The following is a 72,089-nucleotide window of genomic DNA, read 5'->3' on the forward strand; positions in this document are numbered from 1 at the left end:
ATCCAACCCATACCGTGATTTCACGTCGTGCAATGGAGTTTCCAGGACAGTTCTAGGATTTTCGGTAGCCCAAATTCTGCAGTTGTGGACGTTGACAGACCTTCGGAGCGTGAAATGAGCTTCGTCGGTCCACAACATGTTACTCAACCAATCGTCATATTCCGCCATCTTTTGAAACGCCCACACTGCAAATGCCCTCCGCTTCACTAAATCGCCAGGTAACAGCTCATGATGCCGATGGATTTTGCACGGATAGCATCGAAGGGTACGCCTAAGTGCCAACCAAACAGTTGTGTTGGAATGCCGGTGCGACGTGCGACTGCACCAGTGCTGACTTCCCCATGCATAGACGAACCAGCTACAGTCTCTATTTCTTACTGAACTGTCTCAGCAGCATTACGCCTTGTGCTCGGTCGGCCACTACGGGGTCTATCGTCTAACAACCCGTGGCTTCGAACTTCGAAATCATTCTCGCCACAGCTGCATTTGTCAACGGACTTTTACCCGTTGGAATCCGCTTCCTATGGCGATAGGATAATAACGCTGAACTAGCACATTCCCCATTCTGATAATACAGCTTCACTAAAAGCGCCTTTTCAGGTAACGTCAACGTGCTGCGATTGCTGGCGCATCTAATTCTCTCTCTCATTACAGATCCTTTTATACACGATTATCATGCACAGTCACAGACGTTTTGCTGTCCAGCGCCAACTGTCAGACATTTAGTGAACTTTTTTTTGTTCTAATAAAACCCCATGTCATTCCAAGCATGTGTGTCAATTTTTACCTCTCTATCTACATTATTCAGTGGTTTATTAAGTTTTCAAATTTATACTGACTTCTTGATCACCCGGTAGTTCCGATCAGCCATTTCCTGGAGGAATCAATGTAGCCATAGTTATGACAGGAGGATTGTGGTTCTGTCAGGCCATAACGAACACCAGTTACAAGAAACCACAGAAACGAACATCTAAGATTCAAAGCACCTGAAGATATTAAATGTCATAGTTCACAATTAAATAAAGTTATTTTGTGACTGAAAGAAAGGTTTATGCGTACAACACTGGCCATCAAAGTTGCAACACCACGACAAATGCGTGGAATTATAGCCAAATTGGCACTACGTGAACTACACGCCTGGAAAAGCAAATGGTTAGCATTCCAGCACAACCACAGAAGGAAGATAGGAGTCAGAGGTTAGGCCATCTACACCCTGTATATAAGGAAGGATTACTACGGGTGAAGGTATTACAACTAATTCTCATATACTGACCAGCCTTTGTCCCTCTCTCCATCCGAAAAAGAAGATGGATATACAAATGAGGAAACACCATCTCTTCAGACGAGTCCCGGTTCTGCTTATAATATCACGTTCGACGTATGAGTGTGTGGTTGCTACAAGAAGAACAAATGTGGTCGTATTACGTTCACCATCACCAGGCAAAATGGTATAGGATGCCACGGCGTGCACAACACATTCATCCCTGCTTTGCGTAGCAGGCTTTAACATTTATGATGTGTTGACGCCGGTAGCTGTGACGTTATGTTTCAACGAGATAACGCAAGATCAATAAATCTTCTCAATGTACTCAGTCCTGTCTTGACCCACCTGGACACTGAGAGTACCATTTCTATTCGAAGATTACAAGTTGCGTACAAGATGACGGCTTCCAAAATCGCCGCCATGTATGTAACATAGCCTCATAGGCTTTTCTATCTTTCGCGTTTCTGAGTACCTGATCTTAAATTTCTGTTCAGCCATCTGCTTTCGTTTTAGAATGGCGTTTCCACACATATGAACCACTCTTTACAATACATATCGCACGAGGAGTTCTCGGACACACTGTAGAATTACACAAAAAATGGCTACGGTCGCAATGCCCGAGGCAGCAGTCGAACCTGTGACCGTAGCAGCAGCGCGGTTCCGGACTGAAACGCCTAGAACCGCTCGGTCACGGTGGCTGGTTCATCACTGATAAGTGGTTATTCCAACTCGACCTGTAATTCCCTACTTCTGAAGCTCACTTCTTGGTGTTTTCGTGTTGGGAGTTCGATCTTTAATTCTGCATTGACTTTTGCTGATGTCGTCCTCTTATTTCTTGTCACAATTCTCTGCCGTGATGGTCCGTCACGATCACTCAGTGCACATTTTTGAGCTTTCCCTGTATGTGGTACAAATCAGAATGTATGGTACCTCTTGAAACAACAAACACTTCGGTTACCTTGGCTACGGTAGCATGCACCATATGAGCTGCAAAATTTTTCCAACGTTGGAATGCACTGAGCTTCCACACAAGACAGTCAAAACTGCACAGAACACTGTTATGACTTGTTGTTGTTGTTGTCTTCAGTCCTGAGACTGGTTTGATGTAGCTCTCCATGCTACTCTATCCTGTGCAAGCTTCTTCATCTCCCAGTACTTACTACAACCTACATCCTTCTGAATCTGCTTAGTGTACTCATCTCTTGGTCTCCCTCTACGACTTTTACCCTCCACGCTGCCCTCCAATGCTAAATTTGTGATCCCCTCATGCCTCAGAACATGTCCTACCAACCGGTCCCTTCTTCTTGCCAAGTTGTGCCACAAACTCCTCTTCTCCCCAATTCTATTCAATACCTCCTCATTAGTTCTACCCATCTAATCTTCAGCATTCTTCTGTAGCACCACATTTCGAATGCTTCTATTCTCTTTTTCTCCAAACTATTTATCGTCCATGTTTCACTTCCATACATGGCTACACTCCACACAAATACTTTCAGAAACAACTTCCTTACACTTAAATCTATACTCGATGTTAACAAATTTCTCTTCTTCAGAAACAGTTTCCTTGCCATTGCCAGTCTACATTTTGTATCCTCTCTAGTTCGACCATTATCAGTTATTTTACTCCCCAAATAGCAAAACTCCTTTACTACTTTAAGCGTCTCATTTCCTAATCTAATTCCCTCATCATACCCGACTTAATTCGACTACATTCCATTATCCTCGATTTGCTTTTGTTGATGTTCATTTTATATCCTCTTTTAAAGACACTGTCCATTCCGTTCAACTGCTCTTCCAAGTCCTTTGCTGTCCCTGACAGAATTACAGTGTCATCGGCGAACCTCAAAGTTTTTATTTCTTCTCCATGGATTTTAATACTACTCCGAATTTTTCTTTTGTTTCCTTTACTGCTTGCTCAATACACAGATTCAGCAGCATCGGGGAGAGGCTACAACCCTGTCTCACTCCTTCCCAACCACTGCTTCCGTTTCATGTCCCTCGACTCTTATAACTGCCATCTGGTTGTAAATCTGGTTGTAAATAGACTTTCGCTCCCTGTATTTTACCCCTGCTATCTTTAGAATTTGAAAGAGAGTATTCCAGTCAACAATGTGGAAAGCTTTCTCTAATTCTACATATGCTACAAACGTAGGTTTGCCTTTCCTTAATCTATTTTCTAAGATAAGTCGTAGGGTCAGTATTGCCTCACGTGTTCCAGCATTTCTGCGGAATCCAAACTGATGTTCCCCCATCCGTTATGTTATGACTACGACGGAAATTTGCAGCGTATTGACGACATTGTACAGGTGCCGTTCGCGGTCAAACAGAGCAGGGCAACATCCGGACTTGACCAGCATCTGCATCTGTGTTCAAACATGCATTTCTTGCGCTGCTTGCATATTCTTCTCCATCGCCTGAATGTCGTGGCCCAGTAGCTGGGCGCGTACTCGCTTCGATATCGCCCTGTAAACACTTCGTGATCCTTACTTACAGCGAAACGTTGTTTCATCACTACACGCAAGAAAAATTAAATTCCCTTTAGCTTTTTATTGCCTAGGACTCCTACATAAACGGTGAAACGTGGGAGGAGATTCGGCAGTTACCGGCGGGTCCCGCACGTTGTAGAATATATATGGAGGTGACGCCGTAGCTCTGCCAGGTGACAGGCTGTTATATACGACGGGCGCCTAGTGCACCGCGGCCCCGGAGTCCTCGGCGACCTGCGAGGCGCTTCCAGACAACAGGATCACACACTGTGGACGCGATGCCAGGCGAGAAGGCGGCCACGGGCGTAGCGACGCAGTTCCTCGCTGCATTCGTGGGTAAGTCGACTCGCCGTGTCACAGGCGTTTTCGCCACTGGAATTTACAACTGTGTTCGTTACCCTTCTGTCTTCCCCGTGCAAGGCTATTGTCATAAACAGAAAATTTAGTGGTTCAAATGGCTCTGAGCACTATGGGACTTAACATCTGAGGTCATCAGTCCCCTAGAACTTAGAACCACTTAAACCTAACTAACCTAAGGACATCACACACATCCATGCCCGAGGTAGGATTCGAACCTGCGACCGTAGCAGTCGCGCGATTCCAAACTGAAACGCCTAGAACCGCTCGGCCACACTGGACGGCAAAATTTAGTGGTGCATAAAATGTTTTTATATTAACGTCTAGATCGCGACACTTTATAGAAGATGACAAGCATCAACTACACGTCGCGGTTCTCTTCAGGCCAGACAGGAATAATCAGAAAACGTCAGTGAGTTAAAATACTACAACGAAAAAATACATACATATAGTCGTTACTACAGTAACTTGTCAGTTCACTAAACCGCAAGTTGGCATACTGAATTCTGGAAGCAACTGAAGTTTTCGATACCGATTCGTCATCTCACAAACAAACTCTTACCTTTCTGCCTAACCTAGACCCTGTGCGACATTGCAGGTCGATATCTCACCACCAAGACTCCCATTTCACATTATTTACTTATTGCTTATTTAGCATAACCAGATTAGGGCCTTAAGGTTCTCTCTTACGTCTGACCAAGAATAACACGTGCAAAAAATATTAAATAATCACAGTAACAATAATTTGCATTAGTAATAAAAATAATAAGTGGCAATAATGATAACAATAGTAACACGGAGGAATTAAGAAAGATATTAGTTAGTTATTACATAGTAAACTCAATAATAATAATAATAATAATTTGTATTATTGAGAAAAGTAATAATTCGCAGTAATAATAATAATAATAATAATAACAATTGTAACAGTAATAATAATAATAATAATACTAAAACATTTAAGGCACTGAGAAAGGTATTGATTGGTTTAGCATTTTAGAAGCCTTCTTTGGTATTAGAAGTGGAATTGATAACAAAAACGAATAGTGCAAGAGGAAAGGATTGGAATGGAAGTGACTGTGGTTGCTAGGAAAGATGAGAATTACAGTAGACAACTCTGTAGACAAGGGGAGGGAAAAGTGTCGGGGGAGAGAGGGTTGACGAGAATGAGCTGCAAGAAGATATCGCTATTCTGATAGAAGATGGGCCATTAGCTACCTTTTGAAGTCTAAAAGGATTTTAATTTCTATAATACTCTGACGATGTGTTATGTAGTGGTAGAGAGAGGATTTTACTGTGTTGGGAACGAGCATTTCTGCCGTGCTGTTCAAATAGTAGATTAGGGTTGCAGCTAAATAGGAAGGAGAGCAATGATTGAGAAGACGACACAGCAAACACAGCATAATCTCTACGTTTATCGGCACGTAGCCGTAATAATTGTTCATAGGCATGAAAGATATGGTCGAAATAGTGCATATCACAAATGTATCGTTCACAAGCATTCATCACCAGTTTGTAATCTAACCCATTCTTCCTACTTCCATCTATAGTCCACCTTGCACAATGTCTTTTATGAACATTTGAGAGGTTTGAAGATTAGAATCAGCCTTCTAATTTACTTAGCTTGTCATGTTGAGTTGGCTCCAGTTCTTCTTGTCTAGGGATCTAATTCTTGAAGTTGAAATTCTCACATTTTAGGTCCTCATGGTTGGATTGAACTAAATAAATTTGAAGATTGTTGTTGAAGATGTACATATATTTTCTCGCATTTTAGTATATCATACAGTTTCTTGATTTTTCACATTAATTACATTGTTCGTACAAAAATACATCCGATCACATCAGAGGCTTACTTGCGACTCCCACACTCTGCGGAAATAACAATATTACAAAGCGTTTACAAATGAATTTCCACTAGTTTCTGTTACGTAATTAATTTCGATTATTATTTCATAAATGAATCCAGAAACAAACGTAGTAAACAGTAATTAATAATAGAAATTTTAAGTGTGCCAATAATTCGTAATTTCAAATGTTTCTAAAGAAACAATTTTAACTGTACATTCAGAACTAGTACTTATCGATTATAACATCTAAGCTAAAATATTTTATAAATTAATTGCTTTTCATAAATTTTAGCTTAAAATATAACATACTGTGTATAAAATTATATGAAAGTTTTCAGAAAAGCAACTGAGACGTTACTGACCTATCCAGAATTTGAAAAATAATACTGTTGAGGAACAGTAATGCTAGACGAGGATGTTCTGTTACAAGTTTCACCCGAATTGAACTCTCACACGGAAGTCCTTGGAGAATAGGATTACAATGATCATGGATGGGGAATATTAGTGACGTTACGAGATTCTTTTTAAGCTCGAGTTGAAATACTTTTTCATATTTCTGAAATGAATGACGTGATACTTACACCTCCTTACAGACCTTTGTTCCGTTCCCATATTCTTTACAGAAGAAGAAAAGGTGATTTCTGTGTTGCTTAAGATGAAGGACGGAAGGGATTATCTGAACTGAGGAGTAATAATCTTTTGTAAGCGACTAAGGCTGCTTGCGTTTTGATTGGTTAAGTTTCAAACCTATGTTCTCCGCCGTCTCTGACAAGTAAGTCAGCAATTACGACCTGGATTTGCTAGTTTCACCAAACCACAACCAAATACAGTCATTCAGTCTAATGCGGATCTCGGGCTGCAGTACAGATGTCTGTCACCAGAATCTACACTCCAAAAAATAATAGAGATGCAAAGTAAAAAATGATATTGTCAGCGTTCGCTTCTCTTTCCGTTTCCTACAACATCATTAGATGGACGGGACGGAGATGAAATTCGGTATCAGAAAGGTCACTTGACCCGAATTCCTTACAAACCTCGCACATTTAAGTAGAACGATACTTCCACCCGGTAGTGTTTATGGAAAAAGTTCAAGACAATTGTAAAATGCGTTTTAGACAGGTACGTGCCGAGTAAAACTGTGAGGGACGGGAAAAACCCAGCGTGGTTCAACAACAAAGTTAGGAAACTACTGCGAAAGCAAAGAGAGCTTCACTCCAAGTTTAAACGCAGCCAAAACCTCTCAGACAAACAGAAACTAAATGATGTCAAAGCTAGCGTAAGGAGGGCTATGCGTGAAGCGTTTAGTGAATTTGAAAGTAATATTGTATGTACCGACTTGACAGAAAATCCTAGGAAGTTCTGGTCTTACGTTAAATCAGTAAGTGGCTCGAAACAGCATATCCAGACACTCCGGGATGATGATGGCATTGAAACAGAGGATGACACGCGTAAAGCTGAAATACTAAACACCTTTTTCCACAGCTGTTTCACAGAGGAAGACCGCACTGCAGTTCCGTCTCTAAATCCTCGCACAAACGAAAAAATGGCCGACATCGAAATAAGTGTCCTAGGAATAGAAAAGCAACTGGAATCACTCAACACAGGAATGTCCACTGGACCTGACGGGATACCAATTCGATTCTACACAGAGTACGCGAAAGAACTTGCCCCCCTTCTAACAGCCGTGTACCGCAAGTCTCTAGAGGAACGGTAGGTTCCAAATGATTGGAAAAGAGCACAGGTAGTCCTAGTCTTCAAGAAGGGTCGTCGAGCAGATGCGCAAAACTATAGACCTGTATCTCTGACGTCGATCTGTTGTAGAATTTTAGAACATGTTTTTTGCTCGAGTATCATGTCGTTTTTGGAAACCCAGAATGTACTCTGTAGGAGTCAACATGGATTCCGGAAACAGCGATCGTGTGAGACCCAACTCGCTTTATTTGTTCATGAGACCCAGAAAATATTAGATACAGGCTCCCAGGTAGATGCTATTTTCCTTGACTTCCGGAAGGCGTTCGATACAGTTCCGCACTGTCGCCTGATAAACAAAGTAAGAGCCTACGGAATATCAGACCAGCTGTGTGGCTGGATTGAAGAGTTTTTAGCAAACAGAACGCAGCGTGTTGTTATCAATGGAGAGACGTCTACAGACGTTAAAGTAACCTCTGGCTTGCCACAAGGGAGTGTTATGGACCATAGCTTTTCACAATATATATAAATGACCTAGTAGATAGTGTCGGAAGTTCCATGCGGCTTTGCGTGGATGATGCTGTAGTATACAGAGAAGTTGCAGCATTAGAAAATTGTAGCGAAATGCAGGAATATCTGCAGCGGATAGGCAATTGGTGCAGGGAGTGGCAACTGACCCTTAACATAGACAAATGTAATGTATTGCGAATACGTAGAAAGAAGGATCCTTTATTGTATGATTATATAATAGCGGAACAAACACTGGTAGCAGTTACTTCCGTAATATATCTGGGAGTATGCGTGCGGAACGATTTGAAGTGGAATGATCATATGAAATTAATTGTTGGTAAGGCGGGTGCCAGGTTGAGATTCATTGGGAGAGTCCTTAGAAAATGTAGTCCATCAACAAAGGAGGTGGCTTACAAAACACTCGTTCGACCTATACTTGAGTATTGCTCATCAGTGTGGGATCCGTACCAGATCAGGTTGACGGAGGAGATAGAGAAGATCCAAAAAAGAGCGGCGCGTTTCATCACAGGGTTATTTGGTGAGCGTGATAGCGTTACGGAGATGTTTAGCAAACTCAAGTGGCAGACTCTGCAAGAGAGGCGCTCTGCATCGCGGTGTAGGTTGCTCGCCAGGTTTCGAGAGGGTGCGTTTCTGGATGAGGTATCGAACATATTGCTTCCCCCTACTTATACCTCCCGAGGAGATCACGAATGTAAAATTAGAGAGATTCGAGCGCGCACGGAGGCTTTCAGACAGTCGTTCTTCCCGCGAACCATACGCGACTGGAACAGAAAAGGGAGGTAATGACAGTGGCACGTTAAGTGCCCTCCGCCACACACCGTTGGGTGGCTTGCGGAGTATAAATGTAGATGTAGATGTAGTGCGCAAGTTTGGACAGCTTGGAAAAAGAATTACAGATATGTAATGACAAATTCCAGACGAGAAAAGCGGAAAAAGTAGTTAAAAAGCAAGTTAATTTTAAACGAATGGCACGTCATATTCAACGATAAAAGTATATAAACTGTTCCGTGAAATCAGCAGAAAGAGAGCGGGCCGTTCACTCTCTAACCTGGATTTGTATCTTGGTACAGCATGTCGCAAGCGGTCATGGGAAGTTAAGATGCCTGAACAGCTGATTTGTGTCGCAACTAATGTAACGGCCGGCCGTAGTGGCCGTGCGGTTCTGGGCGCTACAGTCTGGAGCCGCGTGACCGCTACGGTCGCAGGTTCGAATCCTGCTTCGGGCATGGATGTGTGTGATGTTCTTAGGTTAGTTAGGTTTAAGTAGTTCTAAGTTCTAGGCGACTTATGTCTTCAGAAGTGAAGTCGCATAGTGCTCAGAGCCATTTGAACCATTTTTGAACTAATGTAACGGTGTTTCCGTTCCGACTGCGCTAGAAATTGTGTATTTAATGTATCAACGACGTCAACGTACTAGGTCAAAGACTGCGATCATACTTTCGGAGAAAAACAGTTCAGTTACAGCGGTAAAAATGAGCAAACATGTAATGAATAATTTGATTCCATGATTTCATGTTCTACTTTTCATATCTTGTGGTTTCCGTTATTATAAACAACGTGTTACGACTGCGCTAGAAATTGTGTATTTAATGTATCAACGACGTCAACGTACTAGGTCAAAGACTGCGATCATACTTTCGGAGAAAAACAGTTCAGTTACAGCGGTAAAAATGAGCAAACATGTAATGAATAATTTGATACCATGATTTCATGTTCTACTTTTCATATCTTGTGGTTTCCGTTATTATAAACAACGTGTTACGAATTCTGTACATCAGACATCTATGGGCGATAAATCACGTCATGTAGCTTCCCGGAAAAGCTGGAAATAGTTTCGCATGGGTTATGCAGCTGTGAGGCAATAGCACGTACGCACTCTGCGTCTTGAATATGTCGTGCGGGTTGCCTACAATGCAGTCATCTGCTCTGCGTGAAAGGGATAAGTCCGTCAAAATTAAAGTACATGATCCGTTTCTAAAGTAACTTCCTCTGCTTAGATACCCTCAGTCCTAGGATTTTCTCGTTGAAAATCACTCTATCAATTTAGTAGGGTAGATAGTATGCATTGCAAATGGTTTGTAGACTCTACTCGTCATCCAAGGGCCAGCGAATATTAGCGTCGCCTGGAAGTGTCAAAGAGTACTGTAGGATTCTTGTCGCAAGTAAGCAGGTAATGATCTAGAATGTACTATTAGCTTACAAGCTAACGTTGACTTCGGGCTACACTATCGAGACGTGTTGCCAATATACACTCTAAGATATTAACATGGTTAGCGAGTGACGGCCGTTTGTAAAGTACAGCCAATTGCTGTCATTAAACGAACAGTAGGTCACACAAGCATAAAAGGTACTGTAACTAAAGAAGTAAGGATCGCGAAAAGATGCTGAAGACGAATAAAACCAGTGTCTCTCCGTTGCGAGGACACGATGTCTCGTTTCAGACCGCAGGACGGAAGAACATCCCTACCACCAATATACAGGCGCGAGCAGACGTCGAGGAAACAACAGAGTATTATGACGATGCGCTGCAAAATACAGGGTTGCTATGATTAAACTTTCACTACTGTGCCACCACGGAAAACATCGTAGTACAATGGAACTTTCTGGAAACGTTTTGAAGGACACGCGGAAGAGAAATAACGAATAAAACATTGAAAGAAACACATTTTGATTTCCACGTGAGGGGTAATGTTTGTTAATTGCATACCATGTTTACGTTCCAGGATACAAATGTTGCGGTCTAAGGCGCTGCAGTCATGGACTGCGCGGCTGGTCCCGGCGGAGGTTCGAGTCCTCACTCGGGCATGGGTGTGTGTGTTTATCCTTAGGATAATTTAGGTTAAGTAGTGTGTAAGCTTAGGGACTGAGGACCTTAGCATTAAGTCCCACAAGATTTCACACACATTTGAACATACAAATGTTGCCCGGTGTGATGACCATCATTATCCACGACAGCTTGAAAGTTTGTACGTAGACCATTCTACAACGGTGTGCAGCACTTTTCGAACGGTGGACCATGGAATATTCAGCTGTCGTGACACAGCTTGTTCACGGGTTGAAGATCGCATAGTGCGTCTAGCTTTCTCTTCCATAACAACAGTAACTTCTTCAACGATTAGTGGCGCAACTGGCCGTCGGTCACTCCCAAGAGCAGTTCTCAAATCGACAGATAATTCGAAGTTCCTAATTATACCCTTCAACCCCAGTGCGGAAAGAGGACTTCTCCGTAGCCCTTTAATGCATCGATACCCGTCAAGAGGAGAAGCATTATTGCTGTTTTATGTAAGCAGGCTTTCGTGGCCGTTATCACTGAAGTTAAAATCTTCTGGGTTATTAGGCCGCGTCATGTTTCTTCTAAAATGTTCTAGCAGTAGTGGGCTCCAAAAGATCCTGAGTAAGATCCCAGCAGAGGGGTCGAAACGTCGAACATTTTAGAAGAAACATGACGCGGCCTAATAACCCAGAGGATTTTAACTTCATTATTGCTATTGTTTCGATGAAACCGCGCTACGAGTAGAGCTATGCTCACCTTGTTCTGCCAGACCATGCTGACTATCTACGACTTTAATTCATATTGATGCTTGGGTTTCAACCCTTTATCACCGGACCAGTGCCGGCGCCTAACGGCAGGTGATGACACTAACAGTACCAACAACGCAAATCCTGCAGCGTACAGTCTGAACATCATTCCTGTAAATTTGGCTAACCATACGATAAATGGTTTTTCCCTCTACACTGGTTCACGCAGAGAAACTTTAATTATAACCGTCCAGTACTTAACCATCGCATAAATCTACGTAGTGCGGGTCACAGGTGTAGATGGCAGGAGGCAGCGATGGTTGGGCTATTGCGAAAGTAGTTGTACACTGTCGTCCTGTTAATGGGTATGTAGCAAGGTTACACGATCAGCTCACCAAAAACTTTAAAATAGGAATTAACTCAAAATTCAGATCCCTCATTTCAGATCTGCTGCAGAACTCTTCTTCTATTACTATATACACTATGTGGTCAAAAGTATTCGGGCACCTGGCTCAAAATGACTTACAAGTTCGTGGCCCTCTCCAGCGCTAATGCTGGATTTCAATATGGTGTTGGCCCACCCTTATCTTTGATGACAGCTTCCACTCTTGCAGGCATACGACCCATCAGGTGCTGGAAGGTTTCTTGGGGAATGGCAGCCCATTCTTCTAGGAGTGCTACGCTGAGGAAAGGTATCGATGTCGGTCGGTGACGCCTGGCTCGAAGTCGGCATTCCGAAACATCTCAAAGGTGTTCTGTAGGATTCAGGTGAGGACTGTGTACAGGCCAGTCCATTACAGGGATGTTATTGCCGTGTAACCATTCCGTCACAGGCCGTGCATTATGATGCTCGATCGTGTTGAAAGATGCAGTCGCCATCCCTGAGTTGCTCTTCAATAGTGGAAAGGGAGAAGGTGCTTAAAACATCAATGTAGACCTCTGCTGTGATAGTGCCATGCAAAACAACAAGGGGTGCAAGCCCCTCCGCGGAAACCACGACCACACTCTAACACCACCGCCTCCGAATTCTACTACCACCGCCTCCGAATTCTACTGTTGCTACCGTACTACACACGTTGCCAAACTGATGTTCACCGGGCATTCGCCATACTTACACCCTGCAATATTACCGCCACATTATGTACTATGATTCGTCACTCCACACAACGTTTTTCCCCTGTTCAATCGTCAAATGTTTACGCTCCTTACACCAAGTGAATCGTCGTTTGTCATTTACCGGCGTGATGTATGGCTTGTGAGCAGCCGCCCGACCGTGAAATTCATGCTTTAAATGTTGCCTTTCTATGTAAATATGTAATGTCTTTCATTACAGAACAATTCATCATAAAGGTAGCAAAACATTGTATCTCAAAAATATATATATTCTACAGGAACTAAAATAAAGGTTTCTAATACATACAGTTTTAACTGCTGCAACTTATGTTAATTTAGAGAGATACTGAGTCAAAAACTAAAGGAACAATATCTGCAGCACATATTATTTGGAAATTTTATGGCATCTATGACCGTATTTAGTAAACTATGAGGCTTTGCAACAAAACATTGTGAACACAACAAGTTAAAGAGTTTTTGAACTCAAACAATTTTATTAATGTTACCAACAGAACTGAGCATACAACCACACAAATCAAATTTAATTTGAAATAAAAGACTTTTCAGAGTAAAATAGTAGTTATAGAAATGTTCTTTTAACCTTCTCCTAATTTGCTTGACATTGTTTGTAATGTTTGTGTCTTAGCACCTCTCGCCTAACTCTCATAGTACTTGCAGTGGATCCTGATGCAGATTGGAATTCCTGTGTGATGATCTGGATAGATGTCTGCCTATTACACAATACGACGGTCTTCAACTGTCAGCGGTCTGTATCAGTCAACAGACGAGATCGGCCTTTTTGCGCGCAAGTGCTTCAATTTCCGTGCACAACTACCTGATCGATTAATGTCAACGCTAGTTAAATCAGAAACGGCGCAATGTATCGAATTTTTCTTAATTACTATTTCTCAGCGCAAACTATCCTCACAAGCTTTTCAGACTGTTTCTGACACCCTGTATAATAGAAATATACAAAGAAACAAACCATTATTAAAATGTCTTAAGTTAGTAGACAACACTCTGCATACAACGTCGTTACGATAGTAACTTGTCAATCATATTAATACTTTGTGTAAGTACACACCCAAGTCCATTATTAAATGTATCATTTAAAGTTGCAGGCAAACTGACAGCTGCGAGTGCTCGCGTAGGTCCACAAGGGAAGGTTTACAAGCCGTGAGAAAACACGTTTACAAGAATAGCACTGAGCAACAGAGAAGTATAAATCACGAAATATAAAATATAAAAAGAATTACAAAGAGATAAAATAATTAACATCTGACAACCAAATGTTAATAGTTGCACGGAAAAGAACATGCAATATATAATCGCATATAATAAGTGACATGTAGGTACTGGCAGATTGTAAGTAGGATAGAACACATTTACAGTCAAGTATAAAGAATAAATGTGTGAGCAATAAAATAGATAAAAAACAGAGAAATCGGCAAAATTGGTGAGACACCATCCCTCGACATGTAAGCACAATCAAGCACCTCGCTGCCCGACGTCTATGTGCATGAGGCAAAAATAACAGTGAACAACAAATTATAAATCAGGAACTATACACAAAAAAATCAAAAAGAGCCAAGAAGGTGTAATTAAAACCTAAAACCTAACAGTCTATTTCCTGGCCATTTCCATTTCATTTTCATTACCGTCGTCATTATAAATTGTATCCAGTTTCTTCAATGACCCATTTGTCTGTTTTCCTGCCTCATGAATCTTAATAAAGTGTGTGATTAGCACGGACAGGGCTATGCACGTTCTCCAATGTTCTCCCTTGGTAGCCACAAGGTTGGTAAGGAGTTCCTGTATTAGGGCATTTCATTCCTCCACCAGCAGGGTTTACAATTGACTGAAAAGACGTACATGTGGAGGCAGTACGATTTCACAGCGACGTTGATCGATAAGCGTACAATGTTGAAAGATTCGAATGTCAGTGTGCCCACGCAACATTATGTATCCCCACACCTTAACACCTGGAAGAACAAACCGACCACGTTACACGATGTTCCTGGGTTCATTACGTGCCCACACCTCTCGCCCAATGAGAGTATGTCCAGAATCACAACTCAGACTGAATGTGCTCTCTTCCGAGAAGAGCATACAAACCCACTCCTTGTTGGTCCAGTCTCTATGTTCTTGGGATGATCGAAAAATATGTCGCTAATGTGCGAGTATGTACGGAACACAACGTACTGGTCGTCACACAAAGAGACCACCCACATGCAGACGATGTGCCACTGTTGTTAATAAGGTTACGTAGCTTGCAGTACAGTTAAATGTGGTTACCAAAGCACCAGCTGTTGGACGTGGGTCCCTACTTGCCTGTTCCACATTCCATTCTTTTTATTCCATTTCATTTATTGCATATTTCAAAACCTGCAGCCTATTCGAAAAAGCAGGGCGCACATTTTACAATTCCACATGTTACAGTACATTGCTCATATTCCTAACAAAATCTGTTTTGAGAAATAATACAAGAGTAACAATAATGAGCTAATACTTGTGTAAGAGGACATAATTTGAGGAAAAGAAAACATAATATGTTTATTTAAGAAGAAGCGAATAGATGATAGGAGAGGTTTTTGATAGAAAATGGTGTCCCACAACCACGTTCTTCCAGGTGGAAGGGAATTGCAACAACTTCGAGCCAGTTCCAGATATAGCAGCAATTTAGTTAGATCTAAGTACAAATCGTACTGAATTATGTTATTTACAATTTTTCATTATGTACAAGGTGAGTCACTAACTGTTTCCACCTGAATAGCTCCGAAAGTATAATAGTAGCTGAAAAGTTTGTGGGACAAATGTTGCATAAGACAATGGGGGCCATAATATGACGGTGGTTTTTTGTTGCTAGGTGGGCTCGCTTCAGAGACATTAAGGTCAATCTGGGATGCTATAGTTTGGTACTTATTTTCGGATTGCGGCTATTGAGACGAATCCAATGATGTGTAATAGTAAGGTCTTTGAAGGTCAGCGAAGGTCATAAAGGTGGCATGAACGTCCATTTACAGAAGGCGTTCGAAGTGATGACCATTGGTATCAGTGCAGTTCTGCAATCTTCTTATCATGGATTTAGTGGTATCCTTATCACTTAATCATTTATCGAAGCACATGCTCTGGCAATTCTCCCTCGTATATCGTGCAAATAGTAGATATTCGCCGACTACGACGTATCCATCTAACGTGCCATTGATATGTAAACACCATTCGACAGATTCGGAATACAACACTAATAGGAGCGGTATGACTAGTATCATCGAATCAAGCAAATATGAATGATGTATTCCTTCGAAGAACAAGTCGATATACTTCTCATTCACGGAGAATGCCAACGAAATTGAGTGAGAGTTAGAGACTTACACACTGAAAGATATCCTCAACGTACTCACCCTACACTTCGTACATTTAAATATGTGTACGATACATTGAGAGCAACTGAATATTTAACGTATCGGAAACATATTCAGCAAAGGAGAGGTACTAACGAGGAAACGGAAATTGGTACTCTTGCCACTGTGGTTCGAGATCCTTGTGTTAAATATTTTCGTCATTTCGCGGCCTGTCAGCAACTGTATAAAAATTAATTTTAATTTTAATTTTAAAAACCAACAGCCTCAGTTCCAAAGAATACCTAGATTTACGTAGGTTTCAGTCGTTACTTTTATTCTGAAGAAGGTTGGGTTATCCCGACTGAAATCTAGGTAAATCTAGATAATCTTTGCAACTGAGGCTGTTGGATTTTAAAATTAAACTCCTTGTGCTAATTCGCGGTCAGATCGCAAGGGAATCTGGAATGACCCACAGTAATGTTGTTCGTGTTCTGCATCGCCATAAGTATCATCCTTACCATACCAGTCTCCACCAAGAATTAACTGGTACGGATTGTATGCGTCGCATTGAATTCTGCCGATGGGCTCAACTTCAGATTCAGAGAGATGACACATGTGTTAATTTGATTTTATTTACTGACGAGGCTTCATTCACGAACCATTGAAATTTTATTTGCATAACATGCATTATCGGGCAACTGAAAATCTGTGTTGGCTGTGGCAAATTGCACATCAGAACCCGTGGTCGGTGAATGTATGGTGTGGGATTCTGGAGGACAGAATTATAGGCCCTTATTTCATCTAATGAAATCTTAATGGCAGGAAGTACATCACATTCCTGCAAGAAATATTAGGTCTGTTATTGGAAGAAATACCGTTAGGAACAAGGAACAGAATGTGGTATCAACACGATGGGTGTCCGGCACATTTTTCGATGATGGCTAAAAATGAGTTGCAGAGACAATGCCAAAATCGTTGGATTGGACGTGGAGGAGCTGGGTCGTGACCGGCTCGTTCGCCAGATTAGACGCCTCTGGACTTTTTTCTTGTGGGGATTCGTAAGAGACATTGTTTATAAAGAGGTTCCAACTACACCCGAAGATATGCGAGAGAGCATGTGTTTCGATAAGTGCGGATGTCATAAGGAATACCACTCCATGATAAGAAGGTTGCAGCACTGCATTGATACCAATGGTCATCACTTCGAACACCTTTTATAAACGGACGTTCACGCCACCTTTGTGACCTTAGTTGACCTTCAAAGACCTTACTGTTACACATTCGTCTCGATAGCCGCTATCAGAAAATAAGTACCGAACTATAGCATCCCATTAAAGAAAAAAAAACAAAGTTGACATTCATATCTCTGAAGCGACCCCACCTAGCAGCTAAAAACAAACGTCATATTATGGCCCCCGTTTTCCCATGCGAATCTTGCCCCACAAACTTTTCAGCTCCTATCATACTTTCGGAGATATTCTTGGTGGCAATAGTTAGTGATTCACCCTGTGTAATAAATTAGTAGACATTCCTCATATTAATTTTGCTGTTATAGTGCAATTTCTAGTAGTACATTATGGAAAAAATCTATTATGGGAATTTACAGCTGAGTGGCATTTGACAGTAGTATGAGTTTCTTGAATAATTACTGGCAATGACGTGGCTTTTCCTATGGGAGGGTAGCCTCAGAAGTTCGTTGAGACTCGCCTACCCAGGATGATGTAGCTTACTGTATTTCTGTAATGAAATCAATTATGCAATTAAACTCAGCAATTATTTACGGCCTTGCGGAGTGACCGTGCGGTTTGAGGCGCCCTGTCACGGATTGCGCGGCCGCTCCCGCCGGAGGTTCAAGTCCTCCCTCGGGCATGTGTGTGTGTGTGTGTGTGTGTGTGTGTGTGTGTGTTGCTCTTAGCATAAGTTAGTTTAAGTAGTGTGTAAGTCTATGGACCGATGACCTCAGCAGTTTGTTCCCTTAGGAATTCACACACATATCAACATTTACAATTATTTACGTGTTACGTTATCTATAGTTATAATTCTCATACATTTTCTATCTGATACACAATGTGGTGGTGATCTGCTGCTGCATTTTACCGTGGGCGACCACCTTCTCTCTTTCGGGCAGCAGTGCCTATGGTTCAGAATGTTCACCATGCACGTGAAAAAATGCTGTGAGCAATAACAAACATTGGTGCCTCACTGGTAACAATTCGGTCTTTTTCCAGCTTCCCGATGATTCTTTCCCATATGAAGTCATCTATACGTTGTCTCTGGGCTACGTTGTAAGTAGAACATCACCAAGTGCCCCGTAACTGCTCGCATATTGAGACACACCGTCTTTTCCCGTTCCTCACTCTCTCTCTTTTTCCTGTCGCCCTTAGTCCCGTGTGACGCAGGGTCGGCAGTGTTAGTACTAATGTGGCAATATTAGTGGCATAGGATGGCCAGATGCCCTTCCTGCTGCTACTCCAAACCCCCTGGGATGGAGGAAGTGTACCCCAGTTGTCTGCGTCAAGTGTAAGTCATGAAATAGTGCGAACGTGTTCAAATGTCTGCGAGCCGTGTAACTGAGGCGGAACATGGGCACCAGCCCAGTATTCACCTAGTGGGATGTGGAAAACCGCCTAAAAACCATATCCAGGCTGGCTGGCAGACCGGCCCTCGTCGTTAAGCCCCTGGGCGGATTCGATCCGGGCCGGCGCGGCTACCAGAGTCCATTAGCACTCCTGGCTACCCTGCCGGGTCTGAGCCGTGTATAATCAATGGCACCAAAAATTATGGTTCATAATCCGTCAATAATTTTACATTTTTTGACGCCGTTGATTATATTTCGCCTTCTAAAGTATTGTTAATATTTTATGATACCTGAAGATACCAATTGTTGGCGGTGGATCATGATGTTTTCCACATATTTACGAGCTCTGTGAGGGACGACGTTCTTACAAGGTATATCCATCTCTTCATTTATCGATGAATAAGCTTCAGGTTTGCTATTTATTTTGCCAAAAGCGCTGCCAAGTCGAGTCAATGTCTTCAATTGCATCCATGACTTCATTCTTAATTTTTAGTAATTCCATTCGATATTTAATGGAAGACATTTCTTTATTCACCATCAGCTGCTCAACAAGCTCAGAATAAAGTTTATACACTAGCTACAAGTTTATACAAACATGTCTTTACTAAACATACGAATGCTGTGGAGTACGACCCTATAAAAATATTTCACCCGAAATGTCAGTCTTTTAGCGCTATTGCAACTAACTTTCCGACCTATTTGCTCTGTTAACTTTTTCTTTCGTTTTTGAGGCAAACAATAAATATCACAGAGAAGACGTGTGTGATGAGGGACGCTAAACTGAGATAGATGTACGGTTAGAGCCAAGAAGAGTACTTTCGCTGAACCTTATTCGTTTTCTATTTGTGACACTGTCAAATGTATTTTCTTGGCGAAAGAGTTGGAAGAATAGCACTAAGCCTCGTGACAGTAAGTGTCTAACTACTGAACGTGAAGCAGACGTTCCTCTAGTCTGAAGAAGCCGTCACTGACGATCGCACGAAGCGTGTGACGATCAGATGGTGTTCCATATTAATTCTGAATGACGTTTCCGAAGCAGACGATGAAGCGGTCGGGGGCTGAGGTTAGTTTAGAAGTTTTGGGCATCTGGCATTCGTGGATGCGCAGCGTCTGATCCGTTCACAGCCACCATCTACCGTCATGCCAAAACAGACCGAAACCGGTAACCTTATACATACATCGAAAAAAATTTTGTATCACCTCGGTACCGAGGGTTACGGAACCGTCCGCAGCTCGTGGACGTGCGGTAGCGTTCTCGCTTTCCGCGCCCGGGTTCCCGGGTTCGACTCCCGGCGGGGTCAGGGATTTTCTCTGCCTCGTGATGACTGGGTGTTGTGTGATGTCCTTAGTTTAGTTAGGTTTAAGTAGTTGTAAGTTCTAGGGGACTGATGACCACAGATGTTAAGTCCCATAGTGCTCAGAGCCATTTGAACCATTTTTAGTTACGGAACCTGTACAGAAAATTGGAACAGAGATCAACACAAGCATCATTTCGGCCCTTTTCGTTGGTCATGAAAACCACACATTGCATGTTGCACGACCATACAGCAAGACCTTCAGATATTGAGGTCCAGATTGCTGTACACACCAGTACCTCTAAAACCAGTAGCACGTCCTCTTGCATTGATATATGCCTGCATTCGTCGTGGCATACTATCCACAAGTTCATCAAGGCACTGTTAGTCCAGATTGTCCCACTCCTCAACTGCGATTCGGCGTAGATCCCTCAGAGTGGTTGGTGGGTTATGTCGTCGATAAACAGCCCTTTTCAGTCTGTGCTAGGCATGTTCGGGTAGGGTTCATGTCGGGAGAACATTCTGGCCACTCTAGTCGAGCAATGTCGTTATCGTGAAGAAAGTCATTCACAAGAAGTGCACGATGGGGACGCGAAGTGTCGGCCATGAAAACGAATGCCTCGCCAATATGCTCCCGATATGGTTGCACTATCGGTCGGAGGATGGCATCGCACAGCCGTTATGGCGCCTTCTATTACCACCAGCGGCGTACGTCGGCCCCACATAATGCCATCCCAAAACAGCAGGGAACCTCCACATTGCAGCACTCGCTGGACAGTGTGTCTAAGGAGTTCAGCCTGACCACGTTGCTCCAAACACGTGTCCGACGATTGTCTGGTTGAAGGCATAGGCGACATTCGTCGGTGAAGAGAACGTGATGCCAATCTTGAGCAGTCCATTCGGCATGTTGTTGGTCCCATCTGTTCCGCACTGCATTGTGTCGTTGTGAGTGTGGGGTTGATCTGAGATTCTGTTATTCTGCGCAACGGATTAATCTGAGACGTACCCTTTACCCTGTGGCTCCTGCAAGATGCAATTTCCACCCCCAGTCATACGCTCCTAACGTTCTAAAGAGAAATGCCTGAAAAACTTTCAGTAATAAATATCTTCTGGAGTCGTCCGCTGTAAGGAAATGACACAAAAATTCACAAAATTTCTTACGTAACTAGTGGGATACTTGGGTACTGGAGTAGTGCTAGTTAGTGTAAGAAAAACATGAAACTAACGAAAGTTATTATTCATTTTGCAAAAATTCTGAGAAATCACAATGGAACTTTTAGTTACGAATTGAACAAGTTTTATCCTGGTTCTTTTCGGAATGTGAAGTTACCTCTCAAGGATAGGATTCGCTAATGAAATTTCTATACAAAGTTTAAGATGGTTGTTGACTTGGCAGAATGGCTGAGAGGCACGCCTACTCAACTTGAATAATTATCCTTTAGAATTTTGCTAGGTATGGTCGACGCTGTCGCGTGTGAAATGCAGTGAAGTGTACTGTTGTGGAGGAAATACGGGGCTCGCAATAGCTGTAGCGCACAATACCGTAAGCTGCGATGACTGCTGTCTGCGCCGCTCGCTGCTGACAAATAAGATAACTCTCGTTCTATCTGGATTGACCTTCGCCAATCAAACTCTCCCTACGCCTTGATGAAGTCAAGGATTCCTATTCGCCCTAGTCCAACTATTGGCGTGGTACACCTGTCAGATAACCAGTCCACCGCGATGCCACTCAGAATTCACTCGCAGGCGTTTAACTATAATTCTGTCCGTTCACACTGCACAATAAGTGTGTCGGCCAACACATTGAACAACGCTTAATCGCAAGGACTCAATACAGAGTAGCACTTCGATTCGCTCTCGACAGAGGTGCTCTCACAGTGAAGTATTGAGGAGAGACTTGTTCCTCGCTCCAAGAGTGACAACGGAACGACGCCTCTCCACACCAGACGTGAAGGGGTATATCTTTCGGTCTCTTCTATTATTCCGTCAGCTCGAGGCATCAGAAATATCGTCTGCCAATCAGCATTGCTCTTCTAAAACAGGAGAATGACGTTTCGTTTAAGGCGACCAATCTGGAAATCTGTAGCATTGGCGTTTGGCGTTTGCTGTCTCCCTGTGAAAATCTCTGAAACTGCGTGCTATGTGTAAGGAATGCGTAGGCTGCCCGCTCCCACACAATGTAGCGGAATTTGCTTTTAAGCCGAACACGGGGTCGTTCCTCCTTTCCCTAGGCCACCGACCGACGTAGATGGGTTGGAACTGGCCTCCTGGCGTGCGGTTGCGTCTCTCGAACTAAAAGCTCCTGTGACCGTCGTGTCTGGAATATATGTGTGTACGCCAGCCTCGAGTATTTCAACCACGGTGCGCACTTACGATTTATTACTTATTTTCATATCGTTTACATGAATTCATACAACATTGACTTTATCTTATCGAGTTTGGGTTCGAATGAAGCGTCTTGATGTGCGGAATGTGATTGTGAGGGCGGAATATGAAAGCATTGAAGGTCAGGAGACCACGACGTCTTACATCGTGGTTGCAAAGATAGACTTCGCCATGGACGTCGGGAATGAAGTTGCACATCATGCAGCCTATTGCGCACAGTATGAGTCGTAAGACGACGTTCTGTGGCTGCACGAAGAGCATTTATTCAGCATGGTGGAGCTACTGTCAGGGTTCCTCCTGGTCAAAATCCGTAGGTAGCGGTCATCCACTGCAGTAGTAGCCCTTGGGCGGTCTGAATGAGGCATGTCATCGACAGTTCCTGTCTCTCTGTATCTCCTCCATTGCTTTGGTTCACTCCGAGACGCCTGGACACTTCCCTTGTTGAGAGCCCTTCCTGGAGCAAAGTAACAATGCTGACGCGATCGTACCGCGGTATTGACCGTCTGGGCATGGCTGAACTACAGACAATACGAGCCGTCTACCTCCTTCCTGGTGGAATGACTGGAACTGATCGGCTGTTGGACCCATCCGTCTAATAGGCTCTGCTCATGCATGGTTGTTTACATCTTTGGGCGGGTTTAGTAACATCTCTGAACAGTGAAAGGGACTGTGTCTGTGATTCCATATCCACAGTCAACGTCTGTCTTCTGAAGTTCTGGGAACCGGCATGATGCAAAGCTTTTTTTGATGTGTGTGTATGAAAAGATTATTGCAGTTGTGACTGTTCATATCCATTTTTAGTTTAGAAATGCTTCGGACACCTGTAATTAGTGGCTCATATTTGGCAGTTCGTTTACGCTCTAAAATAAATGACCAAGTTATTTTGGCTCAAAAACTTCCCGTTTTTCAATAAGCTGCCCCTGAAATTCATAACTCGCAATCAACTCAGAATTGGTAGATAGGTGACTGAAAATTGGGCAGTTTTCACATGCGTATATGAGGTGTGGAAAAGCTTATTTTCTTAGAAATCGAGGAAAGGAACTTTTTTGACTACTGCTTTTGTACGCGTAAGGCAAGTGCTGTTAAGCGAAAGCGCCACTGGCGTAGGAACGAAGGTATTTGGCTGCGGAACGGAGAACTTATGTTCGGTTTCCAGTTGCATTCTGCACGTTTCTATTTATTTATATTTCCTTCCGCTACTGGTACGCATAGGTAAGATAGGTAAAGCAATACGGAATAATAATATGGTAGGTAAATGAATTTCTCATACAGCATGATCAGTAAAGAATTAAAAATTTAAATCTGGGCGCTTTACAATGGCTCTTTAACTTATATAGTTTCATGCCCACAATTTCGTTCGCACAGCTAGATGGATGGTACATGCCATATAAACATTCGAAGCAAGTATATTCGCAGCACCAAGAACATCTAACGAATGCAGTCTTTGCGCAACTACATTGTCCCTTTCGAAGATTCGGAGGAAAACAAACTTGTCGTACATTTAAAAATATTTCTTTCTCGGAAATTAGTTTTAATCCATACCACGCATACGATAACGTTGTCTGAAAAATCGGTGCTGAAAGTTGATCATGAATTGCACTGTGATTTGTCACTGCATCCGCTCTGTTCTGGAACTCCGATGGGTTCCCGGTACCAGATTGCAGTTTTTAAACCTCGGAATGAAACATGGCGGCAAATCACGTGGCTAGCACACAGATATACGAAGTTTGGCGGTATTACTTCTACCGTGCAAGTCGGCTGACCGCAGTCATTTATAAACATGCTACCATACAGTACAGTGCTAGTTTACCTACCCCATAATGCAATATGAGACAAAAATTGTTATCAGCAACGTATGGTTTTAAAATTTTCTCAAGGTATGTTTTGTAAATTGAATCCTATTTTCCCTAACTTGGATCATGTGAAGTAAGCATTTTGTAACGAATCGCTTAAATGATTGACGTCTTCTATACCCCGATGACCAAATTAATCACTAGTTTCCTATGAGCGCGGGCAAAATTTAGGTAACAACATTCCAGAGGCTAGTGATGGAATATTTGCGCCTCTACGAATGCTTTAATTTAGGTATACTAAAGGCAGCGACACGGTTTACTTTTTCTCCCTTATGCGATAAGGTGCGCCGTTGTTCGTCTTCGCAGAAATTTTGCTCGAAATTGTTTCCTTACAACGATGCCTGAAATTTAATTTCATTACAAAACTCGTTTGAGAAATTTATTTGCCTACTTTGTTATTACATATTACTGGTATTTCAACCATAGAAATTTTACCCGGAATTGTTTTCGTACAACGAGGCCTAAAATTTAATTTCATTGCAAAAGTCGTTTGAGAAATTTATTTGTCTATTTCGCTATTATCTATAACTGATTTTTCAACCATATAAACCTTTCAATTACTACCACATTCAAAGCAAGAGCAAGATATACTGCATAACCAACTGCGAGTTCTCTGCTTCTGAGACAAATGTCTTGTTCGCTACTCCAGTGGCTCTTTCATTCCACAGCGCAAACGTTTTGGTAACATAAGCGGCCGTCGAAAAAAGTTTCTTTCCTCGGTTTGTAGGAATATATGCGTTTGTTGAAACCGTAGAGGTTCATGAAAAATGCTCTGTTTTCAATTATCTACCGATCCCGTCAATTCTCAGTAGGCTGCGCGTCATGAACTTTAGGGGCAGTTGTTGTTGTTGTTGTTGCTGGTGTGATGGAGCTCTCCATGCTACTCTATCCTGTGCAAGCTTCTTCATCTCCCAGTACCTACTGCAACCTACATCCTTCTGAATCTGCTTAGTATATTCATCTCTTGGTCTCCCTCTACGACTTTTTACCCTCCACGCTGCCCTCCAATACTAAATTCGTGATCCCTTGATGCCTCAGAATATGTCTTACCAACCGATCCCTTCTTCTAGTCAAGTTGTGCCACAAACTTCTCCCCAATCCTATTAAATACCTCCTCATTAGTTATGTGATCTACCCATCTAATCTTCAGCATTCTTCTGTAGCACCACATTTCAAAAGCTTCTATTCTCTTCTTGTCCAAACTATTTATCGTCCATGTTTCACTTCCATACATGGCTACATTCCATACAAATACTTTCAGAAACGACTTCCTGACACTCAAATCTATACTCAATGTTAACAAATTTCTCTTCAGAAACGCTTTCCTTGCCATTGACAGTCTGCCTTTTATTTCCTCTCTACTTCGACCATCATCAGTTATTTTGCTCCCCAAATAGCAAAACTCGTTTACTACTTTAAGTGTCTCATTTCCTAATCTAATTCCTTCAGCATCACCCGACTTAATTCGACTACATTCCATTATCTTCGTTTTGCTTTTGTTGATGTTCATCTTATATCCTCATTTCAAGACACTGTCCATTTCGTTCAACTGCTCTTCCAAGTCCTTTGCTGCCTCTGACAAAATTACAATGTCATCGGCGAACCTCGAAGTTTTTATGTCTTCTCCACGGATTTTAATTTCTACTCCGAATTTTTCTTTTGTTTCCTCCACTGCTTGCTCAATATACAGATTGAATAACCTCGGGGAGAGGCTACAACTCTGTCTCTTTCCCTTCTGAACCACTGCTCCCATTTCATGCCCCTCGACTCTTATAACTGCAGTCTTGTTTCTGTACAGATTGTAAATGGCCTTTCGCTCACTGTATTTTAACCCTGCCTCCTTCAGAATTTGAAAGAGAGTATTTCAGTCAACATTGTCAAAAGATTTATGTAAGTCTACAAATGCTAGAAACGTAGGTTTGCCTTTCCTTCATCTAGCTTCTAAGATAAGTCGTAGTTTCAGTTAAATTGGCCTGGTGCGAGGATGACGCGCACACTCAGGGTTCCGCACAAACTTCATTATGTATATAGACAGCTCATACTTTCCTGGAATCGAGAATCTCGATCATTTTTGCCTATTATCGACATTGATATTGGCAGATTATCAGTCCCAGTGATTCCAAACTTTCGAGAATGTTTTAATTTCAATAATATAGATGAGACATAAAGTCATAAAGGAGGCAGGTGACCATCATTGAAATAGTAAGTAGATCTTCATTCAGTTGACGGATCGCAATGGTAAAAGCCAAACATCAGGCAAGGAATGACTTTATTGACCATATGACGAGTTTAGTAATTTACCCATTGTCAGGTATCCAGAAACGATTAGGGCACGTGGGTATGGCTTTTCAAGTTGTTTGTGAAACGTAGTATCTATGTGCAGTAATTGCAGACTAGTCTTCGAATGTCTGTTTCAAATACAACTTGAAACGCCCTGTCTAGGTGCAGTAATCGCCACTCGATATCTAATGAAGGACTTTGAATTTTGACTTTATATGTGGCAAGGGCCTTATCGACCATACGCCTGCTCTACGAGCCTCTTCCACTTCTGCCTGTCCAATGCGCTGTTTGTCCAGTTGCTGTTGCTGTTCATCCTAGTTGTGTCCCCCCAGAATGTTATCCCGCCATCTGATTCTGGGTCTCCCTCTTCCTCTCGTTCCATCTGTAGTTCTGCTGAATGTCATTCTAGGTAGTATATTCTCTGTCATTCTTGCTATATGGCCTGCCCAATTCAACCTTCTCCTCTTGAAGACTTCGACGATAGTACGGTGTTTGTACAGCCCTCTTAAGTCTTCATTTCTTCTTATTCTCCATTCCATGTTATTTTCGTCGTATACAGGGCCAAAAATTTTCCTTGGTACTTTTCTTTCGAATATTAACAGTTTTTCTTCATCTTTCTTTCTATATATTAATGTTTCACATCCGTATAACATCAGAGGTATAATGGTCAATTGATATAAGCGAATTTTGAAGTTACTGCTAAGTGATCTTTTTCTTAGAATTTTGATGAAACTAAAAAGTGTCTTGTTTGCTGTTGATAAAGGGGGATCTATTTCTATATCTGTTCTGTTGATATTACTACAAAGACTTCCTAGGTACTCGAAGTGGTCAACAGTCTTGAAATTGAATCCATCTACAGTCAGAGGTGCATATTTTCTGGTTCTCTTACTTATGGGCAGGTATTCTGTCTTTTCTTCATTAACATGTAATCCTGTTTTCTCAGCAATTTTGTAGTAATTTTGCACCTTTCTGATTAATTCTCTTTTGGAACTACTTATTAGTGCTACATCATCTGCATAGGCAAGTCTTGTAATGTTCGCATCCTGTAGCTGGATCCCTTGTGGACTGGTTTTAGAAAATTCTCTATCGATCTTCTCTAGGACAAGGTGAAATAAAATAGGTGAAATGGCATCCCCTTGTCTCAGTCCAGTGTACACCTTAAGATCTTCAGTTTTTCCTACCGGTGTCTTTATGCGACATAAAGTTTCATCTATACACATTTTAACTAATCTGATTAATTTTGATGGTATTTTAAATTCCTTCATTATATTTGGGAATGTCTGTCGGTGTATGCTATCATAGGCCTTTTCAAAATCTACGAATAATATGTGGACATCTACACTCAATTCCCACGCCTTCTCAGTTACTTGTCTTAGGGTGAATAAGTGATCTAATGTAGATCTGTTTCCGCGGAAACCGCATCTAATGAAGGATAAGATCCGAAACGCGTCACGTGAGCAATAAAACCATTCCCTGCCTGTTGTTTGACTTTTACCATCCCGAACCTGTCAGCCTAAATGCTGAACTACTGATTGTTTTAATTTCAAGTTTGACGTCAGATAATTAATGAAAAAATAAATATTTTTTCGTGTGATATAATTACAAATTAACAATTTTCGGATTTTTTCCTTTACTTGTACTGTGAAATCTTGCTTGCTGCCAAATTTCATAATTCCAGGCAAACGAAAAGTATTCTATAGGTTTTAATAAGTGAGCTGCTAGTATTAAAATAAGTGACATACATGGCCGCATATTTTGACTGTATTGGCTTAGAAGCTTCAAAGTTTCACACCGTCAAGGAATGATAGACTTCACTATGTGGCATAAATTTCAGTTTGCTACGTCTACCCGTTCCTGAGAAAAAGGACTTTTAATAGTGGGACAGACAGGCAGACGGACAAAAAAGTGATCCTATAAAAAAAGATTCCGTTCGTACAGACTGAGGTATTGAACCCTGAAAACGGAAGGTTGTTGTGCCAAAATATCAGAGTATTTCGTGTTAGTCTGTACACAAGCTACCTTCCAAATACGAGCCGAATCGGTTGGCCATATCAGAGATCCTCTCCTTGTTAGAGATAAACGCACATAGTAAAAATGGATCAGGGAACTGCTACGATGTCTGAACAACAACAACAAGAGCACCGAGTCGAATACTTTCGCTGTATGGGGACTCTACGTTGTGCGTCTCGAACGAACATGAATCCATGACACACTTTTAAACTGACATGAAACCTGAATACAGTAATAATACGAGGGCTGTCCATAAAGTAAGTTCCGATTGATCGCGAAATGGAAACCACTGTGAAAATCAGAAATATTTTATCTGCAACAGTTAGCTACAGCTTCCAGCCATTGCTCTACACAGTCACCACTCCGACTTAGACATATGTCGTAGCGTTGTACCAACTTTACAATATCCTCGTCATAGAAGGCAGTCGCCTGTGCTTCCTGCCAAGTCTCTATGCTCATCTATAGCTCGCTGTCGTTGCGAAAATGTTGTCTTCATAGCCAGTAGTTAATATTAGCAGAGACGAAACACAGAGGGAGCCAATTACGGGCTGTAGTGCGTGTGATCAAACACTTTCCGTCGAAAACGCTACATTAGCATTATCATTGCCCCTGCAGATTGCGACCGAGAATTGTCACGAAGTAGGGGGTGTATGACAATTCTGTAATGTGGGCTGCATAACATCAGGCGAAATCTCTCATCAGGACCTCATATGTGGAGGGAGACACTATTTTCTACGCATCTTTATGCACTCACCATGCGCTCAGAACTGGAAAGAGCGAAGTGAAGCAACCGACAGGCATACTAGAGACACTGTCGAACACTTCTGTGCAAAGCTTCATCGGATTTTCATAGTCGTTACTGTTTCGCGACCGATCGGAACTTACTTTCTGGACACACCTCGTATTGTTCATTAGTAATATCTTTGAAGCTGTATTTGTTTGTTGCCTGCTTTGTTGCCGTTAATGGGAATCTAGGAGATAGAGATATGGCAAGTGCGTACGATGTGTCTGAGATCAAAGATGAAAACTCTTCAGATGGTTCCTAGGTCTCTAGAACACCCAACAGACAGTTCAGCGTTTAGTAACGGGGTCAAATGATGATGTACAAAAAATGGCTCCTTGCACATGCCAGATGGTAGGTTGTGAAGTGTAGATATAGCTATAGTAAACTGGTCGACACAAGTCGGGTAAGTAAAATACTGTTCGGTCGAAACAGCGATGTATTCACATCTGATAGCGAGTGCAATTTCAAATAACATACATCTACATGACATTCCGTTTCAACAGATCAAATCAGTACTTGACAGCGACCAGTTCGAAAAAACCACCATGATGTTTTGTGTTTGTAGGTCTTGTGAAGTCTACAACAATAGACTCGGTGTATCACGTGGTTTTTTATGGGTTAAAAAGAACGTTCTGAAAATAATAGGTCAGGAAGTATTTAACAAACAGGAGCAATAAATGTAATTTTATAGGAGAGCTCGCAGCTATAGATACTGTCACCACTCGACGGAGAACATCAGAGCTGGAAATAAATCTAAGACACTTCCATGAAACTAGGGATATAATTTGCTCCATATAATATATCATTTTGTTTCGAGCCACTTTTTCCGCGAGTTGCGAGTATGCCAACATCGATGTAGTCATTTTCGCTCTGCTCCGTATTAGAAAATTAGAAAATATAAAAGACACAACTGCTATGTTAAGACCGTCACTTCTGAGATTTTGATTAAGCGATACTTCGCCATTAGAGATTTTGAGTAGATTGGTTAAAATATGCCTTGAGAAACATTCCAAGCAGAAGTTTAATTGATCACTATAAATGTAGCTACACTGAATGCATGCTAAGGCAATGTGAGTTTCTAGTGAATGAAAGAAATAGATAGTGTGATATCAACTATACTTGTCAATCATTTACGTATCTTAATCACTGAATTATTTATGAAAATGATTATAATCTAAAACATGATTAAAATATAAAGATCAGGTTTTAGTAATCTTATCTGAGTGGCTAGACTTTCAGTGTGGACATTGAGACTATTTTATTTCGTTGTTCAATGAGCCTGCTACATGTGTAAACTTTAAAGATTCAGATTATCTAGTTGAAAGCTTAGAATAAATATAAACGTTTTGTATTGCCGACCGCCACCAGGTAAGGCTGGCGTTGTTATCGTACTGAACATTAGCACTCGAAACCGAAGTACAACTACCGCTGGTCTCGTACGAGTCGTATCTTTACAGAAGAGCCCAGTAAGTGCTGTTATAACATCACTGGTCACGGACGCTACTGACAAATTTCCTCATGACATAAATCTCCTCATGACGTACTGTTTGAGAGTCCGTTGTAAGCTGCCTCTGTGGAGAAACAATTGTAAAATAGCAAAGTAAAAGACTTGAAAAACAGGACTTTAATGAACTATACTGAAGGACTGTAGTTACTCGTTATCGAAAGAGGTAACCACTAATAAATCTAGTAATATTGTTAATCAGCTATAAAAAGTAGCCGGCCGGAGCGACCGAGCGGCTCTAGGCGCTACAGTCTGGAACCGCGCGACCGGTACGGTCGCAGATTCGAATCCTACCTCGGGCATGGATGTGTGTGATGTCCTTCGGTTAGTTACGTTTAAGTAGTTCTGAGTTCCAGGGGACTAATGACCTCAGACGTCAAGTCCCATAGTGCTCAGAGCCATTTGAACCATTTGATAAAAAGTATTTTCCAGGCGTAATTGTAATTACTGCACTAATGCAGTTCTGAAAGCGTGTTTCAGTTTGTTCGTTAGGGTCTCTTGCACTCTTTCTTTGATTATGTTTCAGGCGGGGAGCAAGTTCATTACTCGGTTGATGCGATGCCGGGATGGATAGGCTGTTGCAATAAGCTTACGCGCAATAACGGGATCCAAAACGAACTGTATTATAATTTTCAACACTTCCGTCAGCTGTAATTTCATTATCAATTTATTTGTAACGGATTTCGCGATACACTTCGTCATCACCAGGTCCTAAAAGTAATATAAGATCAACTACAGTATCAATAGCGTGACATCAAAAGCAAAACAGACATAGAATGACAATGTGTAATACATATTTATTCCGTTGTTTAAAAAGATCTGTACATTAGCTTAATAAGTGTATTGTAAGGTTGCCATTGAAATGGTAGCCGCGCGGGGTAGTCGCGCGGTCTAGGCGCGACTCTTCCTCACAGCTTCATTCTGCCAGTACGTCGTCTCCTACCTTCCAAACTTCACAGAAGCTCTTCTGCGAACCTTGCAGAACTAGCACTCCTGTAAGAAAGGATACTGCGGAGACATGGCTTAGCCACAGCCTGGGAGATTTTTCCAGACTGAAATTTTCACTCTGCAGCGCAGTTGGGCGCTGATATGAAACTTTCTGGCAGATTAAACTGTGTGCAAGGTTCGCAGAAGAGCTTCTGTGAAGTTTGGAAGGTAGGAGACGAGGTATTCGCAGAATTGACGCTGTTGGGACGGGTTGTGAGTGGTGCTTATATAGCTCAGATGGTAGAGCACGTGCCCGAGAAAGGCATAGGTCCCGAGTTCGAGTCTGGTCCAGCACACAGTTTTAATCTGCCAGGAAGTTTCATATCACGCCATACTCCGCTGCGGAGTGAAAATCTCATTCTGCATATGGACGTAATATCTGTCTCCTATCGATATATCGAACCTTGTTAAGTAGGATGAAAGGACCACAGCCGATAGGAATATTACAATTTTCAACACTACCTTCAGCGCTAATTTCGTTACCATTTTATTCGAAATAGGAAATTTGGGATAACTTTTTATGGGACCAAACTGCTTACACACTACTTAATGTGACTTAGACTAACTTACGCTAAGGACAACAGAAACGCCCACGCCCGAGGGAGGACTCGAACCTCCAACGGGGGGAGCCGCGCGGACCGTGATAAGACGCCTCAGATCGCGCGGCTGCTGTACCTGATATTAATATTTCATGCAGTAATCCCAGTATGTCAAGAGTTGCAGCTAGGGTTACGTAACAGTTAGTATATCCCTTAATCTTGTATTTATATTTCTCTTTTGTTGCAGTTTCTAGTTTCTGTTATATACGAAAGCTTTCTGCATGTAATGTTAATTTGTTTATGTATATCTAATGGAAGATTCATCAAGTCACATTTTTCGCTAGTGGTAAAGTAAAATCTTCCCATAGTGTGGACAATATTTATGATTTATTTATTGAAATATGCAGATTCAGATGGTGTATCATCCTCTTATTTCAGCAAATATTGTTTCGCTACACATCGGATTCACTGTGGGATGGACAGCAGTGGCCATACCTGTGCTAGAGAGCAACAGCACACTCGATGGCACGAATCCACTCGACAAGCCCCTGACGAAGTACGACGCTTCGTGGCTCGCGTCCCTGTCGATGGTGTTATCGATTTTCGGGCCAACGGCGTGCAGCCTGTCGATCCATCGTTGGGGCTTCAAACCGACCGGGTACATCGTGGGTATCTTCTCCGCCCTGTCGGGCGTTATCGTGCTGGTGGCGCGTTCTTTCGCCGTGCTGTTGGCAGGTCGCATCCTGATTGGTCTAGCCACCGGTGGTGGCGCCGTCGTCTCCACCAATTACGTGGCGGGGGCCGCGCAGGCGCACGTGCGCGGCGCGCTGGGCACCTTCTTCGCGCTCATGTTCAACGGCGGCATCCTGCTGGCGTACCTCGTCGGCGCCGCCTCTTCCTACTTCACAGTCTGCGTCGTCGGTGTTGCCGTCCCGACGGTGTACACCGTCTGCTTCTTCTTCCTTCCGGAGTCGCCACTGCACTTGCTGTCCAAGGGCAGGTTAGTCAGTTACTTTCATGTCGCGTTGATCATTTGAACGATACTGTAACTAACCTGTTTCAACGGGTTATTACGTTAAGATTAGGGTCGCCACCGACTCTAACCATACAACTAGTCAAAGGTTTGGCCGAGTCGGAAAATAAATTATATTGATCACAGACCAAAAACTCATAAAAATACGTTGTGATATCGCTCATAGGGGATGCGATGTAATTAATAGTATTGCCCGTGCACTGTTCACGAGAATCAAACATTTGAAATAAAATAGAAAATGCATGAACACTGCGCATAAGATCAGCTCCCAGCAACACACCTGAAAATAAGACTTAATCTAAAACATTTGTTTCAAAATAGAAGGGGAAACTAATCACTGGACCTATGCGTAAGGAAACGCGTGGGATGTGCTAACGGGAAAGCTACGAGGTGTGTTGCTTCGGTGCATAAACGTAACCTCGGAATACAAGAGAAAACTGTGGATAAAATCATTTCTTCCTAAGATATGGATGTAAAGCATGTACATAATTCCTGATAACATTAATTCCTAAAACATTAAAGAATAGCATCGATACATTCACCGTTATAATCTACACGTAAAATCATTGGTGTGAATCATTCATACAACTGCTGTTGCCTGATAGCTGATTGCAATAACTCGTGAAACGGTACACGTTTCGCAGTACACCCGCGTGCCCACGTGGTTTGTGGAGACGCAGTTTCTAGGTATCGTGGTCAAGTTGCAATAATATCACATCACACAATCATGAACAGTTGACATTCTTTAAAACAAACATGAGATGGGACAGTTAGTGATAACGGTAGCCGAACAAACTCTAATGTTCAACCACATGGTTGGCTCCCCACGGACGAAAGATACATAAAGCAAGGAAAATTTACGTGAAGGAAAAGCTATTAATATTTAGAAAAATGAAAGCTTATACAGGCACAGCTGAAGGCAAACAGACATTCATACAGAAGCGAGTGCTCACTTCTTATCGACACCTGTGTGTGGTGCTCTTCCGGCGGATCCAAGTCTGCTATAGAAATTTACTAAAAGAAAAATCTGCCAAAGTTTTGCATTCCTTGCTGCGACAAGGCAAAGAAATCTTTCAAAGTAGAAAAGCGAGGCCAAAAACTAACAGCTCTCCTCTCGCTAAGTAACAACGCGCCACGCGGTCAGTCTAACTCGCCCTTCTTCGACTGGAGCGCAGCTGTGGACGCTTCCCGTACCGGCGGCAGACTGCCTCCCTTTTTCTTCTCCAGCCTCTTCCACGCTCCGTGTTGCCCGAAAAACCCAAAGATGCTATTTCCGCCACCAACCTAACGCAGGTGTATTTCTCACAAGTAGCACAAACCTCTTTGCCTACTTGACCACTACGAGAGTTGGCTATTCTGTACAACTGCTGCTGAATCTGTATGACTATCGCAGACTTTCTGCACCAGACTACGCCACCGTCTAGCAACGCGACACACATCCACATTCATTCAATCACACCATATAAGAGTTATGAGAAAAGAAAAACAAGGAAAAGAAAGAGAAATGCTAGTGAAAATGGGCCACCGGACTAATGAAAGATGGCTACAGGACCCTTTCAATACTTTCGTCGAAATGGTGTGGAACAGGTAAGTTTACTGAATATGTTCGAGGGCCGTACCGAAAGTAAGCTTTGTCATTGTTTCTCACACGGAAACTTTATTGCGAAACCAAATACACCATGACATCACGAACTATATACCTTGCAGTATTTTCCACTATAGTTGTCACTGACACTAAGACATTTGTTGTAGAGTGCAAGCAGTTTGAAGCAACCACTCTGGTAAAGTCGGCACCGTGCAATGTAAGGAGTTGTCACACAGTCTGCTCCACCTCGTCATAGGTTTGGAAGTGGCGTCCCGAGAGTAGAAGGACGCACAGATTGACCTTCATCCTCCATACTCTGCCTTCCTTCCCTGAACATGCAACACCAGCGACCAACCGTTTGACGAGATATGACGTCGTCAACATACAGGTGTTCATGGATGACGGACACTCTAGTCTCACATCAGTTTGTCATCGTGACGTGTGCTCGAATAACCTCAGCCACATCGGTCTGCTGCTACTCTACCCTTCGGCGCTCTGCGCAGGCGTCATTCCTTCTTCACTGACGCCCCTTCCATCGTTGAACCAGCAGCGGGAGGGGCTTCGTATAGTTTTGGTTTTGTCACCTGGTGCACCATTTTCACTTTCAAAAACAGTGACGAAACATGCTTTCGGAAAGTCCCTCGCGAAAGTCATTACTGTTATAATTAATAAACGTATTATGCTTTAGTCCCACCCATGCAAAAATACTTAAAAACTAGGTCGTATTTTTTACAGGCTGCCAGTATTTGAATAAAAATTCGTCCATGGAACAAAGGAGTTGCCCAGGAGAAATCATTTTAGTTTCGATTCAAATTTTGTTTTGTCTGTCAGAAGTTTTGTGTTACTGGTCAAATGCTCAAAGACTTGTGTTGCCCCATATTGAACTTCGTTCTGAGCCACTGACACCTCCAGTACTGGGAAATAGAGGTCTTTTTCTCTTGTAGTGTTTCAGATATGGAGATCGCTTGTTCTTCTGAAATTCCGATCGATTATTAGCGACAAATTTCTTAAGTCAATATATGTACTGTGACGGTGCATCTGAAGTCCCTAACTAGTTGGAGAAGTACCTGCATGACGACTACGGGTGAACACCACGCATTATTCTTACTGCACGGTTTTGTGCGATCAGTACTGTCTTTTAAGCAATGAGTTACCCCAAACAGTCATTCCATAAGACATTACTGAGTGGAAATACGCAAAGTATGTCAGGAGACTAGTTCCTTTTTAAGACTTGTAATTCCACGAAGAGCAAAAGTAACTGAACTTAATAGTTTGTGGAGCTCCATAGTTTGCCGGCCGCTGGTGGCCGAGCGGTTCTGGCGCTACAGTCTGGAACCGCGCGACCGCTACGGTCGCAGGTTCGAATCCTGCCTCGGGCATGGATGTGTGTGTTGTACTTAGGTTAGTTAGGTTTAAGTAGTTCTAAGTTCTAGGGGATTTATGACCTCAGCAATTGAGTCCCATAGTGCTCAGAGCCATTTGAACCATTTTTTTTGAGCTCCATAGTTAGCTCCTTCCAGTTCAAGTTTTAGTCAGCATGTACACCCAAAAAGTTGGAGCATTCTACCCTGTATACTTCCTCCATTTGCTGTTGATATGACCATTTGTTGTGTAGAACTGAATATAGTGTGTTTCCTTAAAAATTAGGGGGTGTCCATTTTCAGAGAACCACTTAATAATTCTTTGAGAAACATCATTCACAGTCACTTCTGTTTCTTTTTCTCTAATGTGATTTATTATAACGCTACTATCATTTGCCGAATGTGTCCATTCGAGTTGACAGATGTTAAGTTGTGCGAGATTCACACACACAGGATGAACCAGAACTCCATCTACAAACTTCCAAAGGTCGTTCAGGTATACCTTCTGAGTATATTGGTATCAGGACCCACGGCCTCCAAATGCTCGTTACATAGTTACTGCATGCGTTTGGTGTCTTAGAAAATTGGCTTTGTTTCTATACTTCACTGAAAATTGCTCACAACAGTGCCAATGGGTATGGTATGCTCTTTGTGTCTTTTTTGGAAATAAAATTTTTCCATTCACTTAGGGCACTTGCTGTCTACAACAGTAGTGCCCAAGTTACACTTCGCCCTCAAGTTCACATTCATTACTGCTCGGTTCTGTCTGGGATTGGTTTTCCCAGCAGTGTTAGTTGTACATTATCATTTATTCACGACCGTGTAGGTAGATTTGTGATGAAAAGTGGGTCAATAATGAGTGGAATCACTGCATGGAAGGGAAGAACGTAACAGTGATGCTATACCAAGTTCTACCACAGCGCCACACTTTTCAGTAGGCACTTTTACACCTGCAGGTTATTTCAGTACTATATGTTTTGTGTCGTACGTTTTTATTATTACACATCACACGCTTTTTTACATTAGGAAGGCATTTTCACAGAGAAAAGTAATTGCAGTAACAAAACGAATCAGTTATGATCACATTATTACTCTGAACCAAGCCACCAGAAACGGTGGGTTCCATATACGAAAATACAAAGTATCCCTGAAAAATCTCTGAAAGTTTGTCGCTGGAGCTATGGTTCACCCTATGCAGGGTGTCCCAGGAGAAAACCTCAATATCTGGATCACTCGAAGCAAAAAAGTCCAGTAAACATGCAGCATAAAACGCGTACCTTAGGGCTATGAGCACTTCATCATCTTCGATGCTGTGAGGAAAATCTCTTCTTCTTCAAACTCTCTGCTTTTGAAAGGTGATAGTATCGACCAAAACAAGAAAAAATGTCCACTGAACGTGGCTTGTAACATACCTCTTCTTTTAAACAAGTGCTTATAGTTCTTATAGTATGCATTTTGGAGCCTACGTTTCTTTCTTTTTTTTTTTGAGTCATCAGTCTTCTGACTGGTTTACGTTCGTTACGCCACGAATTCCTCTCCTGCACTAACCTCTTCATCTCAGACTAGAACTTGCACCTTACGGCTTCAATTATTTGTTTTATGTATTCCAATCTCTGTATTCGTCTACTGCTCCCTATAGTACCACAAATGTTATTCCCTGATTTATTAACACATGTAATATCGTCCTGTACTTTCTTCTTGTCAGCGTTTCCCAACTGTTCCTGTCTTCTCTGATTCTGTGGAGAAATTCATTATCTTATCAGATCGCCTAATTTTCAACATTCTTCTGTAGCATTACATTACAACTGCTTCGATTCCCTTTGGTTCCGGTTTTACCACTGTCGTTTTCTCATTGTCAGTGATTCACTACTATACAATGCTGTTCTCCAAAGGTATATTCTCGGAAGTTTCTTCCTCAATTTAAGGTGTATGTTTGATACCAGCAGAGTTCTTCGTCTGTGCTAGTCTGCTTCTTATGTCGTTCTTGTGCTCCGTCTGTCACTGGTTATTTTGCTCCCAAGGAAGGAGAATTCCTTAACTTGGTCCACTTCGCAACCACCAATACCGATGGCAAGTTTCTTGTTGTTCTCACTTATTCCCACTTAAACTGCATCTCATTAGCCCGGTGTGTTTCCTGTTTACTTTCAATCCACATTCTGTGCTGATTAGATTGTTGATTCTTTCCAACAGATCCTGTGCTTCTTCTTCTCACTTTCAGTGAGGATAGCAATTCTGTCAGCGAATCTTATCATTCCTGTTCTTTCATCCTGAATTTTAATCACACTTTTGACCCTTCCTTTTATTCCTTCGCTGCATAGATTGAGCGATAGAGGCGAAAGAGTGCATCCTTGTGTTATACCCTTTGTAATCCAAGCACTTCCTTTTTCATATTCTTCTCTTATAGTTCTCTCTTGATAGTCCCATATATTGTATACACTATGTGATCAAAAGTATCCGGACGTCTGGCTGATATTGACTTACAAGTTCGTCACGCCCTCCATCGGTAATGCTGGAATTCAGTATGGTGGTGGCCCACCCTTAGCCTTGATGACAACTTCCACTCTCTCAGCCATACGTTCAATCAGGTACTGGAAGGTTTCTTGGGGAATTGTAGTCCATTCTTCACGGCGTGCTGCACTGAGGAGAGATATCGATGTCGGTCTGTGAAGTCTGCCACAAGTCTGCTTTCCAAAACATTCTGTGCAGGCCAGTCCATTACAGGGATGTTACCGTCGTGTAACCACTCCGTCACAGACCGTGCATTATGAACAGGTGCTCGATCGTGTTGAAAGATGCAGTCCCCATCCCTGAGTTGCTCTTCAACAGTGGGAAGGAAGAAGGTGATTAAAACATCAATGTACGCATCCGAATTCTACTTTTGGTACTACACACGCTGCCAGATTGACGTTCACCGGCCATTCGCCATGCCCACACCCTGACATCGGATCGCCACGTTGTGTACCGTGATTCGTCGCTCCACACAACGTTTTTCCACTGTTCAGTCGTGCAATGTTTCGCTCCTTACACCAAGCGAGGCGTCGTTTGGCATTTATCGGCGTGACGTGTGGCCTATGAGCAGCCGCTCGACCATGAAATCCAAGTTTTTCACCTCCCGCCTAACTATTATAGTAGTTGCAGCGGATCCTGATGTTTGGAATTCCTGTGTGATGGTCTAGATAGACGTCTGCCTATTACACATTACGACCCTCTGCAACTTTCGACGGTCTCTGTCAGTCAACAGACAAGGTCTGCGTGTACGCTTTTGTGCTGTACGTGTCCCTTCGCGTTTCCACTTCACTATCACATCGGACTTAGTGGACCAAGGGATGTTTAAGAGTGTGGAAATCTCGCTTACAGACGTATGACACAAGTGACACCCAATCACCTGACCACGTTCGAAGTCAGTGAGTTCCGCAGACGCCCCATTCTGCTCTCTCACGATGTCTAATGACTTCTGAGGTCGCTGATATGGAGTACCTGGCAGTAGGTGGCAGCACAATGCACCTAATATGAAAAACGTATGTTTTGGGGGGGGTGTCCGGATACTTTTGATCACATAGTGTATTACCCGTCTTTCCCTGTAACTTACTCCCATTCATCTGAGATTTTCGAACATCTTGCACCAGTTTAGATTGCACATTTTACACATTACATGCTTTTCCTAGTTCCGCCAATCCTATGAGCGTGTATTGATATTTATTCAGTCTTGCTTCCACTATCAAGCGCAGCGCGAGAATTGATTATTTGGTGCCTGTACCTTTTATAAATCCAACTTAATCGTCATCTAACAAATCCATTATTTCCTTTTCCGTTCTACTGCGTATTACACTACTGGCCATTACAATTTGTACACCACGAAGATGACGTGCTACAGACGCGAAATTTAACCGGCAGGAAGAAGATGCTGTGATATGCAAATGATTAGCTTTTCAGAGCGTTCACATAAGGTTGGCGCCGGTGGCGACGCCTACTACGTACTCACATGAGAAAAGTTTCCAACCTATTTCTCATACACAAACAGCAGTTGACCGGCGTTGCCTGGTGAAACGTTGTTGTGATGCGTCGTGTAAGGAGGAGAAATGCATACCATCACGTTTCCGATTTTGATAAAGGTCGGATTGTAGTCTATCGCGATTGCGGTTTATCGTATCGCGACATTGCTGCTCGCGTTGGTCTAGATCCAATGACTGTTAGCAAAATATGGAATCGGTGGGTTCAGGAGGCTAATACGGAACGCCGGGCTCCATCCCAACGGCCTCGTATCACTAGCAGTCGAGATTACAGGTATCTTATCCGCCTGGCTCTAACGGATCGTGCAGCCACGTCTCGATCCCTGAGTCAACACATGGGGACGTTTGCAAGACAACAACCATCTGCTCGAACAGTTCGACGACGTTTGCAGCAGCACGTACTATCAGCTCGGAGACCACGACTGGGGATACCCTTGACGCTGCATCACAGACAGGAGCGCCTGCGATGGTGTACTCAACGACGAACCTGGGTGCACGAATGGCAAAAGTCAGTTTTTCGGATGAATCCAGGTTCTGTTTACAGCATCTTGATGGTCACATCCGTGTTTGGCGACATCGCGGTGAACGCACATTGGAAGCGTGTATTCGTCATCGCCATACTCGCGTATAACCCGGCGTGATGATACGGGATGCCATTGGTTACACGTCTCGGTCACCTTGCATTGATGGCACTTTGAACAGTGGCCGTTACATTTCAGAAGTGTTACGACCCGTGGCTCTACCCTTCATTCGATCCCTGCGAAACCCTACATTTCAGCAGGATAATGAACGACCGCATGTTGCAGGTCCTGTACGGGCCTTTCTGGATACAGAAAATGTTCGACTGCTGCCCTGGCCAGCACATTCTCCAGATCTCTCACCAATTGAAAACGTCTGGTCAATGGTGGCCGAGCAACTGGCTTGTTACAATACGCCAGTTACTACTCTTGATGAATTGTGGTAATGTGTTGAAGCTGCATGGGCAGCTGTATCTGTAGACGCCATCGAAGCTCTGTTTGACTCAATGCCCAGGCGTATCCAGGCCGTTATTACGGCCAGAGGTGGTTGTTCTGGGTACTGATTTCTCAGGATCTATGCACCCAATTTGCGTGAAAATGTAATCACATGTTAGTTCTAGTATAATATATTTGTCTAATGAATACCCGTTTATCATCTGCATTTCTTCTTCGTGTAGCAATTTTAATGGGCAGTAGTGTATTTTTGTCAGAAGCTTGTATGCATCAGCATTGCTCTTAGTGTGATATGCTTCGTACTTCTCTGTCCTCGCTATCCTCAGAATTCTGTGGATGGCTTAGCCTTATGGTACGTCGGCAGTGTCATAAATTACACACATCAACTTGAATAACTTTTTGGTTGCCACGTCCCTCAATGATTTTAGAAATTACGACGTTGCATCGGAATTTCTAGCGAATAGAAGTGGACCCAAAACTGAACCTTGCGGAAATCTCGTGATTTCTCAGGGAAGAGGAAGCAGCCAGGTCTCTGCGCTGGTTCCGCGCCACCGGCCACGACGTCGCCGGGGAGCTGAAAGAGATGCGGCTGACCATTGAGGCCGGGCAAGGCGGCCACCGCAAGCGGATGACGGTGGCGCAGTTCTTCAAGGAGCGCGCGTCGCGGTACGCGTTCGCCGCCATCGTGGTGCTGATCCTGAACCAGCAGCTGAACGGCAGCCTGGTCGCGCTCAACTACGTGGTCGAGATGCTGGCCGCCGCCGGAGACAGCGTGTCGGCCGGGTGGTCGGCGGTGGCGGTGGCGGCGCTGCAGTTCGCCGCGACCTTCCTGTCTTCGGCGCTGGTGGACCGCGCCGGGCGCCGCCCCCTGCTGCTCGGCTCCAACGCGGGCATCGCCGCCTGCCACGCCGCCCTCGGCGGCTACTTCTACGCGCAGGCCGCGGGTCTCGACGTGGCGGCCGCCTGGTGGCTGCCCGTGTGCGCCACCTCGCTCTTCCTCGTGCTCAACGCCGTCGGCGTGGGCGCGCTGCTCATGGTCGTCGTCAACGAGTTCTTCTCGCCCGAGGCCATGCCCATAGCCATGTCGATCAGCATCGGCGTGCAGACCGTTACCGCTGCGGCCGTCATCAAGATGTACGTCGTCCTGCTCGGCTGGCTGCAGATGCACGGTTGCTACTGGTTCTTCGCCGCGTGTTGCATCCTCAGCAACGTTTACATCTTCTTCTTCCTACCGGAGTCCAAAAATAGGCCCATTAATGATATTCTAGCTGAACTGAGGGGGGAGTCGAAGAAACAAAAGAAGTTTAACACTCATTACGACCCAGTTGACGTAACAGAGAGCCAAAAATAAATTCGACAAAACATTCTTCCTCACAGTTCGAAACGAAGCATGTAATATTAAACCTAGCTTACACGACGACATTGGGCACCCTCACCTACCTTGGCCTCACCATTGACCGTCACTTCACCTGGATCCCTCATCTCCGCTCCATCCAATCCAATGCCCACAACTGCCACCGACTCCTCAAACTCCTCTCTGGCCGGACGTGGGGGTTGCACCCCTCTACCATCTTCCACACCTACAAATCCTTCCTCTGTCGCATCCTCTGTTATGCCAGTCCCTCCTGGATATCTGTACCTCCAGATCTTTGAGCATCATCCACATTGCTTCGCCTTCCGTATACGCCTCCCATCCCCCATACGGATCCTCTATGATCTCATTCCTTTCCCCCATCTGCTCCTAATCCTCGAACATATCTGCATACTCTACACCTCCCGCCGCCTTGATACCCCTGGTTGCTCCTCTCCTCTCCCATCCCCACCCTCTGCCACATCTTCACTGTTGTGTCCCCCCTACCCTCCATCTCTACACCCTACATCTCCTTTCCCAAGGTGGCTTCCATCAACTCCCCCTCCCAGATGATGCCCTCTCTCCCTCCATTTATCCCTCCTACCAACTCTGATCCTCACCCGCCCCCCCTCCTTTCCTCCATCCTATTCCTGGGCTCCCTCTCTCCCCCTTCCATCCTCTTTTTTCCCCACCTACCCTATCTCTCCCCCCTTCTCTCCCCTGAGTCCTTTTGCATTTCCCCCCTCTGCCTTTTCCCTCTCGCGTTTGCCCCACCCCTCCCCCCCTTATGAGTCCTCTCCCTCCTTTGATTCCCCCCTTTCGTTTTTCCTCTCCTCCCTCCTTGTTTCCCCCCTCATCTGTCCAGGTCCCCTCCCCTCCCCCTCCCATCTGCCCTTGGCTATGGTGTGTCATCTTTGTGCCGACATTTTAGTGCAGTGTTTACAGTGAGCGTTCAGTGTTGTGTGTCTTTTCCGAAGTGTTGCGAACGGACATCATAGTGTCGCCTGGTGTGATTTTTATATCTCTTGTTAAAAGAAACCAGACAGCCGCCATGTTTTTTTTTTAATTGTCTGTCTACTATGTTACCTGTCTGCTTCCTGTGTATTTTATTAGCATTGCGAACCCTGTGCTTTATGTTTTAACTTTCCACAATTTTCCGCCGTTTTACAATTTAAGTCGCCGTTTTATCGCCTGCTTTCATTGTTTCTTATCTCCTTTCTTACGTTTTAAAAAGTCTGTAGGCTGCAGAGCAGCGTAATAAGCTGCTGCCAGCCCGCCCGCTTCGGGGAAATCGAAATTAAATAAAGGAAAAAAAAGATGACATTGGGTTGCCCCACCCGTTGCGTGGAGTTAGTTGCACGCAAGTGGTTACGTATATCACTGTAGACACGGAAACACCAGTATACACTGCAGTTTCGTCGTTTTGTGGGTCCCTGAGTCGCGTCGGAAATGAAAGTTTTGGCAGCTGCACGTCGCACGAGTTGTGATTGAGTTAAAGCTTCAAATGTTTTTTATTTCAGTCTTTGATCACAATATGAATTCTTTAGACGATGACCGATTTCAGTCTGTAATGACCATCCTCAGATCTTTTTTACACCATGTCCTAAAGTGATAAGGCCATAATAGCTTCGTCAAAACATATAAATATAATCAGCATAACCAGCGTCATATAGATCTGAAATAAGCTGTAGAATAGATCTATATGACGATGCTGTGCTGATTATATTATAGATGTTTTGATGATGCTATTTTTTGTGTTAGCAGACGACCCAACACCGTGTTACGAGTGGAGGCCGAAATGCACGCGTTTTAGCTCACGCAGGCTGGCGTGAGGAGGGAAGAACTATACTGACGTGAGGTCTGGAACATGACAAGGAATGAGAATTCAGAAAGCGGACATAATTAGTTTGATAGTTAACTTTAATCCATTAATGATGAACGTCGCTCTTGACGGTCAATGAGTCACAATATTATCTGTTCAGAAGACATTCTTGAAGATAGTAATTATAGTAACTGAATATGGCGCCTTGCTAGGTCGTAGCAAATGACGTAGCTGAAGGCTATGCTAAACTGTCGTCTCTGCAAATGAGAGCGTATGTATACAGTGAACCATCGCTAGCAAACTCGGCTGTACAACTGGGGCGAGTGCTAGGGAGTCTCTCTATACTAGACCTGCCGTGTGGCGGCGCTCGGTCTGCAATCACTGATAGTGACGACACGCGGGTCCGACGTATACTAACGGACCGCGGCCGATTTAAAGGCTACCACCTAGCAAGTGTGGTGTCTGGCGGTGACACCACACTATTATGGCCTAATCACTTTAGAACATGGTGTAAAAAAGATCTGAGGATGGTCATTACTATCTGAAACCGGTCATCGCCTAAAGAATTCAAATTGTGATCAAAGACTGAAATAAAAAACATTTGACAGTATTGGATCACTGTTTGTATACGCGATCGTGTCGAAGTTGGTGAGTTAAAGATTGTTGCGTGGAGTCGCTGCATAAGAAAAAAATAAGAAACGTGTTTTGATTCGTGACTGGAAGAAGAAAAGACGTCAGCTCGGTTGCTCAGAATTTTTGCTGAAATAATTTGTAACGGAAGATCCAAGAAGTTCTTTTAATTATCTTAGAATGTCACGAGAACAGTTCACGTTTCTTCTAAATAGAGTTAATTATGCGATAAGGGATAAAGGTACTGTAATGCATGAAGCACTGCCGCCTGAACTGATATTACATATCGTATTGCGTGTAGTGCAATCGAGAACACACGGCATGCTATAAGATACGGTTTTAGTTGATGATGACGCTGTTTCATTAACACCAATAATTATTAACATTAACAGTAATAATTATTAACATTACCAACAATAATTACTCGAAGCAGGCCGCTTTAAGAAGAGAATGGTTTGCAAACTACTCTCTAGAAGATAGATCTTTACAGCGGAAATATTTCAAAATTCTAACATATGTGAATGTGGAGCACTGCAGCGACGTTTTAAATAGTTGAATATTGAATAAAGAATGCAGTTTCTTGAATTAGTGTAGCCTTCCCTCCTGTCAACAATATTTCTTAACGAAGAGTTGTCCAACCAAAACGATGTGATTTTAGTCTCGTAGACGAGAGCATTCATCTACATCTACATCCACACTCCGCAAGCCAACCAACGGTGTGTGGCGGAGGGCACTTTACGTGCCACAGTCATCACCTCCCTTTCCTGTTCCAGCCGCGTATGGTTCGCGGGCAGAACGACTGCCGGAAAGCCTCCTTGCGCGCTCGAATCTCTCTAATTTTACATTCGTGATCTCCTCAAGAGGTATAAGTAGGGGGAAGCAATATATTCGGTACCTCATCCAGAAACACACCCTCTCGAAACCTGGGCAGCAAGCTACACCGCGATGCAGAGCACCTCTCTTGCAGAGTCTGCCACTTGAATTTGCTAAACATCTCCGTAACGCTATCACGCTTACCAAATAACCCTGTGACGAAACGCGCCGCTCTTCTTTGGATCTTCTCTATCTCCTCTGTCAACCCGACCTGGTACGGATCCCACACTGATGAGCAGGGTCGAACTATTGTTCTGTAAGCCACCTCCTTTGTTGATGGACTGCATTTTCTAAGGGTCTTCCAATGAATCTTAACCTGGCACCCGCCTTACCAACAATTAATTTTGCATGCTCATTCCACTTCAAATCGTTCCGTACGCATACTCCCAGATATGTTACAGAAGTAACTGCTACCCCTGTTTGTTCCGCTATCATATAATCATACAATAGAGGATGCTTCTTTCTATGTATTCGCAGTACATTACATTTATCTATGTTAAGGGTCAGTGGCCACTTCCTACACCAAGTGCCTATCCGCTGCAGATCTTCCTGCATTTCGCTGCAGTTTTGTAATGCTGCAACTTCTCTGTATACTACAGCATCATCCGCGAAAGGCCGCATGGAATTTCCGACACTATCTACTAGGTCATTTATGTATGTGGCCCGTTTGCTAAAAACTCTTCAATCCAGCCACACAGCTGGTCTGATATTCCTTAGGCTCTTACTTTGTTTATCAGGCGACAGTGCGGGACTGTATCGAACGCCTTCCGGAATTCAAGGAAAATGGCATCTACCTTGGAGCCACAGCTAGAATTACACTTGCTTGTATGTCTCCTAATTGTGTTGTGTATGTGGTGTTAACTCAATAAATTTTGCCCTGCAGCTCAGATATTGTCAAACCATCTATGTTATGGTCGCACATGACGGTCTCAGCGGCAGCAATATATTGCGTATTTTTGTAATCAGCATCACTGAAATCCTACAGACACCTATGCAAAGCATAGATATCCGAAAAGCGAACATTATTCTCCGTTCCCAACGTCATATTTCAGTTTGTCTACACTCTACGAACACACATAACCTCAAAACTCATGCAACTAGTGTCGCCAAAGTTGGAACACGCCGAAAGTGTTTAGTTTCACCAACGAGTTGCGCAAACGCGCATCGTGCATGCGCAGTGGCTGGTAGCGCAGTTGCTTGCAATCTAGTGTCGTCGTGTAAACTAGGCTTTAATGTAATTTGAAGCATGCAGACTCACTGCTGTTGGCTACTGCACGACTATGCCTCCTTTAATAAGAGTTATGACTTCGTTGTGTTAAAATGACAAACTGCTGCTTATTGTAAGCCATCTAATACTCAAAGTTTTCTGATTAGAAGGATAGAAGCTGGTCTATATCATCAGTGCAGTAGAAATCTTTCCTGTATCACACTAAAAAAAATCTTTCTCCGTCGGACTGAAACGAATTCAGTGCTGGTATGTCATGTTGTTTAATATTAAAGAGGAAATGCTGTTTCTGGTGTTTTGCAGAGTATCATTTATTTGCTCACGAACTAGCTTTCTGTGTCTTAGGTCACTAGTATGGTGGCCTGCATTTACCTGGATATCACAGATACAGAAGAAACATAAAATCGTGAGACAGTGTTTGCAAACGAAAGTATTACTTCTTTGTGGTACTCGTAAATCGTTACATTTAACAACAGATGATATATAAAATTGAATTTAATATTGTAATGCCGCATTTGCACAACTGAAACTCAACTTGACAGAGGAGAGGAAAGAAATCGTGTTTAATTTGTTAAAACTTAACCAACGTATACTGATTTGCAACATTTTCCAGACCATTGGTTGGTTGGTTGGTTCGTGGGAGGGGACCAAACAGCGAGGTCGTCAGTCTCATCGGATTAGGCCAGGATGGGGAAGGCAGTCGGACGTGCCCTTTCAAAAGGAACAACCTCGGCATTTGGCTGAAGCGATTTACGAAAATCACGGAAAACCTAAACGCCGGACGCGGATTTGAACTATCGTCCTCCCGAATGCGAGTCCAGTGTGGTAACAACTACGCCATCTCGCTCGGTACGAGAAATCGATGAATATCAAATAAGGAGTACAACATTACTTCCAAATGACAACATATACTACACCCCTTTCTTCCTAATTGAATTTTGGTTTATGCAAATGTTAAACAGCAATAGTAAATTCTTTTTTTACTTTTCAGCTATTGAATGAAATGTCTTACTCACAAAACTTTACCATTCACTTACGTTAAACGTGACAATTTCTTCTTAGCGTAAGAAACAATTACTTTCCTTTGTAAACTCTCTGTACCTTATCATTTTATGTATCATCTACAACTGTAATATCTTCGAAAGTCGGTTGTCACTTGATCCGTAATTGAGGCGTCCTACTGTTGCCTGAGAATGTCCTCAGAAGTGGAAAATCTGTTCGTGACCATATAAATAGTATTTTACAGAACATTAGGAAACTGCTGTCTGTTGTTAACACTTTTGTCATAGAAAATTCCCTCTCTCCAATAGCAGGCACATGAATAGCCAGATGCTGTCTGCAGGAATATGTAAACCTGTATTCATTCGAATACCATTTAAACAATGTCACTGAATTTGTAATTAAATAAAACACGAAATATTAGTCGGTAGGAGTGGAAAGTGTGCTATGTAGCATTCAGTTTCTTGTGATTTTGTTACATAATTGTTTTGGCTGTGTTTTTTGTATATGTAAGAAAAAGGTATTTTTTACTGTACTTGTGCTTTTTTAATATAAACTATGCAGTAAATTTATAACTACAAGTTCTTTCCACCAAATGTTGCAAAAAACATAGATTTCAGAGCACTGTGACACTGATAGTTTCTCTGCTTTTAAACTTGATATGTTGACATAATGTATGTGCTGCTAATTTTTTTGTCTGCTGTCACTAGGATACACTAATTACTTAATGGACATCGACAACCGAGGAACAAAGTTTATTGGTTTCACCATCGCTACTTAACACCAACATCACAAGACATAAACGCACTAGCTTGCAACTACTTTATACAAATTATCACACAAATTAAATGAAAACACTAGGGAGCATATCTTTTTGCTGCGTTCATTTACATTCTATCGAAAAATTGCACTACGGTATCTGTGCACAAAATGAATTCAGAACAAGCTAAATAATTGAGGGATTTTACGTCGGCTTTGGAAACATGTCGACACCTGGATGTTTACCTTTCTCGGTCTGTTAAATGACGTAATGAATAATTTGACAGACCTCATGGTCCAACACCCAGATTAAGTCTGACAGTAATTCTCCCATACTTTGCTATGTATGGTTCTCACATTACTAAATACTCTACAAAGGCTTCTGCTATTACGCTGGGTTAAGACGCCTGGTCTACGGATAGCATCTTCGACTTGTAATCAACACATACGTGAACGCGGGTTCGATCACAGCCACTGCTCAAATTTTGAATAAATGTCATCATTAGTGGCGAGTGAAGACTTCCGGTAGCATAAGTAGTTACCCTCGCTCTGCCAAGCTCATTCTCAGAGAGCGTGGAGGAGCGGGCAGAGGTTGAAGGCACGTTCTTGCTGTCGGTGTGAAAAACTGTCCCTAAAATACGGAAGAATCAGCAATGATCAATGGCATACGAATGTAAAAGGCAATGGAAATCACAGCATTGAAGATACCTAACCTGTGTCCACACAATACGTGTAACTGAGAAAGTTTCGTGATGATCTCTCGATTGGCAAAAGATTGCGGATTAATCCCTCATTCGGATCTCCGGGCGAGGATAGCAAGGGAGAGGTGATCATGAGAAAACGATGGACAAACTAGCTAAGGGATAGCATTCTAGAGTGGCAGCATAGAATGTCAGAAGTTTGAACGTTGCAGGGAAGCTAGAACACGTGAAAAGGGAAATGCAAAGGCTTGGTCTAGATACAGTGGGGGTCCCTGAAGTGAAATTGTGAAATGATTTCCAGTCACACTTACATGAATAGCAGCAGAAAATAGTATGACGGGAACTGGATTCCTAATCAATACGAAAGTAGGGCAGAGAGTGAGCTACTGCAAACAGTTAAGTGATAGGGTTATTCTCATCAGATGCAACACCAAACGAAAGCCGACAACAATAGCTCAGGTACACATGGCGACGTCGCGATCAGAAGATAGGGAGATGGAGAACGTATACGAGTATATGTCGGTATGTGAAGAGAAATGAACATCTAATAATCACTGGGAATTGGAAGCAGTTTTAGGGAAAGGAATAGAAGGAAGGACAGCGGGAAAATATGGACTGGACAGTAGGAATAAGGGTGAAGAAAGACTAATTGAGTTCTGCAATAGATTTCAAATGTTAATCGCGAATAGCCTGTTCAAGTGTCACTAGAGGAGGAAGTGTCCTTTGAAAAGATCCGGACACACACGCAGATTTCAGCGGCATACGATAACGAAACGTGATGTATGTCACATTTAAAAAAACAGAAGAGAGAAAGAATAAGAAATTTACTTGAACAGAATCCAAAGATAAAATACAGCTTTTGTGACATTGGTCACCCCAACATTTAGACAAAACAACACATTTAATTAAAGCAATTCCAAATATACACTAGTCGGACGTGAGGCGTGGCAGCCTTAAAGGTAGCAATTGTTCTTTTTCTTACCCAATTTACACCCAAGTATTAGGGCGAAAAATCAGTAGGACGTGAAAAGAAATTTTTAACAGCCAAGGTTCACTAAGAAACACGCGATTCCAAGCTGGGCCAAGAGTAACTGTGCAATACAAGGCAAACATAAAAAAGAAACGCATTAAAATTTTACTGTAACCGTTGGTCCACACTGGAGTTTTATTAATAGAGCCTTAATAAACATATCACAGGTAATATGTGATAATTAAAGTTCTTCTGGGTGTTGTACGGCATCATTGTATAAAATGCTTTAAAAAATTAAATTTATGGATGTCCATCTTACTGCATGGACGAGAGACTTCAGCTGATGATGTTAATAAGAAAAAGTACTACCATAGCTGTACCTCCAGAATGACTTTATTCTATCACACGACTAGTTTCGGCGGCACATTACCGCCATCCTCAGACCCCACCACTGCCAAAAGAGTATTTCATTTGCTAGGCGCTTCGAGGAAATCAAATAGTCTTTTGGCAGTGGTGGGGGTCCGAGGATGGTGGTAATGTGCCGCCGAAACTAGTCGTGTGATAGAATAAAGACACTCTCAAAATACAACTGTGGTGGTACTTTCTCACATACTTTCAAAATTGTTTCTGTAACAACTTAAAACCAACGTTCGACTGGGTCACAACGGCCTTCCTCAGGGCAAGACTGGTTTTGGTGCTGACGGTCGGTTTCAACACGTCATATCTTTGACACTAGAATGTAATGGGCCAGTCAAGTAGGAAAGGGGGAGGGTAGGAAGGAAGCTATTGGTAGGCTAGCCGGTTTGTCACCGATTGGCGACAGTGTGCAAATCAGCGCACGGTTTCTGGTGGGCCCGTTTTCTTGTAAGTGTGCGAGGAATTGCGCTGCCAGTGTCAAGCATCTGTTTGTTTAGGCTGTCGCGGTCGTGCCCGGCGAGGCTTTCGCCCCGCGATCGCTCACGGCCCGTTGGACATGGATGGCTGGTAGCGCAGCGTAACGATTTTCTGGCTGATTAATAATTTCAATCATCACTCGGATTTTGCGTTGGCGCCTTCACGACTCTTTCGCCAGTACACGAGCTTCCTGGAACAAGATACGTTGTGCTGTTCTACTATCGCCGACTTATTATGCTGTGCCAACACCACATAGCTTTCACATTCTGCTACTCGTGTGCTAACTCGTTCCTCTGTCTCCCCTCTGTAGACAACTCCTCACTCATAACGTAGTTAATACGCTGAGGTCAAGGGACAGCGATATACACATACGAAATTAAATGTTGTTTGGCGAGGGCCTCCCGTTGGGTGGACCGGTGGCCTGGTGCAAGTCTTTTTAGGTGATGCCCCTTCAGTGACTTGCTTGTCGATGAGGATGATATGACGACGAATACAACACAATACCCAGTCCTGGGCGGAGGAAGTCTCCAACCCAGCCGGGAATCGAAGAAGAGCCTTACTCATGGCATTCTGCCGCGCTGGCTACTCAGCTATCGAGGCGGACGTATTAACTTATACAAATGGCGGTACTACCGTGAACGCAAGGTATAAAAGGCCAGTGCATTGGTAGATCTGTCATGTGTACTCACTCGATTCTTCTAAAAGACTTCCGAATGATTATGGCCGCGTAATGGGAATTAACAGGCCCTGCACCCGGAATGGTAGTTGGCGCTCGATCCATGGGACCTGCCATTTCGGAAACCGTTAGTGAGTTCAACATTCCAAGATCCACTGTGACAATACTGTGCCAAGAATGCCAAGTTTCGGGCTTTACCTCTCACCACGGACAAACCTATGGCCGACAGCCTTCACTTAACGACCGAGAGCAGTGGCGGTTGCGTAGAGTTGTGAGTGCTAACAGACAAGCAACAATTCGTGAAATAACTGCAGAAATCAATGTGGAATTACGTCGACCTTATGCGTTAGGACAGTGTGGAGAAATGTGGCGTTAATGGTTTATGGCAGCGGACGAATGACGTGACTGCATTTGCTTACAGCATGACATCAGAATGAGATTTTCACTCTGCAGAGAAGTGTGCGCTGATATGAAACTTCCTGGCAGTTTAAAACTGTTTGCCGGATCGAGACTCGAAATCGGGACTTTTGCCTCTTGCGGGCAAGTTCTCTACCGTCTGAGCTACCCAAGCACGACTCATGCCCCATCCTCACAGCACGACTTCGCCTGCACCGCCTCTCCTTGGCTTGTCATCATATCGGTTGGATCCCAGCCAGCCGGAAAACAGTAGCCTGGCAAGATGAGCCCCGATATCACAGCTGATGATAGTGTTTGGGTGTGGCACAGACCCCAGAGGGAAGCCATGGTCCCAGGTTGGCAACAGGGCACTGTGCAAGCTAGTGGTGTCTCCATAATGATATGGGCTGTGTCTACACGGAACCGAGTAGGTCCCATGGTCCAACTTCACCGGTTACGTTCGGCTACTTCATTTGCGACCATTCAGCGATGGAATTTTAATGATGGCAATGCGCCGTGTCACAGGACCACAATTGTTTACATTTTGTTTGTGGAACATTCTGGACAATTCGAGCGATTGGTTTGGCTACCCACATCGCCCGACACGAATCCTCTTTTATGCGTCAGAATCGATAGGTCAGTTCGTGCTGGCAATACTTTCGCCAATTATAGACTGCGACGCCGAGTTGCTGCACTACCCTGGGTAAGAAGAGGTCCGACACGTTAGCAGGTGTCCCACAATTTTTGCCACCTCATATACACCTGCAGTATTTAGTCTGAGCACTACATCCTTGGTGGAACCTATCATGTTGTGGATCCTGTGGCTGTTGTATGGAAATCGGTTTGTGCCATGGCGGCGGCCGTGAAGCAATTCCGAAGGCGATGGTCCATCTCGTGGGTGGGAACGATAGGAGGCTAGAAAAAGTTGCAATGCTTGATCCCTGGTGAGTGCGGAGCGAAGTTTGGCCATCTGCTGCTTGACGGTTCTGACAAATCGTTCCGCTTCGCCACTCGCCGCTGAACGCTGCACTAGTTAGATGCTGTACGCCATTGCGTTCACAGAATGTTTCAAATTCATTTAACGTGAACTGAGGGCCATTGTCTGACGCTATGATATCAGGTAAACCTTTGAAACAAAAAGTAAAGGACAACACCTGAATTGCGCTAGGTGACGTTGTCGAGTTCATTGGTACAGCAAAGGGAAACTTGCTATACGAGTCAAACACAATCAACTAACGTGTGTTCCAAAAAGGTCCCGCAAAGTCTATGTGCACACGTTGCCATGGTGATTGCGACTTAAGCCAAGCAAAGATTTTTGGGGCGGAGCAGACTGATTTTCCGCACACGCGTGACACTGTGACGTCATCTGTTCTATTTTGGTGTCCATACTGTACCAAGTACAATGTCGTCGCTGTAACTGTTTCGTACGAACTGTTACCCAGTGTTTGGTGAAGTGACTGAAACACTTCTTTTTGCAAAGGTTTAGGGATTAACACACGTGACTGTCCGCTGTCATTTTGGACAAGAATCACATATTTCTGCATAGCGAGGCTATGCCGACGTGCGAAGTGTCGGCGCACCACAGAGTTCTGTATGTTATGCAAGGAACGAGACCCAGATGTGCGAATGTCTGTTAGCAAAATGTTCAGATCGGAATCTGTTTCCGTGGCCTGTGCAATTTTCCTATGGCTCAGCGGAAAAGTTGAAGCAATTCAGAATACTGAGCATCGATGAGACAACAAGATGTAGCATAAGCGTCAAAGTCTGTATCAGGAGCAATCGGAAGACGTGAAAGTGCGTCCGCATTACTATGTTGAGCTGTCGGACAGCACACTATCTCGTACTGGTATTGAGACAACAACAAAGCCCATGTTTGCAATTTTTGTTCGGTTTGCACAAGTAACGGTTTCATCGGATGGAACAAGGACTGCTATGCCTTGTGATTCGTTACTGAGTAGAATTTTCTGCCATACAAATAGTGGTGGAATTTGCTGACACCACATACACCATATAGCTCTTTCTCAATTTGTGAGTAGTTACACTGAGCATTGAACAACACTTTTGATGCTACAGCGATAGGCCATTCTTTATCACCAATTATTATCGAAAGCACTGCATCGATTCCGTAAGAGGAAGCGTCAACTTGCAACACAACTGGTTTATCAGGATCAAAGTGAACTAAGCATCGATCACTGAGCAAGAACCGCTTGACATTCATCTGTCCAAACAAAGGGGACATTCCTGCGACGCAAGCGATGCAAAGGAGCTGCGGTTTGTGCACCATTCGGTATGAACCGAAAATAATATTTCATTTTCCCAAAGACTGACTGCAGTTCTATGGCGTTGCGAGGAACTGACAAATCTCCTATGACTAACAAATGCGACTGAAGAGGATGGACACCTTGACTGTTTATGAAATGACCAAGATACTGCAACTCTGCTTTAAAAAATTCGCACTTGTCCAGTCTACACTTCAGTCCCGCATCAGATAACGCACGAACAACGCACGCAAATTTGCAATGAGTTCTTAAGATGCAGAACCTGCTACGACAGTATCGTCCACATCGTCTGAACAGTTTGATAGTTGAGCGGTCAGCTGTTCCAAATACGATTGGGAAATGGCGGGTGCGGAAGCACTGCCAAAAGCAAACGCAAATATTTTAACAACTCCAAATGACTATTCACTACACACACTTCTTGAGATTCTTCATCGAACGGTATTTGAAGGTGCGCATCACCCAAATCAATTTTTGAAAAGTAGTGACCAGCGCCTAATCTGTCCATGAGATTCTCCGGGCGTGGCAATGGGTAAATATCAATCACAGTTTGTGGTCTGACCGGAGACTTAAAGTCAAGACAGAGGCGAATGTGACCTGAAGTTTTGGGCAGCAAAATCAGTGGAAAAAAGAAATTGTTCAAATGGCTGTGAACACAATGCGACTTAACTTCTGAGGTCATCAAAAATGGTTCAAATGGCTCTGAACACTATGCGACTTAACTTCTGAGGTCATCAGTCGCCTAGAACTTAGACCTAATTAAACCTAACTAACCTAAGGACATCAGACACATCCATGCCCGAGGCAGGATTCGAAACTGCGACCGTAGCGGTCGCTCGGTTCCAGACTGTAGCGCCTAGAACCGCACGGCCACACCGGCCGGCTGAGGTCATCAGTCCCCTAGAACCTAGAACTACTACTGAAACCTAACTAACCTAAGGACATCACACACATCCATGCCCGAGGCAGGATTCGAACCTGCGACCGTAGCGGTAGCGCGGTTCCAGACTGTAGCGCCTAGAACCGCTCGGCCACCCCCGGCCGGCAAAAACAGTGGACTTGCCCACTGACTAACTTGTATGGGCGCAATAGCTCCGCTATCTTGCAATTCTTTAAGTTTAGCAGCGACTGTGTCCCGTAACGCAATGGGGATAGTTCTGGCCCGGCAAAATTTCGGCTGAGCATTGTCTTTCACAGTAATATGTGCAACAAAGCTTTAGCCTTGCCTAAACCTTCAGAAATAAGATGAATCAAGGCTTAATATGTTCTCACAATCGAATGATTTTAGTACCGTAAAAATCACTGATCGCGTATGCGAGCGATACATGGCAGGCAAAGTACATTTTCAGAGAATGGGAATGGCTTGTCCATTATAAGCTGTCAGATGCACGCTAGTTTTATACAGGTGCAGGGAGCCTAACATTTCATATGTGTGACGATCCAGGAATGTAACAGAGGCGCCCATGTGCAACTGAAATTTCACATGTTTCCCATAAAAAAGCAAATGAACAGTAACTTTGTTGGGCTGGCGCAGCGCTGAAGAAACTGTTCGCTTGCTAGTTTTGCTAATGCCTGTTCCAGACTTTGAATATACTGCATTAAAGGGAAGGACCTTGTGACTACGCCGGCTGGTCCAATTTACTTGTGACTGGGAGCACTGGCCAGAAAAGTGGGCACAGGATACGCGCCTCATTCAGTGATACAGATGCCGTGGCCAGGGTGGCAGCAAGTGGAACTCCTGGGGCGGTGTGATGGTTGTCCACTCCGTCCCTGTCTCGGAGATGCTGTGTCCCATCGCTCGTGCTCCAACTATAACACCACGTTCAAACACACATAAATCTTGATAACCTGCAATTGTAGCAGCAGTAACCGGTCTAATAACTGCGCCAGACACTTATTGTCTCATATAGGAGTTGCCGACAGCAGTGCCGTATTCTGCCTATTACATATCTCTGTATTTGAATACGCATGCCTATACCAACTTTTTTGGCACTTCAGAGTATAAGTCAGAAACATTGGTGTGAAGCACCAAGACAATGATTTGAAACACATTGTCTTTTTAGATACAGGATGAACAAACCAATCACGTGTAAACCAACAATATTTGCAATATTCCTAGAACTGAATACATGAAATGAAATACATTTTATAACTGTTTTATCCTGCCTACTCGTCAAATATGGGTTGCCTAAGACATCTTCTTCTCGGATCACGAGACAACAATTCAAGAAAATCATAATAAAGAGTCTTATGCCGAAGTGAATCAATGACAATACTTAACTTTGACAATAACACAAGCAAGTGTCGCAAGCAAAGGGCGACATGCAAATAAGAGATCTCTTCAGTATGTACAATTCCAATACAAGCGAAGTAATACAGTGGATGATTCGATCCGGGTCGCTGGTCTTGACGATTCTGTAGAACTGGCCGCTGCCAGATGACGTGGCGCTCATTTTCTCTTCGTATGGGGGCCGCTGCCGTCACGTTTCCGTCCTGGAGAGTAATCGGTGAGCGTGAATTTGGCTAACGTCTACTCTCTCGCGTCGGACTGGCCTGCTGGCGCTTGACTTTACGTCGTAACAATAACATCACGAGAAGCTGCTGACAAACTGCATACACCGAGTACTGGTATTTCATGTCCGTTATTTGTTCGTGAGACCCAGGAAATAATAGATACAGGCTCCCAGGTAGATGCTATTTTCCTTGACTTCCGGAAGGCGTTCGATACAGTTCCGCACTGTCGCCTGATAAACAAAGTAATAGCCTGCGGAATATCAGACCAGCTGTGTGGCTGGAATGGAGAGGTTTTTAGCAAACAGAACACAGCATGTTGTTCTCAATGGGGAGACGTCTACAGACGTTAAAGTAACCTCTGGCGTGCCACAGGGGAGTGTTATGGGACCATTGCTTTTCACAATATATATAAATGACCTAGTAGATAGTTTCGGAAGTTCCATGCGGCTTTTCGCGGATGATGCTGTAGTATACAGAGAAGTTGCAGCATCAGAAAATTGTAGCGAAATGCAGGAAGATCTGCAGCGGATAGGCACTTGGTGCAGGGAGTGGCAACTGACCCTGGTAGCAGTTACTTCTGTAAAATATCTGGGAGTATGTGTACGGAACGATTTGATGTAGAATGATCATATAAAATTAATTGTTGGTAAGCCGGGTTCTAGGTTGAGATTCATTGGGAGAGTCCTTAGAAAATGTAGTCCATCAACAAAGGAGGTGGCGTACAAAACACTCGTTCGACCTATACTTGAGTATTGCTCATCAGTGTGGGATCCGTACCAGATCGGGTTGACGGAGGAGATAGAGAAGATCCAAGGAAGAGCGGCGCGTTTCGTCACAGGATTATTTGGTAAGCGTTATAGCGTTACGGAGATGTTTTGCAAACTCAAGTGGCAGACTCTGCAAGAGAGGCGCTCTGCATCGAGGTGTAACTTGCTGTCCAGGTTTCGAGAGGGTTCGTTTCTGGATTAGGTATCGAATATATTGCTTCCCCCTACTTATACCTCCCAAGGAGATCACAAACATAAAATGGTTCAAGTGGCTCTAAGCACTATGCGACTTAACTTCTGAGGTCATCAGTCACCTAGAACTTAGAACTAATTAAACCTAACTAACCTAAGGATATCACACACATCCATGCCCGAGGCAGGATTCGAACCTTCGATCGTAGCGGTCTCCTGGTTCCAGACTGTAGCGCCTAGAACCACACGGTCACTCCGGCCGGCCACGAATGTAAAATTAGAGAGATTCGACCGCGCACTGAGGCTTTCAGACAGCCATTCTTCCCGTGAACCATATGCGACTGGAACAGGAAAGGGAGGTAATGACAGTGGCTCGTAAAGTGCCCTCCGCCACACACCGTTGGGTGGCTTGCGGAGTATAAATGTAGATGTAGAAGTAGGGATCCCGTTATATGTCTCTTCTTTGACCTGTGTCTAACTCAAATTTGTCTTTTGAGCCACACTCATCTGCACAAATAATTTGTTTCTGCCTGTGTACTACTGCAGAAGGTTTCTGTGAGGCGGCTCTAATGGCATTGCCGACAAAACATTCACTTCCTGAAAGCTATGCTGCAGCCATGCAACAGCCTTGCGCCAACAGTGGCTGCTTGTAAACATACAGCTTGTATGTTACCGTGCCCACCGCACTGGAAACATTTGGCTTCAAGACAACGACGAGCCTTTCTGTCATGTTTTGAAAAGCACTGAGGATAACGCTTCCTCACTTTATTCTATTGTGCACGGAAAGTTTTTATCTTTATGTTTGCTGTGAATGCGAACTGTGTTTTTATTCACTATAACATTAGCGTGAACCTTGCACTGACGATCTTGTTCAGCTTCAGTAATAGACATCGGCGGGGCCTCAAAATCGACTTCAGTTTTTTTCCACATTTCTTTGAGATACCATAACAGACAACTGTTTCCATATCAGAATCTGGTAATTTGAGAATAGCAGTGTGAGTGATAGCGTCTGACACATTTTGCCTGATTGCATTATGTAACGTGACATCACTGTAACCCAGTACCCAAGAACACTTGGAACTGCAATGTCTCGTCGCAGGTTCGAATCCTGCCTCGGGCATGGATGTGTGTGATGTCCTTAGGTTAGTTAGGTTTAAGTAGTTCTAAGTTCTAGGGGACTGATACCCTCAGAAGTTAAGTCCCATAGTGCTCAGAGCCATTGCAATGTCTCCTTAGCCCTCTAAGTTCGGCAGTTCACTGTTTTAAAGTCTGCTGAGGCTGAATCTATAGCTCCAAAGATACAAACCTCGCTGCAGCAACATGAACCTGAGTGTCAAAATGATCGCCTAACCGCCGAACGAAATCGTCGTAATTAATATCATCTGGAAGAGAATTTAATCCTTTTTAAAGATAGATGGTACACATCGGCTCCGACGTTGAGAGACAAAAAAACAATGCGCACCACATCTGTAGTGTTGTACGCGGTGAAGTGAGGTTCTACCTATGCGCGATAGTCTGACCATTTCTCATCGTAACCATAGAACTGGCGAAACTTGAATGCAGCAACCGCCTGTTGTGACGCTTGTTGTGATGGTATCGTAGTGGTATGCTACACACTGAGCGGAAGTCGTTCTACTGCTGTGCCTGAAACTGAACAACGTCATTTATACACATTACCCGTGCTCACTTACCCATGGTTAAGCACTTTATAGAATACACGAAAATATAGAAACAGTATTTCGGCCACCGTGACTAGTGGAAGACTAACAAAACAACAAGGCAAACAAGAACAGATGATACACTGGAATAACGTGCACACGTCATAAAAAAAAAATGGTTGAAATGGCTCTGAGCACTATGGGACTTAACTTCTGAGGTCATCAGTCCCCTAGAACTTATAACTACTTAAACCTAACTAACCTAAAGACATCACACACATCCATGCCCGAGACAGGATTCGAACCTGCGACCGCAGCGGTCACGCGGTTCCAGACTGAAGCGCCTAGAACCGCACGGCCACACAGGCCGGCTCACTTGATACAGTTTCAGATAACAGTCTCTTCTCTCAAAGTGCAGTTGTCATGTACTGTGCTGCAATTCCGTCTAATAAAGCTCTCCCGCTGCTGGCTGTAAAGACACGATGCTGTTGTCTTCGCCGATGATTACAGACTGGGCTGAGCGTCATTCCGCTCAGAAGTAAGTAAGAGTGCTGCAGCGGTGGCATATGGAACACATGAGGGCGTGCCTACGCCGAAATCTCTCATTCTTCGTTGCGTCTAGCAGCGACTATGCTTACTTGTGGTTCCGTCGCGAGGTACAATCTTGCCACGGGACCTCGTTCTTCAGACGACATCACAGTCACTATGTTCTAGGGTGTTGCTTGAGTACGTCACGTACACACATGTCCGCATTTAGAGGCTAATATAGGATGGTCAGAATTCATTTGACATACAGCAGCACCATAAGAAAATAAACATAATAGGCAGCTGCCAGTACATTACCTACGCAAAATTTCTAGAGAACGCCATCTTAAAATCCCATCAAACAAGACGGTAGATGCTGCTTTCCAAGGTAAATATTCACTGCAGTCGACGATATTAATTAATAATAAAATAAATTCAACCGTGTTGTATTTTGAGTACCTAAATAACGACACAGTTCATAGTTACATGCCTCAGAAATAAGATTCTGGAGGGCAATCAATGGCTGTTCACCAAGGCATTTAATTAGAAATCAAAACGTTCGTAGGACTGTTAATAAGATTGTTAATGAATACATTGGTAGGTGAAAACATAGTAAAAGAATGAGAGATACAAGACTATGTAAGAAAATCATAAGCTATAGTCGGAAAGGTGAAACGTCCCATTAGAAAAATTAATTAATTACTGTGCTGGTATGCTCCTACGTTATTTGATTTTCAAACAGCTGAGCAGAACTGAACGTACTCAGACATTTCGCATTTCGCTCTTTACCAATTCTGATAAACACTAAAATGACACACAATATTTTTAGCGCAACGCAGTCTGACTTTCAATAATCCCTACAAAAGAATGGCCCTGACTAACATTAAACTATACCTTTCACAAATCACTTGCCTCACAAAAATCTTCGTTACTCAAGCTACTGCAATACAGCGAGCGCTGCTACTGCCAGCTAAATAAAAGATTCAGACTACTGAAGGCACTAACTACTGATAGGCATAGTCAGCAAATGAAAGATTTTGATAGAGAAAAAACAATGTGTTTTCCTTAGTATTCTTCAAAAGTCATATTATGTATATCAGTTCATGACATTTAGTCTAACAAATTTACTGTCTCTGTCCAGATCATTCGCTCTCAAAACTCCGCCATCTCACTCCCCACATCCACAACTGTTGGCGGCTCACCTCCAACTGCGCAACGCTACGCGCTGGTAACAGCCAACTGCCCAACACCACAATAGCTGACGGTGGCGTTACCAATATAAGAACCTAAACAGCCTACTTACATAGCCCCAGTGCTCCCCACAAAAAAATTTTAGAAATTGTTTTGGGGAGTGGCCAATAATGATTTGATAAAGTTTTTCATAATTACATTAACAATGCTGTTAATCAGTCCCTCGCTGAATTATTAACACACTTATTGAAACAATGTTGGTCAAAAGCTAAAATTTTCTCACAGTCCATAAAGACAGTCCTGATCATTCATCACAGAATTACAGTGTTTTTTTTCTCAAAGTCTGAGCAGTAAAAGAAAATGCACACGGAAGTAGTGGATTTCCATGCAGTCTTGAAGAAGTAGTGTTGTCCTTCCAACGGAAAGACAGTGCTGACTCTTGACATGCAGACAGGTAATGGGCCACAACAGAGCAAACCCACCACAGAATTAATCGAAGTTTTGAAGAATATTAGTAGGCAGGTCATCACAGAGTAGACTCACTGTAGTCCTGGTAGAGATTACAGTATTGGTGGGCCACCAGAGGTGCAGACCCAGTGTAGTCCTTGTACAAATAATGGTATTGGTGGGCCATCAAAGATGCAGACCCACTATAGTCCTTGTAGAGACAGCCAGCAGCCATCTGTTGTGACTGTGCAGCTGCACAATCACCATCGAGGAGTCTTGCGGAGAATATAGCAAGTCCAAAAACCACCACTTGTGCATGCACAAAGTTTTTGAAATTGTCCTTAGAAGCCTTGCAGACAATATAGCAAGTCCATAAACCACGACTTGAGCACTCACCAACTTTTTGGTGTGTCCTTAGAACCAGCAATGCTGTTAATCAGTCCCTTGCTGAATTATTAATACACGTCCAAACACTAACAGTCCCAACTTCTCACCTATTGTGCATATACTATGACCAACAGAAACGTGTGCAGTGAAATGATACTTAATTTGATGAACTGGTGTCTATACAATTATAAATTTACAACATAAGAATACAATTACAAAGGTACAAAATACATAACTAGGGAACATAATAGTACAGATAACATTTGTAGTAATACAGGCTTTACAAAAGAATAGAAATAAACATGTGCATCAGTGTTACAGGAATTATGGCATAAGTACATACATAAAAGATCAGAATAACTTTCAAAACATCAACTTCACACATGAGCATTAAAACAAAACAGAATAAATAATGTCTAAACATCGTTACAAAGTAAATAACGCAGTACTAGAAAAATTCTGCAACATAACTCTCATCAGATAAACACATAAAGACAGGAAGAACACAAATACACAAGGGTACACAAACACATGGCAGACTAACACAAAAGGAAAGGACAGGGTTTGTTTTCAATGTAACATTTGGTACTGCAGTCCAACCCAAAACTTCATTCCATAGATACTTCATCTTATTTCAACATCTGTTTCCACCAAAAAAAATCCTATCCAAGCATGCTTTCTGTATTTATATGTTCACAATTTCTTACCTCATTATTTATTTTCCATTACCTTACCTCATCATTTATTTCCAAGAAAATCCTACCTAAACCTGTTGTCCCTAAATCCTACTTTTTTGTTCGTATCCTCTTTCAAAATACTTTTTTGGCCAAACCATTTTCTTACAGCTTCTCAGTGCATTTCTTCCAATTCATCACAACTCGTTCTCTCATATAGCCTACCCCATCTTAAGCTAACTTAAATCTACTGAGTTCAGATATATATACTAAGGGATGAGGCAATGCAGCAGCACAAAACAATTAACACAAACAGCAATGACAAAAAAAAGCAAATTGGAAAAGCAAGCAGCATTATATCTAAATTAGCAAAGCACATGCAACATTACAACTAATATAAGGCAATGTGCAGCAAATGAGAAAAATAAATCAGTAGTAAAACTGGCTTAACAGAGTAATACAAAGTGAAATCAGTAGCACTATGCCTGGCAAACAGCAGCAGCAAATGAAATAACTTATATGTAAACATGACAAAGCTCAAGCAGAAAAAATATTACACTAAAGATGGCCATGTCTAATACCTATATCACATCTTAACAGTAGAGTGATGCATCACTGTAACTTACTCTAGCATACAAGTTACCAAGTCACTGACAAAAATTATGTATGCAATTCCTGTGAAGTGGAAATGTCTTTTTGTGCTCCCTTGTTTGTTTTTTGGAAGTAGATCATAAAATTATTATTTACTGGATCTGTAGGCATAAAATAACTATATTACTACATCTATTAAATTTTATTTTAACCAATGCTGCAGTGCAGCTACAAACTAGATATTAAACAAAATGAGCAACCTCTCAACTAGAAAGACAATAGATATAAAATGTTTCTCATCATTTCATTAGGCATTTTAGTAAATATCATAAAGTAAGGGCTCCACAGTGTAATCATATGTTTTCAAGTTTGAGTGTGTCGTATTTGCGATGATTTCTACATAGAAATGTCAATAGTGAGGATAATGGCCCTTTTTTTTTTACCTAATGGCTTTTTCTCCAGGTGACTGGCACACCTGGGCGCCACCTGGGTCACTTAGCTTCCTTACCGAAATATTTATGACAGCAGTTTGCACTACAGTGACACTCTTATATAAAAAATTTCACAGGTCGAGAATTTGCGTTACAAATGTGTAGAAACAAAATCCTATAAATAGAACAGTGGCCAAAAATTTTCGCTGGTATTGCGATACATTCACGCATATACACACGTTTCATTACTCTTAAAGTACGATTCTTGGTTTCCAACATTCTTTTTCACAAACCAGAGTCCCTAACCACTACTCATTATTCCTTACCTTATTACACATATACATATTCGTCGACACTTCTTCAACATTTCATCATAATAAATACATATCATAATAAACATTCCTCAACAGCGTAATACACATCGTTGTTGTAATAATAACATCATAATACCTCAGTCAAATCTCAAAAATGTCGTAGCTTTCTGCAATAATTTCAAAACCTAAAGAAAATTCTCTGCTCATTTCAGTAGTGTCATCTACATCAAACGCACTTTAAAAATCATGATCCCATATCAAATCCATTATTCAAAGATCTCATAGCATCACAATGGTTCCAAAAAAATATGAACAGTTCACAAAGTACAGACAAAATACAGTTTCGTAAGTGTGAAGTTATCCAACGGTGTAATTACGTAAATATCTGTCACTGATGTAGTAAAAAAAAATGTTTGTCTCTCTCAGTTAAATGATCAGATAGCTGTGTAATTTATGTGTTAGAGAAATATGGTATCGATGTGTAAAGTTGTGTAAGCAATTACCATATTAGGTAGGGCTCGTTGTGCTTGCCAGACACATGGTACACAAAGTAAGCGTGTACCGCCCTGAGGATTAATGTAATTATACCATCAAGTGTTACAAATTACAGCAATGGAATGAAATGTATAACGGAAAACCTTTGTATCTTTGTAATTCAAAAATCTTTAAAAATAAATGCTATAAGTACAAAATTAATCACTCAAATACGTGCACTGTAGCGCTAAACTGTGCGTCTTGTTGTAAGATAATCTCTGTCATTACTTAAGGGTAAAAAATGTGCCAACTGTCGTAATTATCGTCATCCATAAGCAAAGTTCTGTGGAAGTCAATGTACCTACCTCGTAATAAACAAAAGCGAAATGCTATGCGTATAGATATCGTAGTTATTACGTACAGTACCGTATCAAGAAAGTACTATACTGTAACGCATTGTTCTGCTACGAAAAAGGCTGCCTCATTGTAGCTATACCACAAACGTTACTACTAAAACATGTTTTACTTTCCAGAAGAATTCAGAAAAACTGTGCAGATATAAAACAGATACACCGCAAAAGCAACAACGTAAATTGTGTCACACATTAGTAGTGTCATGATATAATCGTGTATCTGTCAAAGAAACCAAATGCTAAGTCATCTTTAATCTCACAGAAAGTACTTTAAATCCAGAATGTATTCTCAAGTAAACCAAAATGTTGCATTAAAATCTCGTCAGCAGTACTGGTATATGCTCTAAGTATGTGAGCCTTATAGTCATTACGTAATCGTGCAACTAACAAGCAAGAATGTACACACACAGTAACACTGTGTCCTCTCTTCACTATCACAATGCAGTGGTAATCACTGTGTAAATATGTTCCCTAGGTTCTAGACTGGATAGTTAACTTCAAGACATTGTTGCATGATAACAGTTTCTAAGTCTGACAAAGCATACTGGTAACGTGAAGTGAAAAGTTTTATGGCAAACAAAAAGTTAAAAAGCAGATTATCTCTCAATAAGCGGTTTTACATGTGAAATGTGGTGTAAACCTTTACTCTTCCCAGTACACGCTGTTTCAACTTGAACGCAATTATCATGCGGTATACGTCGGTTAGGAATGCTAAAATTTTCCTCAAGGTTAGCGTGTATGTTATTTTTCTCTGAGCCAGCCGGCGCACTCGGCTGCCTGCGGTGCGAGTTACTGTCTGTCTCTTTGTTGGCGCACGTCGTTATTGGGATTAGGAGACCTAACTTCTATAAATTCACGTTGTCGAGAGTGCCCTCCTCCGTTTGAATCCCGCCAGTTCTGATGGAATTCAAGTCTGTTGTTTTGTCGGTAGTTTACATAGTTTCTTGTTTGTCGGTCATGTGGTGGAGAATTTCTCCCGGAATCATAACTGCGCGGTGGACCGTTGCGTCTGAAGTTATTCTGTCTCCCTTGATAATAATTATTTTGTTTCCCATATTGTCTGTTTCTCTGATTGTCTCTTTGATAGTCACTACTGCGGAGAGGTGATCTTTCCCTGTAATTATTACTACTCTGCCAATGGCTGTCATACGGGTGGTGTCTGTTTTGGCCACGATTTACGTTGTAAGAATAGCCTTGTAGTGTCCATTTATTATTTCTGTCGTCGCAGAATTGTGACGGATGTGACCTGTAATTGCTGTGTTCCTGTTTTCGCCTCCCGCGATTGTCAGTGTCAATTTCCAATTCTTGTAAGAGTCCCTGAAAAGCTTCAATGTCGTCTTTGCTACGTCCTGCCAAAATAATGTGTCGTAAATGTTCAGGCAATTTGATTAAGCAAATGCGGATGAGTTCTGAGGGGCTGTATAGGTTTGAAAGATACTGATTCTTATGTAACATGTCTTCGAAATATTTGACAAGACTAGAAAATTCCGATTGCTCGAAATGTTTCACCATGAAGATGCTATGTTTTACTCGGTCTTGTGTAGCTTGAGACCAATATGCTAGAGGAAGGCATGATAAAATTCTCCTTCACTGTGACAATCGTGAATGACCGATCGCATTCTTACAGCTGGTTCATTCTCTAAGCAGCCACACATAAATTCTAACCTGTGCTCCAATGACCAGTTGGGAGGAAAACAATGAGAGAATTGATGAAGCCATGCTTGTGGATGAATGTTGTTGCCAGAATTCTTAAATGTTTTGAATTTACGTGTAGTAATGAACAACTTACAGTCAAAATCATCATATCGGCGAGTCGCGTATCGGTCATTGTTACTTCGTTTCGGCGGTTCAGTCTCAAAATTCAGTGCGCCTTGCCAACTTCTTTCATAATTTTCGAAATGCCCTGTGTTATTATTTTGTGACTTTTCCGTATTTCTAAGTCCCTCTTCCCATGTTGGAGTGCGAGTCTCCTCTGAAATATGTAATTCTTTTATTACCTGTGTCAACTGATCTTGTACTTCCCGGATTTCTCTTTTGTACTGTGTATTGATTTGATTTTGATTTTGTTTGAACTTTCTAATTTGTTCATACTCTTCTGTGTCAGTGAAGGCTACGGGTCATGCCGGCTGCGGTGGTCTCGCGTTCTAGGCACTCAGTCCGGAACTGCACGACTGCTACGGTCGCAGGTTCGAATCCTGCCTCAGGGATGGATGTGTGTGATGTCCTTAGGTTAGTTAGGTTTAAGTAGTTCTAAGTTCTAGGGGACTGATGACCACAGATGTTAAGTCCCATAGTGCTCAGAGTCATTTGAACCATTTTTTTGCTACGGGTCTTGTGTCATTCAGATCATCATCTACGTTTGTAGATAAGTTAGTGAACTGACCCGAAAGTTCAGCTACTTTCTCCGATAGTGAATTGATTTCCTCAGTGTGTTTTTCTGAACCAAGTGTCAGAGTGTCCATTTGTGTTGAAATCATATCTACTGTGTCCTTTAAGTTTTCCTGAGTTTTTGCAAGTTGCGTAACCGAATCGGTAGATGTAACTGATTCAATTTTAGCTTGCAAGGTGTCGTGATTTTCATGAACAATAGTTTGCAGTTCTTTTATGGCTGCTTCGTGATTCTGTAATGCATTTTCATGACGCAAAAAAATAGGTTGGAAATGCTCACAAATTATTGTTTTTACGTCATTACAGACTTTTTGACATTTCAATTCGATGTTATGTAACTCAGCAGTTCAATCTTCACGTGTTTGTTCAAGCTTGGTGTCTAACTATTGAAGCTGTTGCTGTGTTTGTCTCAGATTTTGTTTCATTTGTTGCATTAATTGCAATAATAATGTATTAGTGTCTGGAATCTGTTCCTCAGTGCTTTTCGGCAGTGCATTTGCACCAGTAACATTCACATTCTGACGAGCAGAAAATGTGTCTTGACTTATTTGAGAAAACGGTGAGGACGCAAAACCTGAATCGACAGTATTTGCAAGTTTGTGTCTTGTCATTTCGGATTCTTGAGGCGAACTGTTGCCGCCTGATCGATCGATAATGCTTCCCTGTTCAATAATTCTTTTACTGTCTGCACCATTATTTGCCGCCCGCTCCATTTCCCTATGCACAATTACCAAATTACTACTTTGAACATTAGTTAATTAGTTACTTGGTGGCGCTAACACACTGCTTTCGTCTTCACTGTCATTTCTGTTTACTTTGGAGCCTAGTATTTAGTTTTTCACATGCCATAATTGTCACAATGTTTCACACAATAACACAGAAAAGCACAATTGGAAGAGTAAAATAAGAAAACACATTAACATAGCACTAAAAATAATATCTAGTTAATTGCAAGCGCAGCTGCGAAATACTTGGTGAAAATCTACATGCATGTCACAACTGTTTTACTGTACAACAATGAAAAACTACAACTACAAAGGAAATTCCCTCCATAATTACGCGACAACAATAAACAATAGCTACACTAATTACACAAACTACAAGAAAAAATCAGAAGATTCCAGTGAGGTATCCTCTGCTAAGGGTCGACATATGAAACGTCCCCTTAGAAAAATTAATTAATTACTGTGATGGTAAGCCCCTACATCATTTGATTTTCAAACAGCTGAGCAGAACTGAACGTACTCAGATATTTCGCATTTCGCTCATTACCTATTCTGATCAACACTAAAATGACAGACAATATTTTTAGCGCAACGCAATCTGACTTTCAATAATCCCTACAAAAGAATGGTCCTGACTAACATTAAACTATACCTTTAACAAATCACGTACCTCACAAAAATCTTCGTTACTCAAGCTACTGCAATACAGCGAGCGCCACTACTGCCAGCTAAATAAAAGATTCAGACTACTGAAGGCACTAAGTACTGATAGGCACAGTTAGCAAATGAAAGATTTTGATAGAGAAAAAACAATGTATTTACCTTAATATTGTTCAAAAGTCATATTATGTATATCAGTTCATGACATCCAGTCTTACAAATTTACTGTCTCTGTCCAGATCATCCGCTCTCAAAACTCCACCATGTCACTCCCCACATCCACCACTGCTGGCGGCTCACCTCCAACTGCGCAACGCTACACGCTGTTAGCAGCCAACTGCCCAACACTACAATAGCAAATTCGAACAATACCACACAGCCACAGACTGCACACAGCACAGCCAGTGATTTTCATACAGAGCGCTACGTGACGGTGGCGTTACCAATACAAGAACCTAAACAGCCTACTTACATGAAAACACAGTAAAAGAATGAGAGATACAAGACTATGTAAGAAAATCCTAAGCTCTAGTCGGAAAGGGAAGAGCTACGTCGTTGTATCAAGAAAACGGAGGGGAGAAACTTCGAGGAGACTTAGACGTGTAATTTCCTTTTCCAAGACAGCTATTCGGTACATAAAAAGGTAAAGTTCACCAAGTTGAGCAATAACACTTTATAAAATAATTGTTTTACATTAAAAGTTTCGGCAGTTGTCATCATAAATATGTACAAAACAACAAGAAAAGCAGTAAGCTATAGGGAGAGACGGGTGATATACAATATGTACAAGAGCCAAAAAGGTATAATAAGAGTGGATGACCAAGGACGAAGTGCTCGGATTTAAAACGGCGCAAGACAGGAATGTAGTCCCCTCCCGATCTTTCTCTACATCGAAGAAGCAGTGATGGAAATAAAAAGAAGCTTCAGGAATGGAATTAAAATTCAAGTTAAAACAATAGCAATCATACGATTCGTTGACGACATTGGTATCCTGAGTGAAAGTGAAGAAGAATTACATGAAATGCTGAGTGGAATAAACAGGCTAATGAGTAAAGAATATGGATTTAGAGTGAATCGAAGAAAGGAGAAAGTAATGAGAAGTAGCAGGAATGAGAACAGCGGGAAACTTAGCATCAGGATTGATGGCCACGAAGTAGATGAAGTTAAGGATTTCTGCTACCTCTGCAGCAAAGTAACCAATGACGGGCGGAGCCAGGAGGGCATCAAATGCAGAATAGGCCGCATTCTCCGGCACTAAGCTGTCTATACGTTCTCGCTTAGGAGCCGCAAAGGCTGCTTGGGAATATGACCTGAAGTAAATGTACACATGTTTTTCACACGAAAAAAAAGTGATAAATTTGATTTTCACATTTTTATTCAATAATTTTACTCATTATTTTGCACGATTTGGTAAAGGGTGGCCGCGGACCTCCTAGAAAGAGCTAGCAGGGGTCCGTTTAGGAAGCCCCGAGTTAAGGTATACTTTAACGAAAGAAAAACAGCTGCAAGAAACGAAACCTGCAACTAGAATGCATCACACAGATATCTACTCTTTATTCTTTTACATTTTACATTTAAAGTTGCGAGACTGAAAGAAAACTTACTACTTTGAACACAGCCACTGATTTTTTTTTTCACCTTCAATAATTGCTATGTAACTCCTTCTTATAGCTTCACATTTATGTAATCATATTTTTTTTTTTATTTTGTGTCATTAGTCTTCTGACGGGTTTGATGCGGGCTGCCACGAATTCCTCTCCCGTGCCAAAGATTTCATCTCAGAATATCACTTGCAGTCTGCGTCCTCAATTATTTGCTGTATTCACATGTCCCGTCATCCTCTCCCTTCTTCTTGTCGGTGTTTCCAATATATTCCTTTCCTCAGCGATTCTGTGGAGAATCTCCTTATTCCTTACCTTGTCAGTCCACCTAATTTTTAACATTCTTCTGTAGTACTGCACAACAAATGCTTCGATTCTCTCCTTTTACAGTTTTGCCACAGTACATGTTTCACTTTCTTCCTCAAATTAAGGCCTATGTCCGATATTAGCAGGCTTCTCTTGGCCAGCAGTGCCCTTTTTGCCAGCGTTAGTTCTTGCTCCGTCCATCACACTTACATACATCATAAAAATAATTAATTGCATTTGTATAAGGGGCAGCCAAATAAGAAGGAGGCATGTTAGCAGGCCTTGCCTGAATTTAAAAACATTTTGCTTAGCTGAAATACACGTCATGGAGCCCATCTTTACGAAATATTTGTTTAAATATTTGTTCGCGGGTGGTGGTAGAAGCGTTAGAAAGCTTGTAGCTGTTTGCCCGCTGTTATTGCAGTGCAATATTGTCCTGTTTACTGAAGTCGGACGTGTATGTCAGGCGTGATGTTATTGTGCTCTCGCGCGAGAAGCTGTAGTATAGCGCTCGTGTCCTGGCAGACCAAACGAGACTGTAACGTCGATGTGGCGGAATGAAGAATCACTGTACTGTTTGTCCGCTATCATGGCGCGCTGTCAACAAACGGTGTTATTCGCTACCTGTGTTTGGTTTAAGTCCCTCGCGTTCAGTTCGGGAAGTTAGTTGATTCGCGACCGTACACTTTACCAGTCAATGCACCACAACACAGTGAAAGGACACTGCAAGATAATCACGACTTATGCGATTGTAAACACTAGCAAAGCTTGGTAATGTGTACCACTGTGTGTCAGCTACAATTGGATTCAAACAACCAGAACAAATATTGAGTAGAATACTCGGCGCAGAAACGACAATTTTTAGAACAAGACATTTCTTCAAAGCAGATCAAACAAGAAACGAAACTTATGTTTCTAGAATTTAAACTAGAAACAA

The 72,089-nt window shown here is 42.6% G+C and overlaps 1 protein-coding gene across 1 annotated transcript; it reads left to right on the forward strand.

Moving 5' to 3' along the window:
* The first annotated feature begins 4,028 nt into the window (after window positions 1-4,028).
* Window positions 4,029-42,673, forward strand: LOC124803394 (facilitated trehalose transporter Tret1-like). The gene is made up of 3 exons (XM_047264578.1): window positions 4,029-4,086; window positions 32,801-33,362; window positions 41,833-42,673. The coding sequence occupies exons 1-3, from the start codon at window positions 4,029-4,031 to the stop codon at window positions 42,671-42,673; spliced, it is 1,461 nt and encodes a 486-aa protein (XP_047120534.1).
* Window positions 42,674-72,089: the final 29,416 nt, after the last annotated feature.

This window comes from Schistocerca piceifrons, chromosome 6 (genome assembly GCF_021461385.2).
Source record: "Schistocerca piceifrons isolate TAMUIC-IGC-003096 chromosome 6, iqSchPice1.1, whole genome shotgun sequence".
NCBI classification, from domain to species: domain Eukaryota; kingdom Metazoa; phylum Arthropoda; class Insecta; order Orthoptera; family Acrididae; genus Schistocerca; species Schistocerca piceifrons.

Excerpts from the sequence above, each read along its gene's own strand:
- LOC124803394 (XM_047264578.1), top strand. The coding sequence starts at position 4,029 with ATGCCAGGCGAGAAGGCGGCCACGGGCGTAGCGACGCAGTTCCTCGCT. Across the intron at positions 4,087-32,800 it reads GTTCCTCGCTGCATTCGTGG|CAAATATTGTTTCGCTACAC; the intron begins GTAAGTCGACTC and ends CTCTTATTTCAG. Across the intron at positions 33,363-41,832 it reads CACTTGCTGTCCAAGGGCAG|GGAAGAGGAAGCAGCCAGGT; the intron begins GTTAGTCAGTTA and ends GTGATTTCTCAG.